General features: G+C 45.8%; 1 protein-coding gene across 2 annotated transcripts; it reads right to left on the bottom strand.

Annotated features, from left to right (window-relative positions):
* Positions 1-11,988: 11,988 nt before the first annotated feature.
* Positions 11,989-58,714, bottom strand: ppp1r9ba (protein phosphatase 1, regulatory subunit 9Ba). Of its 2 annotated transcripts, none has more exons than XM_064314251.1 (11): positions 58,554-58,714; positions 55,139-56,633; positions 28,266-28,398; positions 27,624-27,744; positions 26,457-26,561; positions 22,513-22,648; positions 16,324-16,467; positions 15,140-15,193; positions 14,178-14,407; positions 13,583-13,679; positions 11,989-12,177 (listed from the first exon to the last, which is right to left on the bottom strand). In XM_064314251.1, the coding sequence occupies exons 2-11, from the start codon at positions 56,585-56,587 to the stop codon at positions 12,124-12,126; spliced, it is 2,523 nt and encodes an 840-aa protein (XP_064170321.1). In that variant the 5' UTR covers positions 56,588-56,633; positions 58,554-58,714; the 3' UTR covers positions 11,989-12,123. The 2 variants fall into 2 exon arrangements, with proteins under 2 accessions (XP_064170321.1, XP_064170322.1); XM_064314252.1 differs by lacking the exon at positions 58,554-58,714 and adding an exon at positions 57,061-58,513.
* Positions 58,715-63,114: the final 4,400 nt, after the last annotated feature.

Genomic DNA, 63,114 nt, shown 5'->3' on the forward strand with positions numbered 1-63,114 from the left:
CAGTGGTTTGATGGTCCTAGGCCCTATTGTCTGGGAGCTATTGAACCTTGAAAGCGTTAGCCGGCTGCATTTTTTTCGGATCGGCGGCTTATAGTCACGGTTGGACATATTCGTGTAAAATCGCGCGGGGTGGTAGCGCCCGAAGCATAGGCTCTGCTTGTCGGGGCCGCTGTCTGTGAACACTCTAGCAGTGGTTTGATGGTCCTAGGCCCTATTGTCTGGGAGCTATTGAACCTTGAATGCGTTAGCCGGCTGCATTTTTTTCCGATCGGCGGCTTAAAGTCACAGATGGAAATATTCGTGTAAAATCGCGCGGGGTGGTAGCGCCCGAAGCATTGGCTCTGCTTCTCGGGGCCGCTGTCTGTGAACACTCTAGCAGTGGTTTGATTTTCCCAGGCCCTATTGTCTGGGAGCTATTGAACTTTGAAAGCGTTAGCCGGCTGCATTTTTTTTCGATCGGCGGCTTAAAGTCACCGTTGGAAATTATTGTGTAAAATCGTGCGGGGTGGTAGCGCCCGAAGCATAGGCTCTGCTTCACGGGGCCGCTGTCTGTGAACACTCTAGCAGTGGTTTGATGGTCCTAGGCCCTATTGTCTGGGATCTATTGAACCTTGAAAGCGTTAGCCGGCTGCATTTTTTTCTTTCCGATCGGCGGCTTAAAGTCACGGTTGGAAATATTCGTGTAAAATCGCGCGGGGTGTTAGCGCCTGAAGCATAGGTTCTGTTTCTCGGGGCCACTGTCTGTGAACACTCTAGAATTAGTGTGATGGTCCTGGGCATTTTTATCTAGGAGCTATTGAAATTGAAAGCTTTTGTCAGCTGTATTTTTTCTAAATATCAGCTTACATTCATTGTTGGAAATATTCCTGTAAAATTGCAGGAGGTCATAATGCCAGAAGCATAGGCTCTGCATCTCGTGGCCAATGTCTGTGAACACTCTAGAATTGGTTTGATGGCCCTTGGCTTTTTTATCTAGGAGATTTTGAACTTGAAAGCGTTTGTCAGCTGCATTTTTTCTTAATATAAGCTTAAAATTGCACAAGGTCATAATGCCCGAAGCATCGGCTCTGCGTCTCATGGCCACTATCTGTGAACGCTCTATAACTGGTTTGATGGTCCTGGGCTTTTTTATCTAGGAGCTATTGAACTTGAAATCCTTTGTCAGCTGCATTGTTCTGCAAATATCGGCTTAAAGTCATAATTGGAAATATTTGTGTAAAATTGCACCAGGTAGTAATGCACAAAGCATATTCTCTGCATCATGTGGCAATCGTTTGTGTAATGTTTCTTGCATTCATTCTGGTTAAGTGTTTCTAGCACCTTCTATAGGCCATTATGTGAATGTCACTCATTCCTGTTATTTCATATGTTTGCATTCTCATTGGTTGTTTAACGTCACATTGATTGCTAGTCACATTTCCCCTCTTTCCCTGTTTGATCCAGAAGGAGGCGGTAATGCAACTAAAAAGGATCCCAACTGCTGTAAAACACCAAAGAAGAAGAAGAATTTCCCCTGTAAATCAAGCTAAAGAACAGCATGATTCAAGACCTCCTTTAATCTTGTTCCATCTGCCTGTGTGATCCTTGAAGAAGCTTTGTTTGTGAGTAGATTAAATCATCTATGTTTTTAGGAATTATTTCTGCTTAATTGTATTTCATAATATTTGTTTACATTATTTCATAGTCACTTTTGAATTATTTGCAGTTTCAAACTACAACTTGACCACATGAAAGTGCTGTATCTTCATTAAACGGACGTACACGTGCACATTGATAACTTACTTTATGCTCCTTCATCATTGAAGCTACCTAGGGCTACTTCAGTCAAGTCAGTTAAGAGTGCTTCAAAAATAAATTGAAATACTGTAGCGATTGTTTGTGAACAATTTAAAAGTGGTTTGAAGGTCCTAGGCCCTATTCTCTAGGTGCTATTGAACTTGAAAGCGTTTGTCAGCTGCATTTTTCTCCAAATATCAGCTTAAAGTCATAATTGGAAATATGTGACCGGTGCTGGAGAAAAGGTCCGCAAGCCGCAAATCTTGAAATCGCGCTAGGAGGCAAAAAAGGTTTTTTTAAATTTTTTTTTTTTTACTGTTTTCCTTTTTTTCATATTACGAAAGTTAAAGTGTTGAAGAAGTCACTCAATAGAATAAACAACATTTTTAGGGTCACTAAATACTTATAATTTGTCAGCAAAGTCGGCTTGTTTTAGTGATTCTTACAGCCGGGTTTTGGAGGCGTGATGGGGGTGCAGTTTAATTAGCATGTTTGATTTCGTTGGCTATTGTCACTTTGTTTAGGTCAAGCCACCGCCCATAAATAAAGCCGTGTGGTAGTAGCCTATGTTCGTTTACTGTGCGAGGTTGCTAAAATGGCGGACGCTGAATCAGTAGGTGAGAGTATAAGCTTTCTAACGATGTATAACATGTCTAATTTTGCTTTTGGAATAGCGTTTTATTGGTTAGCATAACCGAACATTTTCTTACCATGGCATTCGCTCTATATGGTAGCATTAAAAGACGTTGCTCCTATCGAAACGTTGTCAACGATTTTTTCGTAATTCCTTGGAAAATACCATTATTATTGAGGACTTCTGGGCATAGCTAAGCCATATGTTTGCTGATAGACCTGTCTGACATCGTTTTCTGGACCAAAACAGAAGCGGATATAACTGTCATTGATGTGCTGTCTCTGTCTCCATCTACTGAACATAGATAAGATTTCATCATTGCTATGTAAGTATTACTGCTCAAAATATTTCGGTTATTACGTTATTTTAGAAATTGAGTGTCTTTAAATAGGTTAGTGGTATTATATAATGTGGATATTTCACACTGTAATGTAAGGGTTACTTAGTAGTGTAATGGTTTTTGTGATGCATACAACAGTGATGAGGAGAGTGTTGAAACATTGCCAAAACGTGGTGGACGGCTGAAAAATGTTTTTATATCGTCCCATTCCCCTACAAGGAAACATAGGAGTTAGTGTACAGAGTATAGAAATAGGCTACATACAAGAGTTAATTATTACACATTTAGGTACTGTGCAGCATTGTGTGACTATATGTTTGCATTATGTTTAAATTATATCTATGTTTCATCTTAAACCTTCATAAGGGGCTCATATGCTTTACAATGTACAAAAAGCATTATATTCCTTTTTGGAGAGATTTTGGGTTTGTTTCTGGACCCTTAGGTATTTTAGACTGCTGAGTTTTTTTCATAGATCTTTAGTAGTTCTACATCTCCACCCTTAGATTTTATGAACTTGTGGTCAAGAAGTTTTTGATCCAGGACATGTATACTTTAACTCGCAATCTCCCAGTATTTCATTGCGAACTAAAAAAGGAGCAAATTCATTTTAGATTTTTTGCCTTGACCATTGCATTTGTGGCACTTTTTCTTACAAAATTATGAATATAAAGTAATCTAAGCTAGTATTATAAATGGTACAACTGTATTGCTTCATTTAAGACATTTTTCTAGTCTCTGTGGTATTCACATCTGGAGTTATAAAGCTTTAAATAGGGTAACCCCTAAATGGGCAAGAATTTACAGGTACTCTAGTGGGGGAGTGGTTGGGGTGGAGTTAACTAGCTATTTTTCCCACCCATTATCTCCCTGTGAGAAGTGTGAAATGTTCAAGATCTTTCAAGGGGATTTTCTATGCTACTTGATTTTAGGAGTACCAACATTCAAATAAGCATATCTTCTTCAACTATTTTCAGATTTCAATGTATGACACATTATTTGAAAGCTTATAATCTACACTTTCGTAATCTGTAAAAACCTGAAAAATGACCTTGCCCTACTTGCGGACCAAAACACCAGCACCTGTCACATATATTCCTGTAAAATTGCACGAGGCCATAATGCCTGAAGCATAGGCTCTGCGTCTCGTGGCCACTGTCTGTGAACACTCTAGAATTGGTTTGATGGCCCTGGGCATTTTTATCTAGGAGCTATTGAACTTGAAAGCCTTTGCCAGCTGCATTTTTCTCCAAATATCAGTTTAAAGTCATAATTGGACATATATTCCTGTAAAATTGCAGGAGGTCATAATGCCCGAAGCATAGGCTCTGCATCTTGTGGCCACTGTCTGTGAACACTCTAGAATTGGTTTGATGGCCCTGGGCCTTTTTATCTAGGACCTATTGAATTTGAAAGCCTTGGTCAGCTGCATTTTTTCTTAATATCAGTTTATCATAATAAACTGATATTAATAGTAATAGTGTAATAGTTTTTGTGAAGCATGCAACAGTGATGACGTCAGAGCTGGAACATTGCCAAAACGTAGTGGACGGGTGAAAATTGTTTTCATGTTGTCTCATCCCCATACAAGAAAACATACGAGAGTACAGAGTATAGAAATACACACAAGTTAATTATTACACATTTAGGTACTGTATCGTATTGTGTGACAATATTTTTGCATTATTTTTTTAATCTGTTAGCAATGTTTCATCTTAAACCCTCATAAGGGGCTCATTTATATGCTTTATAATGGACAAAAAGCATTTTATTCAATTTTGGAGAGATTTTGGATATGTTTCTGGACACCTAGCTATTTTAGACCACTGTACTGACTGAAAGCTTGTATTCCCATTTGAAAATTATGCAACAGTGATTTTCTTGAGTCAAAACAGTTGATTTGTAGTGAAATACATGGATATGTTATGATTTACAGCAATGCATAATTTAGACATTTTGGATAGATTTGGAGATGCTGGGTACACTGCTTAGTTTTTGCTTCATACATCTATAGTAGTTCTACATATCCACCCTTAGATTTTATGAACTTGTGGTCAAGAAGTTTTTGACCTAGCACATGTATAGTTTAACCTCCTGCATATAGGCTATGCAATCTCGCAGTATTTCATTGCAAACTTAAAAAGTGCAAATTTATTTTGGATTTTTTGTCAAAACAATTGCATTTGTGGCACTTTATTTCTTCCAAAATTATGAATATAAACTAATCTGCGTTAGTATTGTAAATTGTACAAATGTCTTGCTTCATTTAAGCCATTTTTCAAGTCTCTGTGGTGTTCACGTCTGGAGTTATAAAGCTTTAAATAGGGTACCCCCTAAATGGGCAAGGATTGGCAAAATTTGGCTTGTGCCTTAAGAGGTTAAAGTCACAGTTAGAAATATTAGTGTAAAATCGTGCGGGGTGGCAACGCCAGAAGCAAGGGCTCTGCGTCTAGGGACTGCTGTCTGTGAACACTTTAGCAGTGGTTTGACGATCCTAGGCCCTATTGTCCTGGAGCTATTGAACTTTGAAAGCGTTTGCCAGCTGCATTTTTTTCCGAATGGCAGCTTAAAGTCACAGTTGGAAATATTTGTGTAAAATTGCGCGGGGTGGCAACGCCCGAAGCATAGGCTCTGCTTCTGTGAGCCTATTGGCATAACTTGTTTTTTGTGTATTTTGTGTATAGTTCCTGGAACTCATCTGCAAAGGAGTTCCAGGAAGTCCTTATAAGGACATGTTTTTATGTTTCCATAAATGACATATCTCATACTTCTAGATAAACTGTAGCTTATTTACCAGTCTTTTGTAATATTGTGATCATGATCATGTAATTATAACTGAATACTTATTTTGTCATAAGTTGTTTGCCTGATATGGATCTATAATGAGATGATATTATGATTTAGGCTTGCTAACACAGGCTATGCTGTAGGTTTTCACTCCAGCCCTAAAAAAGCACACCTCATTCAACAGCTGGAAATCTTGCTGAGCTGCTAATTAGTAGAATAAGGTGTGCCAAATTAGGGTTGGAATGAAAGCCTAAAGGATGGTAGATCTCCACAAACAGGGTTGGTTACCACTGCTCTTGTGTGTTAGATGGAAGACACTGCTCCACTACATAGCAGCTCAGTCACTGCTGATGTATTTATTTATTTATTTTTTTAAATTGTTAATAAACAAACCATTTAGCTCAATGAAAGATCAGGCGGGTTTAAGATTTTTTTTTTTTTTAAGTCTCAATACCCCAGTAATACACTATTATCCAGAAACTCACAAGTCATCCATTGTATGTCCACTGTCTCCATCAGATTGACTTTTGTGTTTATCTTTGTGTTGTTTTTTTAAATTTATTTAATTTGATTTTTTTTAAACAAAGGTCGGAAGATTGCTTACAGTAGCACAGATTATTATAGGCTAATTAAAACTGCAATCTTGCACCTCTTGTGTCGGTTGCAGTGAATTTCACAAGGTTGTATTGCAATTAATGGCTTGATGTACCAGGCACTCTGAAGCAGGATATATTATGGTGCAGACTCAGTTGCAGTGCTGTGTCGAGCAGAGTTATACGTGACCATATGTCACTTCCCGCAACATTCTGATAGCATGATGTACGCTAGCGCAGGCACATCGGTCACGTTCTGTGCAGAATGTTGTGTAGAACATAGACATCTGCCACTACCCGCGTGCACATGAACGAACCTTTCTGCTGAGTCTCTACACCCGTTCCCAGAGATTATTCTTTGCCATAGGATTTGACCTTTATTCAATTACATTGTATTATTCATTGCTTAGCCATAACCTTGTCTAGAGCAAATTACACTTTAATATACTATCAATTTATACAGCTGGATATATGCTGAAGCAGTTCAGATTTAGTACTAAAATAAATAAAATGTGTGGATGGCTTAGTGTATATATACTGTATGTGTGTATTTTACTCATATTAACTAATACAATGACTAACACTGTAGTTTATATGTGTGGGGGCTTGAACTTGTGAGGGGTGTCCTGCCCAAGCTGTCTCTCCAAAGCAATAAATCTAACCAGTAAAATGTAACAAGTGATGATTTGCTGATGTCGTAAGTAAATGAGTGATGTGATACCAATTTTAGAAATACTCAGAGGGACTCCCCCTCTGTGAGCTTCAAATAGACATCTTGTATGAACCAACTCCTCTTCTGAGGAATAAAAGCTACTGATTGTTTTCAGTTCCTGCTTCGTACCTTCCCTTTGGAGTCTTACAGTACAACAAGCTGTGCCCTACCTGGGACTTGAATCTGTAGCCTTTGTGCTTAAAGCCTAGTTCCTTACTGTCAACACAGCCTCATCCACAGCATGTGGCTCTCACTGCCAGAGAGATGGTTGAGCTTGTGCCAAATTGGAGAACATGTTTTAAAAGGTTAATCTCAATGAATTCAGTTTCTGCAATAAATGTAGTGCATATGCATGTCTATAAATGAACTATACATTCATGTTATTACTGGATATTGGGAGTGAATACGAACTCTTTGAGGTATGGTGGTTACATATGTCTGCAGACGTGAATGTGTCAGTTTTGTTCTAATTTCTACTGTTTCACAAACCTTTCAGGGAAGCAGCAAATTCAGCTTTATGAATTTTCAGTCCCATTGATTATATTGGTCTTGTGTGCTGTGTGGAAGACACTGTGTGAAACTGGTCCACAATCTTATGTCTTGACAAAGGGAATGTCTCCTTACCCACCAGCAATAATTGGACAGGCCTGTGGACTCTGTCCTCCTGATTAAATCTCAACAGCATTCAGAGTAGAACATCATTATGAACTATGTTGTAATTGTTCTGAAGTTCCCTTGTGAATACAAAAGTTATTCAGAAGGGAAACTTCAGAAATATTTCTCTTCAAAAATAAGATTGGCATGCCACTGTTAATGTCACTCACCAGTTGTAAATGTAATCAATCCATTGCACATGTGCATAACAGTATTAAACACACATGGAAATTAAAGAACAATTCTTTTTTTTTCACCGTTTTTCAACACATCCCTATTTATTAATAATGATAATAAAATTATGCATGATGAACATGATGACTGAAACATCTTTAGAATGGAACAAATAATTGCCATTGTTCTTTTATATGTTACATGGCAGGGGTGAGATAAAAAATATTAACATTTTTATCTGAAATTGTAACGCGGATATATAAAAACATGGTTTGCCTTAGTGCCTCAGTTCCGGAATCGGGTCCTGCAACCTAATCACATTTAATAACAGGGTAGGAAGAACGTATTCTACATACTGCACTCGTACCTATACTTTGCCAACGAACAAAAAATAATTTACAATAAAAAAAAGTTATTTTACTGTCATCTATAACATCATTGCACCAATGTTCTTTATATAAACGTGTTGTGTCTGTTTGACTTTTCCCTGTAGTTACAGTGAATCCATTGTCTGCGTGAATTTCTACGCAAAACCCTCGCAACGAGTTCTCTCTCCCTTGTTCACAAAAAACACATTCGTGAAACCATATATGGTTTACATCTGCTCTCGAAGTCACGTTCTCCTGTTTTTATTCACTGTTGTGTAATCGTAATGGTTTCCACAGGCCATCAAATGAAAGTTGTCAGTACATTTGTAATAGGAAGTTGGCGCACGATAGTTACTTAGCGGGTAACGGAGGTATACGGTGTGCAAGTGTGTGAGAGGTGTTTTTCAATGTCCAACTGAAAGTAATGTGTTTCACCATGTCCGGTTTTCCAGTGCCAGCGTCTCGAGTCCTTGTTCCCCTGGGAATTGGCGGGAGAATCTACAAGACCAGAAAGTGACAGTTCTGCTTCCGGAGGACAACATCACTGGTAAGTTCCTCTGCTTGGACCACTGTTATTACTTCCTTCAGTGTACGCTAGTGCTGGTACTTGCCATAAATTATTATTCGTCTTTTTTTCTTTTGATAAGCAAAGGACTTCATGAATGTTTTCCCATTCGAAGGTAACAGTAACAGAAAAAAACGATGCAATGATGGAAGATGTGATCCAATAATAGAAAGATAAATACACTGTATAACAAATGCACAAAAACAGCAGTAATATACTCCGGGCATTGGACGTGTACAAGGTGAGGACTTGAGGCACTGCATTGCAAAAACCTGATACCACAGCTGGGCAGTACTAAGGTCATGTAAGAGAACATAACTTACAAGCTACAGTGTGCAGCCGCCTGTACTAAACTATACTGTTGCAATGCGTTAAAAAGAAAAGAAAAAAAAAACTACAGCAAATGGGTTAAACAAAAATAGCCCAGCCTTTTTCTGTTTCGTTTGTTACTTTTTCTATGTGAAAGCGTGCGTTAGCAGCAGACAATGAAAACCTCCCGCACTCCAGTCAAGAGATGATTCGAGTCTGTCCATTAAGCTCACAAAGTACAGCAAGTAAGTAACGATTCAATACTGATGTAAAAAAAAAAAAAATATATAAATACTGTTGGCGACGGCAGATTTAATACTTTAAAGCTTGAATATAAATATATGTACATATGCAGCACATAATGGAAGAGTGGGGGATATGCTGCTTTGTAGGACACACGTACAGTTTAATCTCGTATGAAAGCAAAGGAAATCGATTAGGCGAGAGACATCGTAACACATTACTGAGGCTTCTTCTGAATTAGAAATCACTCGCGGCAATCTTAGCGATGCTTCTATAAGGAAAACCTCAAGTGACTAAACAAGCAAGTAGCTAAACAGGCAAGAGAGCAGGTTGAGCGATGTACTGTAGTTACTGGCCTTCTTCGAAAAGACTTTCTCTTGTTAAGGAAGGAAATACAGTAGCTTTTTCCCCATTACACCGAGCTATGATGAAAATTAAGAGGGGTATTTAGTGAAACAGACATGTAATATCTCTTGTGTGTTACTTTAATTATGTTAGCCCCCCCCCATGAGAAATGGGAACCTGCCCAGGGGGAGCCATTCAAACATACCCCAGTTTATTATAAATGAATGGCCTGACTGTAGCAGCCACCCCATTGTAAGCATCATAAGTGCCTTTATAAGCACTATAAGTGCCTTTATAAGCACTAAATGCGCCAATGCAAGGCGAAGCTGACATGTTGGCTGTGGAATGCAGTGGGCTTGTTAAGAACCCTACTGAACATGGAGTGCAGTGCCATTTTGAAAACGGTTGGAGGAGATGAGATTCAAAATGGGTCACATAAATTGGTGTGCAACATTTTTCCGTCTTGAGTCACTGCATGTACATTTCCACCAAGCGTTTGGTCATTTGAGACCTGGGGTAAAATCCCAACTGTCACCTGGAAACAATCATTCTAAATTACGAGCTAAAACCATGAACAATGCCTCATGCACTATATCTTAAATTATCATTTTCAAAAAATCACTCTTTAAGGGATTATTACAACCACATTGGCACTGATGCATGAATCGCTTATGTTACAAATGAAGGGATTTTTGCTAATTATTGCCCATAACTTTAATTTATAAGTAATCACTAGTTAACGCTCATCCTCCCCCACACAACACAAAAGTGATTTATGTCACACGCTTACAAGGGTGTCCTTGAGCACTTACAAAATGGACGCTTTTAACCCTTTGAAGAGTCGGTTTTTTAATGTTTTTTCAACATTCTAGGTCAGTGTTATAGAATTCCACTGCTTTCAATTACCAGCCGAGTTTGTTACATCTGCATTGGAACGTTCAATTGAGAACATTCCAATCACGCTATTTCTGATCTTACACCTTAAAGGGTTAAAAGTTTTGTGTTTACTAACTGGGGCTAATGTATGTACGTCAGGATTGTACACTAGACTATTCTTGAAGATTGTGCACATCACCATTCTATAAGGCCTTAATGGGCTTAAAGCGTTAATGTGGTCGAATGCCCTGCAGTCCTGTTAACAGTACACAAGAAGACCTGTGACAGAGGCCGGAGGGTTCTGCCTATGGTTGTGCGCACAAATAAAATGGCGGTATAGCTTGACTGGGGACGGTGGCACGCGATGGGAGAGGAAACACAAACAGGGAACAGCAGCCGTCTGGTTCTGAGGTTCAAGTGAACAGCTTTTTGAGAGCAAAGACCGGTCAAACGTGCTCAAGTCAAACAGCAGGTTCTCAGGTACGTCTGGGAGAGGTGGAGGGGGCAGAACGCTGCTTCCCTTTTCTGTCACTCCTAACACCCACTGCGTTCTCGACCGAGCGCAAACCCAAAGTTTACGAGAGGGGCTTAAGACCTGGTCACCATCGAACCCAAAGTTTACATGAGGGGCTTAAGACCTGGTCAAACGCAAACCGAAAGTTTACATGAGAGGCTTAAGACCTGGTCAAACGCAAACCGAAAGTTTACATGAGGGGCTTAAGATCTGGTCAAATGCAAACCCAAAGTTTACGCAAGGGGCTTAAAACCCATTTTCCTTACTGGCCCTGATACCTATCTGAGGGCCAGAGCTTTCATCAGAATGTGGAAGGACTAGAGCAATGCCCATCCCCAAGCGGGAATGGATAGAACCGCCACGAACCGAAGGAGAACCCTGTTTTCCATGAGCTCAAAGAGCACACTGGCACCTCTGCCTGTTCACTTCCAGGCCTTGGAGTTCGCAATTCCCAGACCCGTCCTACTTCAATTTCCACCTCAGCCGCCCTTCCTTCATTGCTTAAGCTTTTCCACAATTTTAAATATATATATATATATATAAAGAATATATACAAACCAAGACCTTACCCAAACTCTATACTTAATCAACTTTGTATAAACCTAGACCTACAACTTCCGCAGAGGGGGCAACGGAGTCGTCCGTGCTTGTTAGTCCGAGCATTTACAAGGTACGACAGACAGGTGGCCCCAGCCTAAGAAGAAAAAATCTAGTTGGTTCTGCGTGGTCATTGTCCTTACCAAGGATGTCTGGTCAACAAATCGGTATGTCAGGCGGCCAAGTCGGCAGCGGGCAGTGGCAGTATTACTAGCTATTCAGTGACTGGGAGTCGAAGAGAGAACCATTACAATACGAATGATCTCCATGCACCTATATTGTGTAGGCCCAGCCGCAGGACCCTGAAGGTTCGCAGTGCAGCTGTGTGTTTGCCTGCCGACCGCAAACTCGGGGCCTGTGGGGATAATAGCTGTTGTGTTGTGTGTTTAGAAACACAGTTAAAAGAAGACCTCAGATTACTTCCTTAATTTTCTTATTCTTTTTTGACCACCCACCCCCACCCAAAATTCAGCTCCATTCAGTCTGTCTTTCAGGAATGTCTTGTTTTTTTTTGTTTTTTGTTTTTTTTTGTTGTGTGAATTTTGTTCTCGTTGGCGGTCTTGGTGCGCTCGGTCTGGGGAAAGGTGCGTGTGAGCAGGGTCTGCGGAAACTGGTGGTCCTCCCAGCCGGGCGCACCTATGAGGGCTCAGAGGTCTTCAGGGCATCCACCTTGGTCTCCAGGTCTGTGATCTGGAGCAGGAGGAGGAGAAGACTAGGGTGAGACCCTATCCACACACGCACACACATACGCGCACAAACACACACACACACACACACTTCTGTACCCTCTTCTGCAGCACTCCTTGAAATAAAACCGCCAGAGCAGGTTTTCCTTATAATCTGAAGTGTGAAATATGATTACTCCTAATATGCAAATGAAGGTCAGTAGTTATTTATATTCCAGCCCATGGCATGACAATATAGAGGCTCGCTCTGGACTTCAGTGGCTTGCAAAATGATAACAGAGGCATGAAAAGATGCTCCACATGTGATATGATATAGCTATAACATAAATAACTATGATAGATAACTATATGATATGAAATAACTATATAATTTATAACTATATGACAGAATTATGTGATATGATTTATGAACGAAATCAAGTGTGACAACTCCATTTACCAGCAGTTACAGGCGTTCCTCAACTGCGGGTCAGCTGTACCTGTGTTTGACCACTAGAGGTCAGTCATTTTGAGGCAGGCTACACTTCTCACTAACAGGAAAGGGATGTCTCAATGACAAATAATAATATTGCCTGAGAACGAGTTGTTCCAATGCTAGGGGGTGGAGTTATAAGTCAAGAGGCTCCCCTGAAGGTGTGGTCTGCATTAAGCTCCCACCCGACAAGTTTGTCAGAGTACGCAGGCTCGTCGCATTCAAACTCCTAATCCGTAATCTCAGTATTTCACAGACCTGGCTCTGCTAATTGCCTGGCAATGTTCTTGGAGGGTTTGATTGGGCAAGAGGGACTCTATTTTGTCTACCTGCACAATAAAATGCCTTTTTGGAGCTCTGTAAGGACGTTGTTTTCTGGATGAGTTCCCTGATCAGAGGGGATGAAAGTGCTGATTCCCTGCTATCAGACAGTGGGACAGCCCGGTGGGACGGGAATATCAGAAACAGTGAGCTCAGCCAAAACCAACAAGAACTATGTTCCCATCCTGTCAATAGACTGCCTTTGCCCCCTCCCCCCCCACTGTTAAACACCCCATCAAAACTACCGTTACAAAAACACATAGTGTTTCCACGTTCCAAGACACACAAACTCCCACAGAGTTACTCTGATTCCCTCCAAAAGGGCTTCCAAACACTATGTACATACTATGCAGGGTTTTTTAGCCTGTCTGTGGTCCTGTGTTTACAATCAAAGAAATCTCCTCTGTCCTCAACCTCCATTTTTATATTTAATATTCATTATGCAGTTTTTATATTTGACGTACACATCAGTAGGATGGGTTTTATAAAGCAATGGAGCACACAGATAGCTTAAATGTGACACATTCACACGCATGCTAATGCCCAGCTAGCATCCATACCGACCCATAAGAGCATGCAGACATGACCCAGCGTTAATCTACGCCTCCTCCATTACCTTGTCCTGCAGATTATCTGTCTCATCCTTGTGAGTAGCTTCTGTTTCCTCGTGTGCCCGACGCTGGGCCGTCTCCTTCTTCAGGAACTCAATCTCCCTGGAAACAGAGGGGCGTGGTCAGACAGACACACACAATCGCATAGGGAGTGGACCAAACTCAATCTCCCTGGAAAAGAACAGAGCGGAGGGGTCAGACAGACATACAACCGCATGGGAAGCGGACCGACAATGTAGAGCCTCACAGCGGGTCAAAGGGGAACTTAAAGGCTACAATCACATGTACTCCTGTGACATCTTCTGTGTGTTTCTGTGTGTTAACCTTTCTGATCACATCCAACTACACTAACTGAGATCACCATACACATGTCTGTCTGTCATTCTGTAAGAATTTCATTTTATGTTTGTTTCTAGTGGGTTTATATTCCCAAATGTATTTAATACAGAATTTCTTTTGGCCCACACAGACAAAAATATATCACTTTTTTAAAATCTGTCTTCTCTTAATTTTTCCATGCTTGAGAACCAGATTAAAACTTGAAAGAAAGCAACCATCTTTACCGCTACCTTAAAAAAAACTACATATCCCAGAACTTACTTCTGCTGGTACTCCTTAATGAGGCGCTTGGCCTTGCAGTACTTGCGCTCCAGGGTCTGGTACTGTGCCTGCGTCTCCTTCAGGTGCTCGTCAACGGCCTGACATAGGCTCTGCGCCTCCATCCAGTAGCCCTCCAGCTTCTCCATGCGCTCCTTGTTCTCCTGCACACTCTGCTCCAGCTGCGCCTTCTCCATGCGCCAGCGCAGCTTGTCCTGTTCGGCGTGCGCCAGCTGCGCATGCGCAGACAGAGGGAGAGCGACGGGATTCGTTTACGATCATCGGCTCTCTTTATTTGCTACGCAGCCAGACACCCTGTTCCCTGAATGACTTACACAGCTCACATTTTTTTTGTTTTGTTACACAGCACCTGTTTACACAGCTGGGTATTTCCTGAACAAGTTTATCTTAAGTACCTTATGCAAGAGCACAGCAGCTCTCTCTCCCTTGGGGATTTGACCCACCAACCTCTGAGTCACATGGCCATTTCTGAATGCATTATACACCAGTGCTGTTCTAGTGGCTAGCACTATTGCTCATCAGTAAAGTTGTGGGAATATTTAGTCTTTCAGCATATTCAGTCTTCTGTGCACTTCTGTTCAGGACTGCACAGTGAACAAGCCTGTAACTTTGGGTTGCCAGATTCAGAATTTGTTAAAACCAGACAATATGCACAGGTGGAAGCTTAATCGCAAACAAGGGGCTGGGGGGTGGTAACGACTTGAACAGATCATGGGCTGGGGGAGTGGTTGAGACCCAAATTCATTACAAACTAGCAGTAAATGTTTTCAATCTAGGACTCAGACCAGACGTTATATTGTCTGGTCGGGACCACTAACCGGACCTGTATGAACCATTTTAAAACCGGACATTCCGGTCGAAAAACCAAGCGTCTGGCAACCCTACTGTAGCTGCCATTGATTTGAGGCGCAGTCTGGCATCGTCAGCTTCATAGACGCTCTTACCTTTCTCTTCAGCTGCTGGATCTCGGCCTCCGTCACCGCGTGCTTTATCTGAAGCTGAGGAGAGGATGACAGTCGAGGGGTTAAAATCACACATAGCTGTGACACTCATAGATGACTTGCTGCTCTTTTGTATTATATGCATAAAATACTGATGTAAGTGTTGTTCATAAGGCACAGTACAATGGGAATATTTTGATGGGAACAGTCCATTCAGGTCATTTTTAGATGTGAAGCACCTCATGGACCTGGCTTGTAACTCACTCACTCACGCACTCATGTTGGCAGGCTGAAAATTCTCCACAAGGGGGAGCTATTAGCACTCAAGTAGCTGAAATTTGGGTGTGCTACGCAAGAGTGGTGCTTTGCATCAGTGACACTGTGTCTCCTTGTTTTTTGACTAAATGCTATACCCAGTCTAGCCTGGTCTTGAACATTCCAGACGTCTGTGCTCATAAAACCAGTCCTGCTAAGCCGTGCTTTACTTCATAGCATCAGTTTGAGATAGAACTTGAGCTCTTTTCCACCTGATGTTCTGCCAACAGCTTACATAATCAGTTTTTTATAATGGCTTTATAAAATGTAGAAAACCTGGCACAAATTTGAACCTGACATCGTGATGAAGCTTCCATTACCAGCTGATGCTTACTGTGGACGATTAACACTCAGACAACCCGAGTGTTCACACTTTCACATTGTTTCTTAGTGTGTCTAAATAACAGTAAAAATTATTTTACGTCTTTAAAAATCCTTTACAATCCTTATTCTGCATAAACTCCTCACCCATAACTGAAAAACTGTTTGACTTTAACTTGGCATAAACTGTTTCCTTCAATGCTTGAGGTACTGTCACTGCTGTACCTGTGTTAGTATTACTTTTATTATCCATATGTGCTGCTTATTCAACGCTTTGTGTGTATTTCATCCCTTAAGCATCTGTATGTGTGTCTTCACAAAACAAAATGGCGGAGGCAGGGGCGGAGCCAGCCTGTCATACATATGGGTGCGAGGCATGACAAGAAATATAGCATCATGCTTAGAACAACAGGAAGTCCATTTTAAAGACATGATACATTTTAATGTTGTCTCTGATTAACAATTGATATCATTTGTTTTTTTAATGTAAATGATGCACATTGTTACTTGATATTCATTAAATGGTGTTTTTCATGACTTAGGCCGCTCACCTCTTTGAACTTGTGTGCCAGCTTCTCGGGGTCCATCTCCACGGGCGACAGCATGTCCTCGTTCTCGGCCAGGTCAAACACCTCGATGGTGTTCGGGAACATGGGGCTCATCTCCTCCTCTTCATCAGTGGCGTACTCTCCAGTCTGGGGCGGAAAGGGGGGGGGGGGGGCACAGGGTACAGCTCGCTCACTGATCAGTCTGTCCCACGATTGGGGTCACTTCTGTTTCAATTCAGTCAATTTCAGGAAACAAATTCAAATTCAGTTAATTAATTGGAAAAACAGAGGAAAACAGGACTGTGGGATAGTGGTGGATTAGAACTACGAGAAGAGTTCATAAGAGTGCACTGCATAACCCTAACTGCTTGAAAGATGCTCCGATGATATTGAACTTCGTAAACGCCTTAGTGGACATCAGCATATTCCTTTCATTCTGTACTTTACTCCTGTATGGAACAGCTATGTTAGAAACACTGGCCACATGCTGACAAAGCGCTTCCCATTAATATAAGGAAAACCAGTGCTATGAGAGCACATACCGTAACACAAAGTGCAGGGCTTACATCATCACAGTCTACCCAGAATGCACCGCAAAGAAAATAAAAGGCTTCCCAGCAGATAATTGATCCAAACCCAGTTAGTGGGGTGATACGGTTGAGTTGAAAGTGGAAGCAGAACTCTGGGAATTGATACTGCTCAGCCAATAAAACAGTTATAAAAGAAATGGGAGCCATTTGCACAGAATATCGATCATACTTCTAGCTGCTCTAAAAGAAGATTTCTGGTTTTATCTTGCATGTACCATCTTGTATTACACACTGCACTTCAGGAAAGTGGTTTGTTCCCAAACTGTGGTTGATATCCTCTGACACCCAGAGCAGACTGGATGGTGCAATCACGAGCCAGGTGTTTATTCTATTTCTTTGTTTTACCGAAGTATGGCCACTAGGTGGAAACATTGAGTCAAGCACGCCAACACTAAAATCATGAGGGAATCGTAATCAGAATCAGAATCAGAATCGGGTTTATTGCCAAGTAGGTTTACACATACAAGGAATTTGTTTTGGTCAGGTGGTGCGTAACAGTGAACATAAAATAAGATAAATAGAGTAAGAAGTAAAAAACATAACAGACATAACATAACATAACATAACATAAACATAGTGCAAAACAATAACAATAGTGCAAGGGGATAAAGTGGTTTTAAGTACAGGTGCTGTCTGTTGGTGTCCGTGGGGGTCAGGATAACAGTACAGTGACAGTGGCATCAGTGGGGGTCCCGGGCCTTGTTGATAAGGCCAGCTGCAGTCGGGAAAAAACTGTTCTTATGACGTGAGGTTTTGGTCCTGATGGACCGCAGCCTCCTGCCGGAGGGGAGTGTTTGCAAGAGTTTGTGTCCAGGGTGGGAGGGGTCGGCCACAATCTTTCCTGCCCGCCTCAGGGCCCTGGAGGTGTGCAGGTCCTGGAGGGATGGCAGATTGCAGCCAATCACCCTCTCAGCGGCGCGAATGATACGCTGCAGTCTGCCCTTGTCCTTGGCAGTGGCAGCAGCGTACCAGATGGTGATGGAGGAGGTGAGGATGGACTCAATGATGGCAGTGTAGAAGTGCACCATCATTGTCATTGGCTGGTTGAACTTCTTCAGCTGCCGCAGGAAGTACATCCTCTGCTGAGCCTTCTTGGTGAGGGAGGTGATGTTCAGCTCCCACTTGAGGTCCTGGGTGATGATGGTGCCCAGGAAGCAGAAGGACTCCACAGTGTCGACTGGGGAGTCATGCAGGGTGATGGGGGCGGGTGGGGCTGCGTTCCTTCTGAAGTCCACTACCATCTCTACTGTCTTTAGGGCGTTGAGCTCCAGGTTGTTATGGCTGCACCAGGACACCAGATGTTCAATCTCTCTCCTGTAGGCAGACTCATCCCCACCAGAGATGAGTCCAATGAGAGTGGTGTCGTCTGCAAACTTCAGGAGCTTGACTGACTGATGACTGGAGGTGCAGCTATTGGTATACAGGGAGAAGAGTAGAGGAGAAAGGACGCAGCCTTGAGGGAGCCGGTGCTGATGGTCCGGGAGTCGGAGACGTGTTTCCCCAGCTTCACGTGCTGCTTCCTGTCAGACAGGAAGTCGGTGATCCACCTGCAGGTGCAGTCAGGCACGTGCAGCTGGGAGAGCTTGTCCTGTAGTAGAGCCGGGATGATGGTATTGAAGGCGGAGCTGAAGTCCACAAACAGGATCCTGACATAGGTTCCTGCAGTGTCCAGGTGCTGGAGGATGAAGTGGAGGGCCATGTTTACAGCATCGTCCACAGACCTGTTGGCTCTGTATGCGAACTGCAGGGGGTCCAGGAGTGGGTCCGTGATGGTTTTGAGGTGGGACAGTACAAGGCGCTCAAAAGACTTCATTACCACAGAGGTCAGGGCGACGGGTCTGTAGTCATTGAGTCCTGCGGTCCTTGTTTTTTTGGGGACGGGGATAATGGTAGAGGTCTTGAAGCAGGCTGGTACGTGGCATGTCTCCAGTGAGGTGTTAAAAATGTCTGTGAACACCGGAGACAGCTGATCGGCACAGTGCTTCAGGGTGGAGGGAGAGACAGAGTCTGGTCCAGCTGCTTTGCGGGGGTTCTGTCTCTTGAATAGTCTGTTAACGTCCCTCTCCAGGAGGGAGAGAGTCGTCATTGTGATAGGGGAGGGGGAGGGGGCCTCTGAGGTGGGTGATTGTAGAGAGGCCCGGGCTCCTGCTGAGATGGGGGAGGAGGAGCTGGTGGTCTGGAGCTGGTGAATGGGTTCATGGGGGATGGTGTCAGGACTGTCCCATTGTCTTTCAAATCGGCAGTAAAACTCATTCAGGTCGTTGGCCAGGCGCAAGTCATTAGTGGAGTGGGGGGCTTTCGGTTTGTAGTTGGTGATCTGTCTGAGGCCCTTCCAGACAGAGGCCAAGTTGTTTTCTGAGAACTGCTGTTGGAGTTTCTCAGAGTACAGTCGTTTAGCATCTCTCACCGCCTTGCTAAACCTGTATTTAGACTCTTTAAACCGGTCCTTGTCCCCACTCCTAAATGCTTCCTCCTTTGCCAGCCTTAGCTGTCTGAGTTTAGCTGTAAACCAGGGTTTGTCGTTGTTGTAGATAACCCTGGTGCGTGATGGTACACAGCTGTCCTCACAGAAGCTGATGTATGATGTCACAGCCTCTGTGTACTCATCCAGACTGATGGTAGCAGTCCTGAAAACATCCCAGTCAGTGCAGTCCAAGCACGTGCGAAGATCCTCCATAGCTTCACTGGTCCACTTCTTAGATGTCCTCACAACAGGTTTGCAGAGTTTTAATTTCTGCCTGTATGCAGGAATCAGGTGGACTATGATGTGGTCAGAGTGTCCCAGTGCAGCGCGGGGGACGGCGTGATAGGCACGGTTGATTGTACTGTAGCAGTGATCTAAAGTGTTCTCCTCTCTGGTCGGGCATTTAATCAACTGGTGGTATTTAGGCAGTTCGTGGCTGAGATTCCCTTTCGCCGAGGACGATAACGAAAGAGTCCGGGTTTGTCCGCTCCACACACAGTATCTGGTCGGCGAGCGTACGCTGTGCCTCCTGCACGAGGGCTTGCGGTGGAATGTAAACACCGACCAGAATGAATGAAGCGAACTCGCGGGGGAGTAGAAGGGTTTGCAGTTGATGAAAAAAGTTTCCAGAACAGGAGAACAGTGCTGCATAATCACTGTAACATCTTTACACCAGCCACTGTTTGTATAAAAACAAATACCTCCACCTTTCATTTTGCCGGAGCGCTCTGTGTCGCGATCCGCTCTGAATAGCTGAAAGCCTGCCAGCTGCAGCGCAGAGTCCGGTATCGATCCACACAGCCAAGTTTCCGTGAAGCACAAAACGGAAGATGTTGAAAAGTCTCTGTTTTTATCCACCAGTAGCTGGAGTTCGTCCAGTTTATTGCACAGCGATCGCACGTTAGATAGAAATATTCCCGGTAACGGAGTGCGTAGACCGCGTCTGCGGAGACGCACGAGCGCACCGGCACGTTTCCCTCTCCTCCGGCGTTTCACTGCGTGAACAAGGGTGAGCGTACCTTTGACAAAAGTGACCAGTAATTCCGCAGATGTGATGAGAATGTTCGGAAATAAATCCACAGGAGTTGTTACCCTGATATTCATGAGCTCTTCCCTGGTGAAAGAGTTCCGGATGCTATCGCAAAACACTGAATTTACAAACAAAACAAGGCAAAACAATGCGCACCAACACACCGAGGCAGCCATCCGCGGCGCCATCTTGATCGAATTCTCTTGCAAAGTGCTTAATGGGGCAACAGAGAACGCCACAGAATGGGTTTGCCACCATTTTATATTTACTCATAGTTCCATCGGAGCTGATGAAGCAAAACTGTTGGCTATGAGGCAATCAATGTTTGCATTAATGCTGAATATTTAAGGGTAAATCCACACATTAAGATGACAGCACTTGGTGTTGTCTTGCTAATATGAATAATCGCATTTCCATGTTATCTAAATTTTAATTAGCAGTGCAAGCGACGGGCTGAATGCACACATGCAAATCAGCACAAACAGACAAAACTACATATCCCAGAATCCTCTGCATTCCCAGGGCCCCTTACTTCTGGTTAAATTTAATTTATAGCAGTGACTTGCATCACAGTTCACTGCTGTAACATCTCTGTTCTCCACAAGTTGAAAGAAAGCCAGCTCCTTAAAAAAAGCTGTGCTAAACACACTACACGGATCCTGCCTTGTCCCCACGTTCCACCCACACTCCCATTCCCCACGTCCGCGGGACAGCAGGGACCTTGAGATGACCCTGCAAAGCCCCACCTGGCGGGAAGCCAACCATGCCTGGTGAACGTCTGCCAGCGAACCGTCCCCAACTTCTCCCATGCCAGCGACCTGCGGCGAACACGCCTCTGTCGCACTCGCCGTCCTCTACATGCACCTCTGCGTGTGTTTCCTCTGAACCTCATCTGAGCGCCAGCCCGCTGCAGCATTATAACAGGAAGGCCTGCGGACGGCGACACTTTCCAACCCACTCAAAGTGCCGAAATGAGGTTCGTTCTGCGAGGACAAACTTGCACTCACTTGCATTTCAGTGTACAAATGTGACAGGGAGACCTGTCACATACGACACTCTCCAACCTTCCAAAAGCGCCAAAACGAGGTGCGTTCTGGGACACGTGCCACGAGACAGAACTTCCCCCAGGTCTGACTGTCAGTTATAAGCGGTGTTTTAATACGCCGCAGCACGGTTGCTCTGGTTACTGAAACGCCCGGGACTGAAAGCATGAAGAGGCGGACCGTTGGATTCCACCATGCTGATCCCCACAGCCTGCTCATTTTCATGCCTGCGAGTGGCATACCGTTGCCAAGGAAACCGATCATAGTGCCCTGGTACAGGGGGCGGGCTGGCATTCCATCAGAGCACCAGTCCTGTTCTCCGTTCAATCCGGACGGGTGTTATCACTGCATGTAATATTTAATGCAGTGGGATATTCAGTTTTATTTTAATCTAAGCACAGAAAGACATGCTCTTTCTTGACTGCAGATGACTGGCAAAGCCTATCTCTGCCACCACAGAGCAGTTCAGCAGATTTCGGGTTTGCACCTGCAGCCTGGTAATGACTGAGGCTCACAGGGTGCATGATGGTGTGGAATGTGTGTATACGGTGTATTTTGTAAAAAAAAAAAAAAAAAAAACCCCAGTATGCATGGTAGCATCACGGCCATTTCATCCCTAATGTATTATACCTGTCAGTCCCTAGGATGCTCAGATAATGTAGCATGAGCTCTGAGCTGTATTTGGCCTGACCAGCAGGGGGAGGTGTATTTGGTCTGAACAGATGGGGCAGCTGCATGGGGTCTGAACCAGCAGGGGGAGCTGTATGCAGTCTGGCTGGCAGTGGGAGCTGTATGTGGTTTGACTGGCAGGGGGAGCTGTATGACTGGCAGGGGGAGCTGTATGCAGTCAGACCAGCAGGGGGAGCTGTATGCAGTCAGACCAGCAGGGGGAGCTGTATGCGATCTGACCAGCAGGGGGAGCTGTATGCAGTCAGACCAGCAGGAGGAGCTGTATGTGATCTGATCAGCAGGGGGAGCTGTATGCAGTCAGACCAGCAGGGGAAGCTTTATGTGATCTGATCAGCAGGGGGAGCTGTAGGTGGTTTATAGAGAGAGTGTGCTCACCTCGTCCTCGTCGTCCATGTACTGGGAGTACCGCTGCTCCATCATCTCCCGCTGCCAGCGCTCCTGGTCCAGCGTCTGCTGGATGAGCTGGGCCACCTCACTCTGCTCGCCCGGCTTCTCCCGCCCAATCGTGAACCTGCAATCGCAGTCCGCACCCGTCAGTCACAGCCGTCAGTGGGTGGGGCCACGTCTCCCTCCGCCCACCCATTGCGCTTCAGCCCGTAGCGTCTTAGAGAACCAAACAGGGAGGGGAGGAAGAGGATGACCTCCCACACCAGGAAAAGACCAGCATGCCCAGGAGACAGCTCGTTTAAGGCAAGGAAACCTTGGGTGAATGGATGTTTTGGTGATTGGGTGAAATGAGTGATTGGGTGATTTGGTGAATGGATGAGTGGGTGATTGGGTAATGGGTGAATGGATGCACCTGTGGTAGGGAGGGTTTCCACTGTGGCAACCTTTCGGCAAAGGCCTAATACCACCATGATGTGCTGCTGGCATTGGCATCAGGTCTTCTGTGATCTCATCTACCTGACCTCACCCTGGTTAACCCTTTGAAGAATAAGTGTTGTTTTTTTCAAAATTCCAAGTCACTGTTCTAGCACTCTATTGCTTTTCAGTTAAGAACATTCTAATCGCGTATTCGGGATCTTACACCTTAAAGGGTTAAAGGCATTTCACTTAATAGCGATCTTTTTCCTGGAACTGTGAATTATATCAGCTAATGAAACACCCTGAGAGTGTTCACTTTAAAGTGAGGTGTGCTGCAGCCAAACCACACAGACAGGAGGTTAATGGCTGAGCATGCCAGTGAGAGACATAGGAGGCATCTCCCCTGGTTATTCTTCACTTTTCATCCTATACCGCATGGGCATTCTTCTTAAGAGAACATACATCATTCCTGTGAGAACCTCACTCACTTGCTAACACTTCCTCAGTCTGAACACACTCATGGAAAAGCTATTCATGTTAAAATACAAAATGGGTGGGCTATATATATATATATATATATATATATATATGTATATATATTCGTTAAAAAAAAAATTATTTCTGTTGGAATTGGCAAAATAACATATATAGGTTCAGAAACATATTGTGGAATATAGAGTAAAATACGTTGCATTTGTTATAAAATAAACCGAGCAACCATGTAGATTGAGATGTACTGGAAATAGATTCAGTGTATTCTTGCGTGGGTTAGCAGACGGCGGCGCTCTATCCTCATTGGTCAGGGGTGTGTGACTCATCCTCTCTTTTCAGGAAGGAAGCCGTGGGTTGGTCGGACCAAGCCAAGCAAAAAAAATGGGTAGTGATTACATGTAAAAATAACAACTTCCTGTGAAACGGACCTGAACATCAGTTTCCTCAAAACGGCTGAGCACGATCGCAAGATAGAGGCCATGTCTAAATGCGGAGGTTATGTTTCACTTTGGCTAACTGCAGGAGTTAAGTAATATCACTGCCACAGCACTGAGGTGTCTGCAGAGTGACAAAGCAGCAGTTATAATAGGAATGCTCTTTGTCGCGTCTTCCTCAGACAACTGATCAAACACCTTTTTTTGCACATGTTAAAACTAACATAGGTGTAATACAAGACAACACTACAAAATGGGCCATACATTCTACTGCTAAAACATTAGAAAATATCTGAAGATATATCTCTCTAATCCTTGGTTCTCGAATTAGTAATGCCAGTGGACCGCTTTAAGCACAGAACACCCAGAATTCTTTGGAGCGGATGAGGGATTATTTTAAGCCGCGTTTCCACCGCAGGAACTATACCCCGGAACTAGGAACCTTTTGAGGAACTCAGTGCGTTTCCACCGCAGGAACTAGGGTCTAAATTTAGTTCTGGGGGCTTTGTTTTACCCCCCAAAACGTTCCTGCTCGGGGGGTAGTACTTTCCGAAAGTACAGGAACCTTTTGGGTGGAGCTTGCAGCGCTGAACATTTCTGATTGGTCGAGTACTCGTAGCATTTGTGTTGTATTTATTTTCCGCCATTACCCGCCATGTTTGAAAATATGCAGCGGCAAACCAATTTATTTTCATAATAACTTCAAATCAAACTTGTATGTTATGCGGCGCAGTAGCCTACTTTTGGTTATAGCCTGTCAACGTCTTGGAATTATAACGTGTGCTCTTCTGTTCTTTTCTTGCTTTAGTATTCGTTTTATAAAATGCTAAGCATTCGTGCTGGGACAGCATATTACGTAGGCTACCAAAACATTCAAACGGATTAATTCGGTTGCTGAATATTTTCTTCCGGATTTTCTTTGTTAGCCCGTTGTAATTGACTCAAAACGTTTGATACAGTTATGTGAGGTATGCGGTAGTTCTGCATAATTAACATTGGTGATACAGTACAAGCAAACTGGAAATCACCTTCCGCACTTTTTATCCGGGTAAAATAACAGGTTCATTCTAGTAATCTTCCCTTTAGCTTTTTCAGACTGCCGTAATTTTACTCAATTTTACTGCCATTTTTCAATTCCACGAAAAGACCAGGAAGACTATGGACTCATTTATGGTGCATGGTTCGCATCTGGAGGGCACACTTCGCTGCTCGGCTAGCAGTAACTTCGAAGGAAAGCAAACGGTGGCTGTACCACTACTAATTTACATTTTCACGCAAGTCCGAGTTTTCGTTCTATTCTTGTCATTTTGTGATTAGCCTATATGGAATTGACGACGAGAAAGTAATAAAACAGCAAATTGTTTACAACGTGTGCATGCTTTCTGCTGTTAATGAATGTGTTTGAGAGGATATATGAAAATCAATAAATACAAAAGTAACCATATATAGTCATTGTTGGTAACCCGTTGTATATAAGTGGAATAAACCCCTCCGGGCTGTCCCGGTTATTAGAAAATAATGTAGGCTACTTCGGTGGTAGTATGGGGTTACAGAAGAAATCATAAGACAGATGGACCGACGACAACGTCAGTGGGCTAATTTGCCTAATCTTCGCGGTACTTTAGACCCCGGTGGAAACGCAGACAACCATTGGCTGAAGGAACCTTTTAGTTCCTGGTAAAGTAGTTCCTGGGACTGAAAGTTCCGGGTAATTTTGGTGGAAACGCGGCTTTAGAGGGGACAGTTTACAGAGGCAGAACCCCGCGGAATGCTCACTTCTGGCGAGGCTCGACGGGTGATGCAGCGAGTGCGTAGGGGCGCAACGTCACATCCACGTCCACATCCACCCTGTTCCTCGTTAAAGCTTATCTGCGTTGTGTGGAGACCGAGCCCAGAGGACTGAACGCCGTTGGCAGGGGGATTTTATTAATAGGCCGAGGGAGTTTTATTAACATACCGAAGGAGTTTTATTAATAGTCACGGCTCCTTCACTTTTACGCCTCAGATTGCATCTTTTTTGGGAAACACCTCCTCTCCCCTGGGGAACTCATTCAGGAGACAGAAGTGTCTTTATTATCTCTGCACTGGTGAACCCCGCCCCGTATTCGCTATGACCGACTAACTGAAATAATCACTCTGAAGTCACAAATAAGATTATTACTGTGTACTTCTGACTAATGGCTAAACCATATTCACAGAATAATCTAATTTAACTCCGTTATACACAGGCTGCTGTCTGTACATGTACCGTAGCGTACGTTTGCGTGTGGGTCCATGTTGACACAGTTCCATTTTCTGATCCAAGATCAACTTCGCTGGCCTAACTCCTTATCTTGACATATCCTGTCTTGGTGTGAGAGAGCACTGTGACCGAGTTACTGGTTTTGTTTCTGAAACCGTTAGTGATATCTCATACTTGTACCTCCTAATATCTGACCCAGACTGATCTGATCAAGCCTAAATCCAGACACAGACACGCCATCTCTTGAGAGTTTAAGACTTTTAAGCCGAGCGCTGATTTGAGCTGCGGCTGCAGGCGCACGTGCGCGCGTTCCGATCACGCTAACCCCCCGCGGGACGCGGGCTCACCTGACGGTGCCGGTGGTGTTCCTCAGGACGGAGGCGGCGAAGCTCTGGGTCACGCCCACCAGGCTGGTGCCGTCCACCTCCACGATGAGGTCGTTCACCTGGATCCTGGAGGGAGAGGAGAGAGAGCGGGGAGCTCAGTCCACGGCGAGCGGGCACACGCGGAACAGCCGCGCGACTCGTGTGAGCTTAGCTATGCACGGAATCCCTGTGTGTCCGCGGCGGCCTGAGCCCTGTCCATCTCACAGGGGAGATGAGGGAGGGAATGCGTTTACCGCCAATTTACCCTCGCTGGCGTCAGACCCCTTCAAACACGACGCGTGCTGATGGATCATTCAGCACGCGTGGGGGGAGGGGGGAGGGGACTGAGCCTTTTTTCCCAGGAGTGTGTCCAATGGGTTGGCCAGGGTGGCACTGGTCAAATCTGGAATTTGATTGGCCAACCATATTTTACCACCTCCGTAAAATAGCGTGTTATCATTGGCTAATATACATGCAGGAGCAAGATTTATAAATGTAAAACTGTTGGCGATCGTGTGCTGAAGCTGAACAGAAACATGAAGAGTGGACTTTAAAAGTAGACGGCGGGTGCCATTTTGGCTCAGCCGTGTAAGGCGGTCAGCCTGCGGTTGGCGCTCATTAGTGGGGTGACTGATGCACTGCCGTTCTGGGCCGGGAATCTGCAGAGCTGACGGCGACCCCTGCACTGTCGCCCCCGGAGCGTGGTGCCCCCCTCTCCCCCGGCAGAACAGCCCTGCTGCATCGTTTCCACATGTTCAGGAGCTAAAGATAGCCATTGTGTGCGACTGCCACAGAGCAGCTCCTGTTTGACCTTTGACCCCCTGACACTGCTCTTCAGGGAAAGTGGTGACAGCTGTAGCTGCGCTGGGATTCGCGGTTTCCCTCGGCGACGCAGAGCGACCTTCCACCCCTGGTTACAGAAAGCCTGCGTATATAGCAGCAACCTCACATATGTCCCTTCCCGTGACCTTCGACCTTAGACACCTCTGGGCTGACCTCTTAGCTCCCAATACTCCCACTGGAGTGTGACGTCACAGCACAAGGATATATCCGTCCCAACACCCTGATTTAACCTTCCATTGTAGAGAAAACACTAAAATCCCCTCCCCTGTCCCATGCCCTCCTGCCCCTCTGACCCCGCCTCTGTACCTGCCGTCCCGGTGTGCGGCCCCTCCCTCAGTGACCGTCTTGACGAAGATGCCGAGCTTCTCCAGGCCCATGTCGGCGCCGGCGCCCATGCCGATGATGCTGATGCCCAGGCCGTCTCCGTCTGTGTGGGGGTAGGGGTAGGGGTAGGGGTGGGGGTGGGGGTGGGGGGACGGCAGATGGTCAGCATGCAGCTGCAGCTGCAGTCTACAGCAGGAATACTCTTTTCAGTTTGTCTTTAGAAATGTACTGAGAGCAGAGCTCCCTGTAAATTAGATCTGTTGGAATGTTTCTATTTTCCAAATAGCTGCGTCAAACCCGAACAGCAGTCGGTGCAAATCCTCCCTCATGCTGGCATGAATGGTAAGCTGCAGGATTTGATGCAGCACTGGAATATTATTCCATCTGTGTTCCTGATATATACATATATATGCAGGCACACACACACATACAAGTTTTCAATGTGATAAATTTCATGCACGTTAGAGAAAGCAATGAAATTAGCTTGTGCTTGTATCTGTATCGAACATTTGTTTTTATGAGAGTAAAACCCAGGCTGCATAGATGTAACTCCAAAGCAGTGACGGGCAATTGGCGGGTCTTAAAACAGTAAAGGGGTAGATGGGGGAAGGAGGAGCGCCCCACCTTTCTCCAGCTCCACGGGGAAAAGGTCCAGCCGCTCCACCCTCTTCTCCAGCTCGTACTCGGCCGACGCCGCCATGGGGTCCACGTCGTCATTGCGCCGGTCATATTCCTCGTTGGAGTATGTGGTGAACACCTGAGTGTGGGAGAGAGAGAGGGAGGGGAAGGGCAACAGAGAGGTAAGCACACGCATGAATTAATAGTGGTCCCTTATTATAATACACACAATAAAAGAAAATTCAATAAAAGAACACCAATCTGGATCTGACGGAGATCCTGGCTTCATGAGGACCATCAGTGTAGTGTAATGCACTCTGCACATGGACCTTCTGTGTCCTGCTCCATTTTACAGTAATGGTGTACTCAGTCCTGCTGTTTCAATGCTCCAGAAACCACTGATGCAACTGCACTGCAGAGACAGTTCAATAGCTGTGCATGTGACTGAGCATGTGCAAATAGCAGCCAAAGGGATTATGTCAGCTTCTACTGGGGTTTCCGGTGCCTTCCCGTTCCCCAGAATGCACCGCTAGAGACCAAACCACAGCATCTGTTCAGCGCAGCCAAGCTTCTGTCCGAGAGCTCAGGGGCCTGCTTGATCGCCAGTGGTGCATTGTGGGAAATGTGGGCAGACAGATTTCCCAGACCGCCTCGCCGGGCACCGTTGGCGCAGACCATCTGCTCTGAACGCTAGCTGGCCGCGGATCAAGCTGCAGGGTCAGTTAGGCGGACAGACCTGGCATTGCGTGCTACGTCGGGGCTGGCTAACGCTCTGCCAGACGGATAATGGACGCGAACCAGACCTGGGAATCTCTTCAACGGGAGTGGCGGAGCTTCCCTCCGCGCTCGTGTGACGGCCGCACACTTAATCCGGCTGCTAGCACAGATTAGTGCACGGCCTGAGAACAACATCGTTTCCGTGGCAGCTAACGGACCGATGCCAGGGGTGGTGAGATACGTCTGTACTTATGAGGCTCACAGATTATGAGATTCATTATTTATTGCCCCGCAACGGACTTGCTTTCTGTCCAAGGGGACTACATCCAGCAGCTTCACGTGACAGAAATACAGATATCTGCGGACCACAGAGACTCTAGCGCAGCCAAGGTTTGTTAAAGATATTCAGCACGTCATCTATTATTTATACAAGTAAAAAAAAAAAAAGCCTGATGATCGCATGGGAGCCTGTCAGGCAGTCCGTGGCACTCTGACTGTGGCAGGGCGTGCTAATTTTAGCTCTGCGTGATGCGCATGCAAAGGGAGCTGTTAAGAGCGGAGGCTTCGAGCGTAACTGCGGCGTGAGTGTGGAGTGGGATTTTAATTAGCGCCGCACCCACACCGCGCACAGCTGACAAAGCGTTTCAGTCCCAAAAAGATCCACACGCTTGGGCCCTGGAGTGATTCCTCGTAAAGAAAAAAATTCTGCAGGATATTTTCTTTTTAGTGAAATTAAGATCAGAATGGGTGGCAACCGCAGAATAATTCTAAAACCATTACAGCCACAGTCTGGAGTGGCATAGTTACTGGAAGCCAAGCGCATTTTACTGTAGAGCACAGAGATGGGAAGGTGGGGGTGGGATTGAAGCTGTCTGCTGTTTTATCAGAGGAAAGAAAACAGAAGTGAGAAATTACTAGTAATGGCCAGTGTGAGGTTTGAGCAGAAGCAGGTCAGGACAGAGTCTCTGGGGGTTTCGCCTCATGATGAATGCAGTCAGAGGTTCGCTGACGATCCCAGACACAGACAAACCTTTATCTTACGCCTTCCACTTTCCCAGAGCTCGAGCTTCTCCTGCGGCAGTCTTTTTAAATGGGTGTGTGTGAGTGTGTGTGTGTGAGTGAGTGAGACTGAGTGTGTGTGTGTGTGTGTGTGCGTGTGTGTGAATGAGTGTGTGTGTGTGAGAGACTGAGTGTGTGTGTGTGTGTGTGTGTGTGAATGAGTGAGTATGTGTGTGTGTGTGTGTGTGTGTGTGCGTGTGCGTGTGTGTGCTCTATGCTCTTGCCACCTAATGCTGAGACAGCAGCTGATAATGCAGCCAGGGGTGAAAATGTGAGACGGACCTCAGAACTGCAGTACAGTCTCACATTGTGTAGCTCTCCAGCGATGCCTCCCAGTGATGTCACATCTTTGAAAAGGAACACACTAGAACTTGGGGGGAGGGGTTGGTGGAGCCACTTCTGTTTTTTAAAGCTTTTAAATGAATATTCACCAACAAATCTGTCTCAACTCTGTTGGAGTTATAGCACTGTCTGTGCATGTCTCCGTGTATTTGTGCACATATGTGTGTGCGTGACGCTATTGAACCCATGACGCTGTTGAACCCTAACCCCTGATCCACGATCAGCAAAACCAGCCAAAATCCTACTCCTGACCGTTGTATGCATGAAGCTGACAAGTGAAAGCTATCCGGAAATGCTGTCCTAATACTGTGAGTGTGAGTGCACAGCGCTTTCTCCTGTGTTGCCGATCGAGCTGAACCTCTGAAAGGATCACAGTTTGCTCCCACCACATTAATAACAACAGGAAGCACACTTCAGAGCTTAGAGAAACATATCTGCCCAAAATGGCGGAAAGCAGTCCTGCATCCTTTGACTTAATTACCCTCAGTGTAGACTGGAAGCGCTCAGCAATGTGATCTCCCCACCAGTAATTACACTTCCTATTACTGCACTTTTGTCTACACACAGAAGATATGAAAACCTGAAAGAAGTCCTATTTTGCAACCTATATTAACTATTTTCCCCTTAACCCGGTGGTGTACCTATCATGCGTCACGGAGGGCTGAGAGTATGCAGGATATCATTCCAGTCAATCACCATGCCTGCTGATTTCACTAATTAGTTCTCTCCTCTCAGGTTGAAGGTGTGTAAATTAGTGAAATCAGCAGGTGTCGCGATTGATTGGAATGAAAACCTGCATGCTCCGAGCTCTCCACAGCACATGATTGGCCACCACAGCTTTCAACGAACCAACAATTCCAGGGTATAGATATTCTACACTGCAGAATAAATATATCCTGCAATGAACACTTTCACAGTATATGACATTTTACAGCCTATTATAGCTTTGACAGAATTGCATGCATGGAAGAGGCAGCTGTGTCGAGTCTGGCACAGACCTTGAGCCACAGAATAACAGAACAATGGAGGACCGTTGATCCAGAGAATCGCGATCGCGGCGTCTGCCTTTTTTTCCCCGCGAAGGCAGGGCTTCCAGTGGTGCGCTTGACCGCATTTATGGCGCTAAAGGCTAATGCGGGGCGCTGTGTGTGTTCTCTTTGACGCTGGAGGAACCGCGGATTTGAGCTGACGAGGCAGAGAGGAGGATGAGGAGCAGGAGAGCCCCTCTGACCCCCCCCCCCCCCCCCGTACCCCCCTCCATTCCTCCGCTCATCAGTATCAGTATTTAATCTGACGGGCCTCACGTCTTCTCCGCACTGCTGGAGAGTCAGCGCATCGCCATAATTAGCCCAGCCCCCTCCGCTGCCTCTCCCTCCGTATCCCCCCCGTCTTTCACACATTCTCTCCATCCTTATCTCTCTCTCCTTATCTCTCGCACTCCGTCTGTCGCATATATTTTCTCTTCACGCCTCCTCCAGCATTCTTTTCTTTCACACGCTCCCTCCATCTCTCACTCCTCTCGCTCTTTCTCTCTGCGTAAAAACAGCAGGCATCTCTTTGCCTCTGAATACCATGGTCTCCATAGCAACCACCCGGCATGCTGATTGTGAGTTTGACACCAGTATAGTCTCTCTGCTATTTATGAGTGCAGTGATTTTAGCATTTAAATTCTAGTTTTTATCCCAACAAAGGGAAATAGTTGTAAAGTACTTCACTACCTGCTTACTATCTGTATATGCTGTTAAAATGTAAGTACAAATACATTCTGATTCTTCCTCAAGCATTACCAACAGGTTTTTTAAGAGGACTAGACTAGTTTCAAAGTAGCATCTGTGGATTCATTTTAATGTATGTTTCATCCATTATAGTAAGAAGTTAAATGTATATTCAGTAATACAGTATAGTATGCGTATAGTACTACTCTGTAGAATGAAGTTCCCTTTTTTTCAGCCTTGGCATTTCTGGTAAAGATATGGTCAGGTCTATCCCAGGGTAGGCCTATAATCTGTCTTTGCGACTGGATGCTGTAGAAGTGCATTATGACAGAACAAGCACTGGCAGCCACAAAAAAGTAGGGTTCTCCTGCCACGGGATCTTTTAATAGTTCATGTCAGCTCACAGGACAGCAACCTGTCACTCAACCAGGAAGTGGCAGAAGAAGAGTTCCTTTCACCGCTCAGAGTGAGTCAGAGACGGGCCTGCCAGACCACAGCCTCGTCAGCCATTTCGCCATCGACAGCGTAACGTGGCTTTTTTTCCCCTCTTCCTTTTCTGCAGCGTTTTTTTTTTTCACCATCTGGCAGGTGCGAATCGCACATCAGAACTGAAGTGGCACCTCCAAGTACACCAGGCCTGTCTGCGATCAGCCAAAGCCTGGGCTCCACACCCAGCGCACCAGACGCGACGTCAGGCCGCGGCTGCGTCTTAAAGGAGAATTACCTCGCTTGGAGTGGCCTGGGTGACCCAGTTCTAGAGTGCCGCAAAGTTTCTGCTTTTTCCTCCTTTCTGAGCTCGATGGCACACAGTCATGTAAACCTGAACACTCTGAATGGTGAATCGCTGAGTCCCTCCAGGGTACGGTCACCTGTGTTCATTAAGCCTCCCGATAAGTTATGCGTTCAGATGAGGCAGCTGCAGGGCCAGGGCTGCCTTCTCCCTGATTTTGAGAATAGTGAGCCATTCTGAGGGAGGTATTTCTTTCACTGTATTTATTCATATCTACCATACGGAATATTGGGATGGCAGGTATGCCATCCGCCAAGTTACGACTTTGCGGGATGTGAACCATACCTATGTAGCACCCAGAGTTTTTCAGGGTTTCCTGTAGAATTAACCACAATGCCCACAGACTCTCAGGCCCTTGTGAACAACAACTTCTGTACCTTCTGACCTCATGTAAACACACAGAATTCAGATACAGCTTCACCCGTCCATTTACTATATCATTTAGTCTCCTCTAAATTGTTGTGGTAGTTTGAAAATCGTTCAGCTAGTTTCAGAACATCGTGGCCGTGGACACGGACGATTCGCCGGCCTAACGGACCCGGATACGGCCTGCCGTCAGAACGACGTGCGTCAGTGGCCGGATGGACATGGCGGGCGACGGAAGGAGGACAGGGGCTGCGGTCAGACAGTCAGTCAGTCTCTGGCCGCTCCTCTCTCTCCGCGGTTGTGTGTGAATACATTTATACATCTGCCGCGTAATGGCCTGCTGAGAAGAGTTTACTCTCCACTGTATAGCACTTTCAGAATCTGAAAGGTACTATACAAATGCCGTAACAACAACAACAATAATAATAATAATAATAATAATGCAGTAACCGTTGTCAACATTATTATTATCAGTCCACGGGCAGATGCCATCTGCTGTGAAAGAATAATTATGTGGGTCTGAGAACCTCAGAGACATGACTGATTAGAGGACATGAACCCCTCACTGTTATAAACACAGGGCACAGGCGTGTTTTTTCACATACAAGTAAACAGCACAGAGCCACAGTTATTAACGTATGAAATGGATAAACACATAAAGGGCTGAACAATTATGGGGAAAAAAACTCTGAAGGCTAACTGACACATAAAACAGCCACTATGTCCACAGCAATAGGTCTTGGACCACATTTCAGAAAATTCTGTGTTTTCTGTTAATAATCACATGGCATGTTATAAACCGGTTGATCACATATTACACAGTAGTAAGTATACAGCTGGTGGAAAATGCCCCCGGTCATAGTGTAGGGGACGGGGCTGCTGCCCGGCTTTCGGCTGGACTGGGTGTGACACGCGGTGACCAATGGGGGTGTTTTGTTATTCCCAAACCTGGACAGCAAGGTTAGCTTACTGCTTACTGGGAGTTTATACAACACAAATGTGCGCTAAAGCTACTACCACACATTCAGGGTGTGTGTAATTTACTGTAATTACGCATTTTAATTCAGAGCTATGTCCTAATGGGTCTTGACCGCAAAGTGATGGATTTTGAGTCCTGCCACCCATACGGGAAAGCAACCGCGTGTTTTTGAAAGATGTCTGCCAGGCAAAGCTGTGCGGTTTTTGAAAGATGTCTGCCAGGCAAAGCCGTGCGGTTTTTGAAAGATGTCTGCCAGGCAAAGCCGTTTGATTGTTTACCCTTCCAGTTCTGTCTCCCCCACTACGTCTCTTTCTCCTTCCCTCATCCCACAGATACAAACAGCCACCCCCAGGAATTCTGGGATACAGACACAGGGGCCAGATGTTGCAGGGAGGTACGTGTGAGCTTCCTGCTGGCTGCCAGATGAGAGGATTAGCGAAGGAGGGAGAGAGAGAGAGAAAGAGAGAGAGAGAGAGATGGAGAGATAGAGACCCTGCTCCAGTTGTCAGTGTTAGTAGGTCACAGGGGCTTGTGGCTGGCCTGGATCCCACCCTCACCACCCCCGTCATACTGGGATGCCCTACAAAAGGTCTGCCCTGCTCCCATGGTGACTGTTGCCATCCCGACCAGAGAACACCCAGGTGCAGACTACACATTTGTGGTGACTGGAGTAAGCTTACCCTTCAATGGGAAACATTTTAAGACAAAAAGTGAAACATAAACGCAATGAGTATTTATGAATATTATTACTATAACAACAACAACAGCAAAAATAAAAATATGGGGAAGTAGACCCTTAAAGCCCCAGAGGAAATCAGCTAAGTTTCCTGAAAGCTGTAGTGACGGAAATTTGATTTATTTCATGTTCCTCTTTGGCTGAGCTGTTCGGGGGCTCAGGGTGGTGGGGTATGGGGTGAGGGTGTGGCAGTGGTTCCTCTTCCACAACCTTCCATCCGTCCCACACCAAACCCTCCCCCCACAGCTGCTGCAGTGGCAAGGGGGGGGGGGGGGGGGGGTGAGGGGGGGCACGTCACAGCCACATGGACAGCGAGAAAGAGAAACAGGCTGCCAATGTTGACGCCTCCCGCTTCCGAGATAGCGAGCCGCATTCTGATTGGCCATGGAGCCCAGAGGTGGTATCCGCCTCCGTCAGCACTTCCCAGTCCAGCAGGGGAGAGAATCAATGCAGCGTTCTGTAACGGCTATTTTCCACTTCTATCCCCTCTCTCTCTCTCTATCTTTCTCTCTCTGTCTGTCTCTCCCTCCCTCTTCGCCCCTCTCTCTCCCTCATTTTTATAGCTATATGGATACACGCCTCTTACAAGAGAGACGTACACAGAGCTGTGCAGCACTCTCTGTCCGGTTACCATGGAGACCGCTCAGACACACACACACACACACACAATAGAAAGGAGGCTGCAGGTACGGCTGAGCTATGATGCTACTTTTTCTTTATTTCCTCAGCCCAGCCACGCCCGATAGCAATCGGCTAACCACGAGCTTTCAGCGCCCCGCAAAACACAGAGAAATGACCACGGCGATTAGACGCCGCGTGTTTCAGTCAGCACGCGCACGCTGCGCAGGGGGTTAATGTGACAAGCCAAGGGCCCGGGAGGCACGCCCCCCCACCCCCCGATTTGTGACAGGATCCCCACTGGCGTCCCGGCATTCATAACAGCAGGGGAAGCTGGTTAGGAGATGGGCAACCTTCTGAAACAGGCCCAGAGAGAAATCAGAGGCCAGGGGCTCGGGATGTTGGAGACTTAACGGCTCTTACAGGGGTGGAGGAGACAGAGGAGCTTCAACAGCCACATGAACACAATGGGGTGGAGGCTAAATCCGGCAGGGTTACTGATGTACAGTACCAGTTGATTTAGCTGAGTGAATTCTGTAGGGCCGGTGACATGGAGATCTATATGGCAGGCCCACTTTCAGCATGGCTCTTGTGGTGAGGTCTATGTTCCATACCTCCAGTGAGCAGGGCTGGTGTGTGTGTGTGTGTGGTGGGGGGGGGGGTCTATGTTCCATACCTGCAGTGAGCAGGGCTGGTGTTTGTGTGTGTGTGGGGGGGGGGGGTCTATGTTCCATACCTATAGTGAGCAGGGCTGGTGTGTGTGTGGGGGGGGTGTCTATGTTCCATAACTGCAGTGAGCAGGGCTGGTGTTTGTGTGTGTGGGGGGGGGGAGGGTCTATGTTCCATACCTATAGTGAGCACGGCTGGTGTGGGGGGGGCCTATGTGCCTGACATATAGTGAGCAGGGATGGTGGGGTCTATGAGCCAGACCTATAGTGCGTAGGGCTAGAGTGGTGGGGGTCTACCTGGCAGGCTCACATTTGGCAGGCAGGTAAAATATAAATCTACATGCCTATTTGATCTGATGAAGCACTATACAGCAGGCTGTACTGTAGCTGGCACTGGCGTGGTGAGCTTCTGGAATGTACACAGTGGGCGTCTTTGTGTATCTTTACTGCCAGCTCTGTACCCGAGCAGATGGGAGGCCTCCATAGTACTAAAGAAGAACAATTAAGTACATGCTCTTCAGTCACTCTGTGGTATTGATCCAGCAGGGCCAAAAAAGCCAACAACAACTCTGTCATAGTCCCAGTGAAGCCTGACCTGGCTCAGCACGGCTCGGCTCGCCTCGGCTCAGGTGGGATCTGAGATCTGCTTTTTAGCAGCAGCACCAGTGCGGATAGGAGGTGTGGGCTGCAGACTATCAACCAATAGGATTGGATCTGCTGGGCTTCCCAAATGTTCTGGACAACTCAGTCAAAACCCCAGCTGCAACTATATACTCGCTTGCAACGTCTATCCACGCGCACGTTATCAACCAGACAGATAAACCTAAAATACCGGCAGTACGGACACCGTGTTTGGACCGGTGTAACGTTAACTAAGAGCAAAGATTGGAAAAAAATAACAGTAACTCAGTGCCTGAGATGAGTGAAGGGATGTAGTGGAGGTGTTTTAACTGAGAATAAAATTGTCAGTAACTTAGCTGATTGATTGGGTTGGAAACCGCATGGTGTCTAGCTTTACAGGAACGTGATTGGCTACTCCACATAGTATGTGTGACAGATTTTTAAAAAATGCTTTAGATTATGGTTGCCCAATCCTGTTCCTGTAGATCTGCCATCCTGTAGGTTTTCACTCCAGCCCTAAAAAAGCACACCTCATTCAACAGCTGGAGATTGTGCTGAGCTGCTAAATAGGAGAATCAGGTGTGCCAAATTAGTGTTGAAATGTAAACCTGCAGGACGGCAGGTCTCCAGGAACAGGGTTGGGCAGCCCTGTTTTAGATGACCTGGGCACAGTTCTCGACCGGCAACTGTATAAGTCAGAATTCAAACACACTGACATTAGAGGATAACAGAAGATTCTGGGATCAGTTTTTACAAGCATGCTGCAGATATTTCAGAAGTAAGAGCCTGTCAAGTAACTCAGAACACTGAGCGCTCCTCCCTTGAAGTCTGACTCGTTTCTGATGGTCTTTTCCACACCGACACAGCGCCAGCTCCCGGACCCCCCGCGCCACAAAGCTGTGACGCGTCACCCGTGTAGAACGAAGCACACTACTCCACACGGCTCCTGTTTGAAGCAGGAAGTGGCGCCAGGACTACAGGAAGTGTGATAAAACATGGGCCTCCCCGCCCTTCCACTGCTCCACCCATCTGCAGGCTTCAGTTACTGCGCCCTGTCAGAACAGGACTGCCGGACACAAATAGGGCGGATACAAATCCAAAAACTGACACGTTTCCTGCCACAGTTCTGTGTCCGGCAGTCTTGTACTTGTCCGGACACTTGTCAGAAATGTTCACGTACTCAGGACATGCCGTGAAATTTCAGTGAGGGCAGAGTCCATGAATTAATTGGGAATATCTGAGTCCAGAAACCCCCAAACACAGACGTGACCCGGGAGTGGGCCGAAGTTTCTGGAAATACAAGTGTGTGACACGGGGAAAACTACCGCTCATGACCAACACCCCAAATTTCACAGAAATTTAACCTGGCTGGGTATTTTCCAGCTGTCTCTCAGCTTTCATCTTCAGGCCTTTGATTCTTTCCTCTGCTTCTCCTGGGGTTTGCGAGATGCAGCTTGTGATCCAGAAATTCGGCTTTACTTCCCGAGCGCCTGCTTCAGTCCCATCGACGGGAGCAGAAGGCAGAGTCAGCAGAAACCGTCACGCCGCGGGCCTTTAAGACGGACAGACTGCTTTGTTCCAATGCTACGATGCAGCGACAGTGTAGCAATGTTGTCAGAACATTGAGCGGTTATCTGGGATTTCAAGCATTTTTGACTGTGCTAGCGGTGTGGGAGCTAGTGCTTCCTGCCCATGGTAGCAGTTTAATAGTTCAGTGACATCATCACACTGTAGTCGAATCATGCTTATCGTCAGGGCAAATCCAAGAGTCTATTCCACTAACTGCAGTGGCTGAGAAAACAGCGTTTGGGTAGTCAAATAGAAAAAAGCTGAACTGTGTTTAAGAGGAAGAAGCCTGAATTGAGGAAGAGGGTGTGGAGACAAGTGCATTTTTTTTACACAAACATTGTTACTAATTAAAATAGAGCTCACCAGTTTTTTCCCCCACCATTCATCTTGTTATGTGACCTATAAATCTATCAGTAACCAGTCTGGAATAGCTTTGCACAAATTAAGATCAGTCAAGCTTAAATGTATCCGATGTACAATATCATAGTATCAGGAAGCACACAATCATCATTCACGAAAAATATGCACATCCTTATTAAAAACTATCTTTAATGGCTGGGACTGCAAATTAAATGGTAAACTTATTTATGGCAATTAGATGTCAAATTAACTTATCCAAAACATTATGAATTCATGGAACAGATATCCAGGCTAAATTCACTTAACATTCTGCATGATATATTACAGACGTTGCACCACATATACACAGCGTGCGAATGCTAGAGATACGCTCCGCATGGATGAGCAGCTATCCCACAATCCAATTTTCCCTCAGCCGTGCTCAAGGGAGACGGCAAACCCCCGAAGCCTGCAAAGACGGATTAGATTATGGCCGTGCTGCTTTCTGTGAATGGGGGATGGAGGCTTACGGCCACTCTGATCACAACCATAGTGACAGTCGCCCTCTTTCAGAATGGACCCAGATTGGAGACTGAATGAACCAGCTCAGCCAATGAGGAACTTTGTGGGGAGGGGCTGGTCTGGTTCCACCATAGCCGCGCCACGGCTGTTGGTATTGAATGTTGATGCTAAGTGGAGAAACAGCTTGCATTGCATCCATTGCTCTAATTCAGCGTTTCATTAAATCAAATATTATTTTCCATAATGCCATATCGAAATGGTTGCCACATATTACTTTGCAGTGGATTTATTCTGGGGTAATAGAGAAGGAAAAAACCCTTTTGAGTCAATGTGGAAATTTATTCCCTCATCCCCTGACAAGCCCACCACAGGAAAACTGGACTGCTTATCAATGGCCACACCCAATGCCAATTCTATTGAATGGAACCCATCTCACAAATCTGGGATTCAGGGATTTAACTATCTCACAACATGAAGGATTCAAACCAGCAACCCCCCCCCCCCCAATGGCTACTCCTCTTGTGCACACTGTTGACCCATCACAAAACAAGCAAACAAGCTGTGAGGATCTGGGACCTGCAAGGCACAGGCACACGTATGGATAGCGGAGCTAGTGCATCACACCACAGCAGAAGCATGCCGGACTATGACATGGCGCACTAGCAGGACAAGGCCATTGACTGCAATGCAGAAGCATACGGGACTATGATATGGAGCGTTAGGAGAAAAAGTCCATTGACCGCACTTGCAAGGGAAGTAGGGCATGACCACCTTGACCAAAGACGCCCAGGCGAATGGTCCCAGAGGGCAGGAGCCAGCCATAGAGTAGAACCGCCGAGCCGATGAATCTATTTTCAGACAGTTTCAGGATATTAGGCTATTTGCCAACATGTTGTAGCCTCCTTTCACCCTATATGGGTCAACATGAAGGAGTATATCGTCAATCCCCTTGAATCTCCAAAAATGGAATTCTCAGGAAGAGTAAAAACGGGTTCTGTTTTTCCCGTTTATCAACAGAGCATAGACCTTAGTCAGCTTGGGTTTTGAAACAACTTTACTCGCTGTTGAGCTAAAAAAAAAAACTGAAAGTACGTAGAGCTGGAGGAGCACTTTCAATATACGTCAAAGAGGGTTGTTAATTGTCTCCAGAAATGACTTTTCAAATATTCTTTCCTAAAAAGCGTGATATTCTGTTTTCATACAATTAAATGGCAACGGCGTCATCCGCTATGCACACATTAGCGGGGTTGCTATGCGCAATGGTCCCCTGACGCTCAGCGGATAATGCGCGTGTGAATTAAGGCGGGGGGGGGGGGACGCATTCACGTGTGCTCGTTTAGACGCAGGTGCCTCTGACTCAGTTACGTCTGTGAACTCTGCTGCATGCAGTCATCGAGTGGGCCCTCAGACGGCTGGTTGACAGGCGGTATCTCAGCTCCATTTCGCAAATCCTACAAACTACTGCGTCCTGCCGCTGAATCGTCACATGAGCTGCACGGAATCCAAGCACTTTACAAACATTCCTTCTTAGATGTTCAGGAGAGGTGATGCTTTCATTCACGGTTGAGTTTTCAGCCATTATGCTGCAGATTTAGTGTTGCGTGGCCCATTTGTAAACAAAGATATTTATCTGGGCGATGAGCATGCAAGAAAACACAAGTAAAGGTTCCAAAATTTTTGTATGAAGATGCTTCTAATTAATACAGCATGTGCGCACAGAGAATAAGGGCCAATTCGGAGGATTCATGGGGCGAAAAGAGAGAAAAGCATCTCCAAACACTTATAAGCACAAACGAGTGCAGCTACTCTACAGGAAGTGATGTCAGGTGAATTGGGGAATAACACCACAAAGGTGAGTTGTTATTTCCTGCCTGTCAGTTTGTTTGTTTTTCCAGTGGGTTTCAGGGCTGCTAATCGCGTGGGCGATGAATAACACGTTTGTTGACTGAAGGACTCCCTCTGTCCTGCATCACACGGCGGGCTCTTTAGGACCGAACTTCGGGACGGAACGGAATATAAAGCCGTCCCGTTCCCCGGGCGACTGAGAAGCATCGATTGGAGCAGCGGCGCAGGATTTAAGCTTCCGCGGTATAAAATCCCGGCCGCCTCTCGCCGTGACGAATGGCGCGGCGCTGTGGCCCGCGTGCGGATCGATCTTCACACTCGCAACCGCTGTTTATTTTACGCCCCAGTGGTGAAGGTCAGAGGAGCAAAAATGGGATGAGGAGTTTATCCAGAGAGCTCTGCTGTTCTTCTGCCAGTGACAGTGCAGTACACACAATCTCTCACTCATACACACATACACACATACACACACACACACTCGCTCAAACACACACACAAGCGTACACACACTGAACTGGTGCCATAGTGCTCAGCCAGAATGACATTTTCTTCAGATGGTAAGATGTAAAAACACAGAACCAAGATACATGAAATTATTTAGGAAACACTGGGTATCATTGCTTTGGTATACAGCTTGTTTAATCAGTGTGAGCGAAGATAGCCAAAATTGTTTCTTGTAAATTGGCCTCATTTTGATATCAATACTAGTAACAGCAGGCCTAGATGTTGCAAGTTTTGAATGAATGACTTACAGACACAGAACATTTTTTGCTGAGCTTAATAACGCACTTGTGAAACGTATCCTGCAAGAGCTTAAGTTAAACCCCAGTCCTGTGCGTAAGCAGCGTAGAGATAACACAGTCCACTGTGACTTAGCCAGGGTGAAAAAAAAGCACATCAGCTGGCAAAAACAGGAAGTGTATGTTTCCCGTCCAGAAATGCCCACATCTCCGAGGGCGTGCCTCTATAGCCTGGGACACGTCGACGGCAGTTAGCACAACAGAGTTCTCAGGGTTGCGAGGTTGAATCCCAAACAGGAGGTCCCTCAAGTACAAACAGGCAGCACTCACTATTAAAAAGATAGTGCTCATTTTTTATGATTCACAGTTATGCAACAGCAAGAGCAAAAACGCCACGTGCTCATATATTGCGGAACTGAGGATAATAAAAACAGTTTCACTGCTAACTGTGAGTCTTGCCTTTTGTTTTTCTTCACAATATTATCCAACTTAGAGCTTCATCGCCCAACACGATCAAGGTGTACAGAACAGTTCCAAAAATTGTAAAAGTATCAGCATTTTTTTTTCATTTTGCTAGTGGAAGCTAAACAAATAGCAGCTAGGCCACACTGACAGACAGGTCCAAGGCTATCCAATGGGATTTCCTCTGGACCATCCTAAATTGGTGTGGGTTTGCTCAGATTAGGGTGGATTTTGTGAAATGCGGTACCGTAATCCACCTGGTTCCTAGTTTCTCAGCTAGAGAGGTTTGTCCAGCTGGTCCTCCTTTTCATTAACTGCCCATTACAGTAAATTACCAAATCCCCCCCAAAAAAAGTAATAATGGAACGCTTGCTCTGGATTATTTATCTGTTGGCATTGGCTAGTTTTGAGCACGGTAATAGAGTTTCTATTTTTTTGCGCATTTGATTGTAGGGAGAGGTGCTGGTCCTGGATGTAAGTGTACGGTACATATTGTACACATTGCCTTCTTTAAAAGGCTGTGCTTTCGGAGTGAGTGGAGGAGGGGGGTGTTAAGAGCTGGAAGGAACAATTCTGGACTTTAAACAGCATGGTGGGATGTGTTTGTGAGTGAGTGAGAGAGATGAGATTCATATTTATTTAATCCCCCTCCTATAAGCATTATTTATTCCCAATATTGATTGCAGTGTTCTGATTATTCATGGGCTTCAGCTGACTACTTTAAATAAAAAATAATGTAATTGAAAAAGAGGAGGGTGAAAGAGAGAGAGAGAGAGTGAGAGAAAATGCATGTAGAGACAGAGCAGCTAGGCTGCTGCTGGAGATAGCAGATCCCACGCCCAAACAGCTGGTACGCAAAACGAGGTGCTTGAGGAATCTCGTCCCCGAGACCGCAGTGATTACAGCAGACGGGGGGGGGGGGCACGAACAGCCAGGGCTTCACAACAACAACAACAAATGACTGTACAGAACAGGCGGCCTGAAGACCCAATGAATAAATTATGCAAAAACAGAGGACGGCTTCCTATCCCTGATGAGCTGACGGCCCCGAGGGGGCGGAGACTGCGCCACAATTACAACACGTCTATTTTTACTAACCGGCTGCGTGACAACAAGGGAGGGCGTCGAGAGGGAGGGAGGGATGGAGGGAGAGAGGGAGAGACACAGACAGGGAGATGGGGGGAAGGAGAAACAATGCTGGCTGTGTGGATATGGGGTCCTCCATCCAGTGACTCTGCTAATGATGGTCAGAGAGGCCTTCTCTCTGTGGGGAGAAGGGCAGGCTGGGCACCACTGCACTACCCCCACCCCAACAGCCTTCAGTACAACAACCCCTGTGTTTCAGGCAGAGATGGCATGTTCCCTCCCATCCCCCCTACCCTCCCCTCATTAGAGCTTCTCTCTGGAAATGAACTAGCGGCTGCAGCATTTAGCAGGCAATGCCGTGTGATGCAAAGTCCAACACAAAATTAATTAATTAAAAATGACAAGGTTACTGCTTAAATAAGCCTCTTCGTGAAGTCTCACCCGCCTCTTCCTCCTCCTCCTCCTCCTCCTCCTTCGGGACAGAGGCCAAACAATGGTGCCAGTGTGACATTCTTTTTGGACAAAGGACACTTGTGTAGGCAGAAAGGCGTATCCCCAAAACAACCTTCCTCCAGGCAGAAGCCATAATCTAATCACCTGAGAGAAGGACAGGAGACAGAGGTGTTCTAGAGGGTTCTGTCCCACTCTTTCCACTCAGAAAATAAAATTCAATTTACAAGAAAAACTACAGCATGTAAACAGGAACAGGCCCGACATAACAGCCCCCGAAAAATGGTGTGAGACCCTGGGGTATCAACCAAAAGTAAAATGGAGGTGAACTGTCCTTGTACCTCAGAGGTTGCAGGTTCACATCCCAGTTGGGGAACAGTTGAGCACACATGACATACACATGAGCAAGGTATCCGAATTGTGTCGGACGATTCTTTGTTTTCATTTCACATGGGTTGCCCAGTCTTATACAGCTATATCTGTCCTTCCACAGCAACCCTCAATCTGACAGCTTCCTGTTTACGCTGAAGATCCCCAGCAGATTGTAACAGGTCGTGCAACTGCCGCTCAACAGCATGAGACTGTGCCTTTTCTCGCCACTTCCTGTCGGCTTTGCGTACTTTTGCTCGGTTCCCGTTTTTTTTTTTTTTTACTGTTCGCGTAAAAAGGTCAACAGCAGACACTTAGCGTGAGGAACATCCTGAAGAGGCTGATCCCTCTCCTCTATCTGCGTCCCTCTCAGAATAAAAACAGCCCCAGTCTGAACACAGCTAGCACTACAACCGCAGAGTAAAGTCTTTATGCATTATGTTAGTGCCGTTCGACAGTGCTCTTACGCACAGATGAGCAGAGTCGTGTCTGCAGCCACAGAGTGCTCTTCTGCTTGTAGATCTGCATGCAGTAACCCCAGGATGGGGAGGGCTTGAGAGATTTACTGTGAGAACAGCAGGAAAGCAGGACAAGGGTGAAGGACAAAGACAGAGAGAAGGAGGGATGAGAGAAAGAGGGATGAAAGTATCTAATTGTATGTGCCTGGCTCATTAGTTTCCCCAGGCAATAAAATAAAAATATCTCTATCACTCTGTTCTTATTCACCCCCCCCATGTCTCTCTCTCTCCCTCCTCCCCCCTTTCACTCAGTTCATTTGGATCAATTCCATTGATCAGATCAGCTTTATTAGCAGCAGAAACATAAAGCTTCCAGCCAAAGGACATAAACAAGCAGAAGAGTGCGATCAGAGAAAGAACTGAATGTAATCAGAGGGAGATTCATTTCAAAAATATGAAACACTCATTCTATCTCTCTCTCTCTCTCTCTCTCTCTCTCTCTCTCTTTCTCTCTCTCACTCATGCATGGCATGCACACACACACACAAACACACTTTTCCAGTCTTGTCCTCTCTCTCTCCTCTTCAGTAAAGCAGCAGGACCCGCAGTTGGCCGCTGCATTTTTTCGGCCCCTCTGTTGCCCTCGCCTCCCATCCCCCAGCCTCCCCACCCACCCCCGTCCAGAGTCACGAAGCCTCAGACTCGGTCACCGCACCTTGGAGCGTGCTTCACGTGTCCACACGCCCCACACTGTCACCGCACGTCACACATAACCGCTCCTCAGGAAGAAACAATCAGTGCTTGAAAGGAGCGAATCTAAAATAAGCGTCTGATTTGTGAAGTGAAAAAATGAAATTATGGGGGGGATTTTAAACTCATTTATCAGTTTAAAATCATGCCAGTTTGTCAAATAAGTGCATAACATATGACTGTACCTCCACACACTGCTGTTTGTGTGAGGGTGTGCCTTCTAGGTGATGCTGCATTTTTGTAATCCTGAGAGTAGGGCTGATGTTCTCTACTACTGTACCACACTCCAGTGTCTGCTAAGTGACTGTAATGTAATGAGAGTTTATGTGTGTGTGTGTGTGTGTGTGTGTGTGCCTGTGTGCTTGTGTATATGTGTGTGTGCTTGTGTGTGTGTGTGTGTGCCTGTGTGCATGCGTGCTTGTGTATGTGTGTGTGTGCTTGTGCATGTGTGTGTGTGTTTGTGTGCGTGTGTGTGTGCGTGCGTGCCTGTGTGTGTGTGCTTGTGTGCGTGTGTGTGTGCCTGCGTGCCTGTGTGTGTGTGTTTGTGTGCGTGTGTGTGTGCGTGCGTGCCTGTGTGTGTGCTTGTGTGCGTGTGTGTGTGCGTGCGTGCCTGTGTGTGTGTGTTTGTGTGCGTGTGTGTGTGCGTGCGTGCCTGTGTGTGTGTGCTTGTGTTCGAGAGTAACTTCGGGAGGTCCTGCGGCTTACCCAGTAGCCCAGGTCAGAAAGAGAGGGTGCAGGAGAACCAGCGTCCAATGAGGACACAGTGTCTGTTGGCAGGGAATCACTGTCCACCAATCAACTGCGAAAAGCAGTCCCGCGGGTCACGGGCTCATCCTTATCCTCTGAGACTGAGGAAACGATAGCGATTAGCGACGCCACTCATTCAAATATTAATCACCGGGGCTCATTAGTGGGAGCTGTTTCTCCTCAGTCTTCACCACGCTGAGGCAGACTAAGCCTAATCTGTGCTTTCAAATCTCTGGACTGCTATGAAGGCAGGGCAGAGATGAGCTTGCTTTGTAAGTGTCACAGATCAGGGCCTTGGTGAAACAGTGTTGTAGTGTAGTTGCATTGACCAGACTCATATGAATGATAATTATGCAGTTTATGTATTAGATATATCTGCTTGTGTGTGTGTGTGTGTGTGTGTGTGTGTTCATATACATATACATGACCTAGCATTTAATTTGAACAATTTAATCATTTAGACGACTGCATTTACTTCTGAGTACTAAAATGCTTTGAGATTCAAACTAAACTTTCAGTGTTATACTCAAGCCTTTACTGAAGACAAGCTGCCTACATGTGAATTTGCAATGGCATTCTGACAAACATCCTCCTTTCAAAACCACCCAACTCGCCAAAACTACACCGACGCTGCCCGACACCGCGATCCCTGAAGGACGAGGTTTCAAATACGCAAGGCGACCAACCGCATTTTACTCAACCCCATTTCAACCGCCAATCTCAAACCCGCTTCAACCGCCGCCGCCGATGTGTAGCGGAACGCTCCTCACGGCCGAGGTAGAATGGGACGGGATTATTACGCCATGCGAAATCTCACCGGGCCGCCAACATTAGGCCCGCGGTCCCCGCTGGCCTGGAGGGCCGTCCCGCTCGGCAGAGTAGAAACGCCGTCCGGGCCCAGAAGGCTCAGTCGGGGGCCATGACGAATGTTTGCTAGCGTGAGGAGTCAGCGATTCGGCCACCTCTGTGTCACGCAGCAAGACAGGAAGAAAACAAGACGTCTCACAAGAGCTTTAACGCCACTCAGAAGCTCACATTTGACCAAGCGCTCAGAAAAGGCCAACAACACTACTACAAAAATAAGCAGGGCTCTGTGCTTACATTTTTTTCCCCAAGGAGCACAAGTGCTTCCAAGTAGATAAATTTAGGCGCACATTAATGCACCCAAATTAGTAGATGCGCTCCTAAATTATTTTTCCAGTTAGCACACATCAGTTTTCAGGAGCAAATGCTCCTAAAATGGGGGCAGTGTAGAGCCCTGATAATACTATTCTCTCTGCCTGTGCTTGCATTCGTAATTTTAATTTAAACTGCAGTCGCAATGTCCTCAGCACTTTCACCACTGCTCCAGTATGCGATTCAACTGGGACATGAATGCCTGCCAAAAAAAAACCGAAAGAAGAAAGTGTACATGAGCGCAAGGCCTTTTCAGGACCTACAGGCACTGTGCTGGGTTATTACAGCAGCTGACACTGGATGGTAGGTGTCTATTTAAAGTGGGCTTTATGTAAGCTCGCATTTGGGCGTGTGAAAACGAGCAGAGGAATAATCTGAGCACGGATCGTTCCAAGACCCGCGGTGTGAACCAACAGGGGCTTCTGAAAAAGGAGCGGCTGTAAGCAAAGCTCTGGGGCAGCTCTGGGGCAGCTCTGGGGCAGCTGTGGGGAATGTCCCCCGGTAAACTGTGGCTCTTTTCACGGCCGACAGGGAGGGAAACAGGCGTTCTCATTGGGGCTCGCGCTCTATTCGCATCACGTGATGTCATTTCCTGTGTTTACCCTCCAGCACAGAGGACTAGTTTAAATGACATGTAACCCCACTGACCGCAGCAGGAACTGGGAATGCCGGAATTTTGAAGGGGTGTTCTCCTGTTCTACCGATCTCCCAATCCTTATTCCGCAAGCAGGAGCTGAAATACTCTCTCTCTCCCTGCTGGTTAGGTTCCGCTCTAAACCTCCAGAGTCCCTCCGCAGTAGGCCTAATCCCTGGGGCAGGCCAGCGAGCTTCAAAATGGTGGATGAAACCGGTTCATATAAAGAGCCATGCATTCATGTTTAAATTAGAGGCTTTAAGGACAGGGTGCTGCTTGGAATAATCAATAAATCTTTCTCTGTCAATCATTGGTGAAGTCTTCACAATCAGGTCAGCACAAAGAACTTCACAGTGGGGATTTTCCAGGGTGAACAATATTTGCAATTGACAGCAATTGAACAGCATTGAGCATCTTCTGTGGATTGAAAGTATATCCAGATTAAGTATACATGAAAAAAAGATCAGTATTATTTCTGGAATATACTTGTATATTTACAAATAGTATGCAGTATGACATTTTGTATTTTTATTCTATATTTGCGTATTTTTCATTTTGGGATTATAAATATTACTGCAGACTGTTGACATATAATGTATTTAACTAAATAAACGGGGTTTGTTAATGCTGCTTAATTTAGAGAGAAATGTATTCTAGTCATAAGTATTATTTAGGCAGCAGATGCTTGCAGGAAATCGAACAGACTCTACAGCTGCAGAGATCAATGAATTCCTCTTTTATTCGGTCGGATTATACTGCAGAACCACTCTTCCCTGATTTACATTTTAAACACACATCCAAAGCAGTCACTGAGCAAACTCACGTCCAAAGCAGTCTGCTTCAAGCAAACTCGCCAGTGCCCACTTTCCATCCATTTTGGCTCAGATGTTTCCTCGTGTTAAGGGTTGTATTCATATGAACGTATGAAACTGGACACACGGTTCTGAAAACCTGCTACGTTCTCCAAAGCAAATGGAGGTGTGCAAATAGTGCGCTGCATGATATGCTGCAGCAAACAGCAGCAAGTGTCCATAAATCAAGGCAGCGTGGTTCTAAAATACTCCACTGGCGGAGGCAGGAGGTAGCTGAGAAGGAAAAACAGGGATTACAGGAAAGTTAAGTGCACAAACCTCTATTTTTAACTGAGGGCTGGGTTATAATCTGGTTAGGCAATGCTGGATGGGTGACTGTGAGGGTAAGCCACACAAGCTCAGGAAGAGGTCGATGTTTAGCGCCGCTGTCCTCTTCCACCATTTTGGCTTGACTATGGTAGACGAGATCATGGTTTTTGAGAGGAGATCCCTGGACTATGCTCAGTCTACATCAGTGGTTCTTAACCCTGTTCCTGTAGATCTATCGTCCTGTAGGTTTTCACTCCAATTCAATCTGGCACAACTGATTCTACTAATTAGCAGGTTAATGAGATCTCTAGCTGTTGAATGAGGTGTGCTTTGTTAGGGTTGGAGTGAAAACCTACAGGACAGTAGATGTCTAGCTGTTGAATGACCAATGCCTGTCATCACTGGAGGTTACCAGGGTGACCTAACTTATGTCACGTTACCCCAAATCAGGATTCCTTTCCAGACACAAACACCACCTCAAAAACCTTTGCTTCTGTCTGTGCAAACTCTTGGCTGAATTTCCACAAAATACCCCATAAAGCAAACAAGTAAAGCGCAATCTACTTGCATAATAACGATCCCTGCATCTCCCGCTCTCAAACCCTAGCAGACACCCAAGCCCTAAAGCAACACTACGCCACCCTGGATTTCACATTCATGCCCGTACTGAGTCGACTCGTAAGCCTGCATTACTGCTGTCAGTGGCCATTTGCTTTAATGCCACATCTGTCCTCCGAGTCAAAACGCTTTCAGGACTCCATACACTGTCAAAAATACATGCTCTTTTCTAAGCAGAATATAAACTCTCCTACACAGCGCACGTATTTTCCCCATGTGCACCATTATTTCCCAATGCATTTTCAGTATATCCATCATCATAACAAAAATTTACTGAGCGTACCCTTGGAATATTCTTACCTAATGTCTTACTGTACGAACACACATGTACTTACTGTACAAACATAAGAAAACGTGGCTTGTATTGTACATACAGGCTCCCATATCATGTTCTGCACCTCCACCGCTTGCTAAATGCAGATATTATAGGGCAGGATGGATGTGTTCTGCTTTAGGAGGCTAGTCCCCATAGACTATATCACTGCACGGAGGCGGGGCTAGCAGGAGGTCGGAGGTCAGTTCACTAAGATGAGATCTCAGAGGAGAGCACAGCCTTGCATGCCTAGCACAGAGCTTCTGTGAGCACAGGGCTACTGTGCTGAAGCTGCAGCAGGGCCTTCCTTCAAAGGAATCCATCCTGGTGTGAGCCAGATGTCCACATTACAGCCCCCGCCACATGTTTCCACGCGCTCCATCCATCCCCGCCCATGCCCCCCCCTCTCCTTCTCTCGCTCTCTCTCTCTCGGTACCTCTCTCTCTCCCTCCTCCCACTCTCTCTCTCTCTGTACCTCTCTCTACCCCCTCTCTCCCTCCCTCTCCTGCTGTAACTCTCTCTCTCTTCTTCCCTGTACATCCCTCTCTGCCCCCCTCCCCCTCTCTCACCCCCCTCTCTCTCTAACTCTCTCTCTCTCCTTCCCTGTACATCTCTCTCTCTCTCCCGCTCGCTTTCTCTCGCTCTCTCCCTGTACCTGTCTCTCTCTCTCTCTCTGTACCTCTCGCCTTCCCGGTACATCTCTCTCTCCCCCTGTCCCCCCCCTTGCTCTCTCTCTCTCTATCAGGAGCTGTGGTACATCCTGCCCTGAGCTCATTACCCTTCCCACCGTCGCTTCCTGAACTGCTTCCTCCCTTCGATAGGATAATAGGGGCCACCCTGCTCCACCCCAGACCAGAAATCACTTAATAACAGAGTCAGACAAACACAGGCGAATAAGCACTGCTCTCGCGCAGACCAGAGCGGCCCGGGGGCGTGTTATCTGCACCAGGGCGAGCCCTGCCATTGGCCGGGGAGTCGAAAATGGACGCTAGGATTACAGAGAGGACTGTAGGAATGACTGTACCAGCGGCAGGTCAAAAGGTAGAAGCAATAAAGTAAACTGAACCTGTAATTGAACGCTATCTGGCACTGCAGCCCCACTGAAGAACAGATAATATTTCCGCACTATATTTCAGTTACACTAATGTATACCAAAAAAAAAAAGATAAATAACTGGAAATATGATTCAGTTGCAATGCTGTCAATTACTTCTGTGGACCCACTTCTGGAGTCCAGCTAGACTTTTTTTGTTATGACAGACCACTAAATGAATCGAGCTAACATAAAATGAATTTGCTTTCACTGCTGTCATTAGTGCAATTCCCGGAACGTCAGATTCATTTGGAGGGAAAATGGATGAGGGGACCTGCAGGAGATAAACGCTAAGAGCCGTCAAATCCGCATCGGCATTTGGCAAGTGTCTCTCCATCACCTCGAGTTAATCAAGCGGTCTGGCGGGAAGCGAAGCGCCAATCACGACAAGTCCCCAGGACCAGGCCCGCGAAACACCACCACGCACGCGCGTTTTACACTGTAACACACCCGCGAAACACCACCACGCGCGTTTTACACTGTAACACACCCGCGAAACACCGCCATGCGCGTTTTACACTGTAACACACCCGCGAAACACCGCCATGCGCGTTTTACACTGTAACACACCCGCGAAACACCGCCATGCGCGTTTTACACGGGACTGTGACATTTAACCCTCAGCTGACCTTCGACCGTGACATACAGCATCAGCCCAAACGTAAAGCTAACAAAAATGAAACGCTCTTTAAAAAATAAAAAAAAGCCCCCGTTCGGCCAAGCAGTCCAAAGACGTTCGCTCAGCGCAACAAAGATGAGAAATGCTTCTGGAGAAGCTGATTTTATAAAGGGTAACAAAGTCAGTTCATTGTTATATTCATTAACTTGGAAAGCACACAGAAATATTCAGTATAAAAGTATAGTCTGTATCATTGTGCATAGCATGTGTTTGAGGGGCCAGCATTTTGACTGGAAAATAGTGTCTAAATCAGGATTCCACCACACCCTCTTCCTGTCTTTAACCTCACACAGCGCTGTTGCCCTTAGCAACACCACACGTTGGCACAGGCAAAGTCTGCCCAGCTCGCGTTCCATCATGCGTTTAAGTGTATGTGAGTCCATTATCAGGCCGTTCAGGGTATCCTAGGGCTCTAATTGGTTGTCCCCGTTTCTAGAAAGTGCAAAGGTCATGGCCTAGCCTTAGGTTACAACGTTTATCTGCCTGGCCGGACACGTTTATCCTGCAGGAGGAGATTTTCAATTTCGGGCTGCAGCGCACTAGAGCAGCTGGGGACGTGTAGCCAGAAGAGCTCCAGGTTCAAATCCTAAGCAGGTTGCTGCTGTTTTTGTCAGTGTAGTGCCCATCACTTTTGATTGCAGCAGCTGTGCTTACAGATAACTAAAAACGCAAGGTGCGCTTACTCACCGCTGTTCAGCAAATTAAACTCATCATGAAATAATTGGGTTAGTACACCGTGACAGTACAAGAGTAGCGCCCCATCGATTGAGAGAGCACTGGCTGCTCTGTGCTCCTTTCTCTTAAATGCCAATCGCCAGCACTTAAAGTATTAGAATAAAACTGATAAATGCGGTGCAGTAAAATAACATCGATTCTTTCCTCGAAGAAAAGCAACGGCTCTTTTGAACCCGGGGGATTGCGCTGATGTAATTAGTGCCGCCCGCACCCAAATGGCCTGAGGACAAGGCCTCCAGGGGTCCCGATACTGCCCTCTTACTGACTGCAAGGTAAAAAGGCAAGGTCCTGATAGCGCCCCCTACAGGTAAACACCAGCTTGTAGAAAGGTGAGGCCAGCTCTTTCCTGCTTTCCAGCTCCTGGAAATCACACAAATTATCTGACTCCATTTAAAGACTTCATCCTTGAAAACACTTTGGGAGCTGATCGAGCAATAAACAGGATTGTGTCCACAGCTGGTAGAGGGCTCTCTATTTTTGACGTCAGTTTTTATTCCTGTGGGTAATTCTCAGAGCAATCTGAATTACTCCATGTTATTTAAACCAAATACTACATGTTATTTAATTGCTTCCCCAACACAACTTGAGAGGACTTCCTCCGTATTGGCAAGTGTAGACCTGTGTTACACAATCAGCAGAAAAGAGACGTACGTAATTACCACAGAACCCAGCACAGATTCCCTGTGGAGCAACACAGAGCTGCGTCTCAGATAAACGATCAAATTAACAAAGGCACAGAGGTCGGAGGTCAGGAGGTTGATGAGGAAAACAAACGGCCCATCGTCACACTGGCGGCAGCTTGCTCTGTCAGCCACTGTCACATCAGCCAAGCAGATTCAGAAATAAGTCGCCAACATCAGCTTGCAAAAAAAAAAAGAAGAAGAAAAAAAAACACATTTTCCAGTCGACTTTGGGTTTCAGAAAGAGAATTTGGTCAGACTTGTTGAAGGAAACTGGTGCGGCTCAACTGCCCATACAAACACGTTCGCATGGGTGTCATGTGTTAGCCTGTCTGGGACCCCAAAACCACAGATGCACAAATCTTTACTACACCAATGTAATTCAGGAAAAGGAAGACTGTCAGGACCCTTTGAGGCCTAAATGTCATCACGCTGTTTGTCCTACCCCTAGGGCTGGATGCCAGAATGCAAATTGAAACTGACATGATATTCTAATAGCACACCATTCTCATTTGCTGTTCCACAGACTACCTGGATGCAACTGATATAGGGTAAAATATCAGTGATCATTTTACAGTGAAAGTTATATTTCTAAGGGTACTTCTTAGCCAGCTGGTAACGACACGCACACATGTTTGTGTGTGTGAATAATATTCTGTGTTGGTTCGGTCTTTTTCAAAGGCGAAAAGTGAAGGATAAAATTCCAGAAAAGGAGCTACTCACAGTTTATGGAATTATGAGATATAAATACACCTGAATATGAAGCACTGATATATGAGGTTCCCGCCACACAGCCATTTATTACCTGAGCCATGAGCTTACTCTGAAAGCAAGCGCATCCGTGGGCACATGTGGGCATTAATAATTAATTATATGTGTTGCATCCTCCCGTCACCCGCCATTTCCATAAAACGCTCCCCAGCGCGAGCTCCAAGCTCAGGCACGGGGGATTCAGAGTGCCCACCGTTCGCGCCGTGGAAACGCTATTTTCTCCAGGTACACAGTGCTAATGTGTTAACAGTACTAGCCTAGTGAGTTAGCTGGATGGAATACAAGTGTATCTGATGTCATGATTTCAAAGACTACGCTTCTGTGTGGTTCTGCTTGATTTTTGCATGTTTGGCTGCAATATCACAGTGAAAAGCCCACATTAATAATGTAGCAAATCGGCCACCAGCCGTGGCATCCAATAAGGGCTTGATCATCTGAACTGACCAATAAGAGACCTCCTTTGTGAGCTGCTATTGGATACCTGGAATCAGAGCTCTTGGAGGCTTCTGGAACGCACAGACTTCCTCCGAAAATCAATTCTGCTGTGCCAAGGAGGTCAAAATCACGACCAAAGTGTCTACAGTACCATCCATGAGCATTTATATTATGTGAACATAAAACCATGAAACGGTTTTCCTGTAGGAGAGTCCTATTATGAACACCTACTAACCTGAGCAGATTTCAACCACTTGAACCACTGCATATATATTTTATACAGCAATGCACTCAAAATTCATGGCATGGTGGTGGTACCACAAATGGCAAATTCCATAAAGACTTATTCCATAATGACTATCCTATTCTAGAATGACACCCTCTGTAATATTTATTCCCCCAAATGTTTATTTCTCAAGTCAGTGAAGACCACAGACCATGACCAGGGTAAGCTAGCCGTTTCATTGCCAGCAACAAATAAAATAATCCAGGCTTCAATTGGCACGTAACAGTGGTTATTCTTTCATCTCAAGAGAAAAAGATTTACTCTTTGTGTTCTAATATGCACTTATAATAGTCATGATTATTGGCCAGAACACTGGCTGTTCGCTTTCCTCAGCACCCTTCCTGCCCTTCGCCCCCCCTCCCTGGCCATGGACGCCCAGGTGCGCACTCACCTTGATGGGGTTGGTGCTGAAGCAGATCTTTCGGCTGGGCGGCGGCTCCTCTTCAGCAGGCAGGCCTGGGACCTCCAGGCAGCTGGACTCGGGCTCGTAGGCCTCATCCTCGTCCTCCTCGTCCTCGTCCAGCTGGCTGCCGCCGGAGTCCTCCCCGATGCCGCTGTACGCACTGATGTCCACCAGGTCCGCCTCGGAGTAGTCGTCCCTCCGGGACTCCTCCCCTGCGTCCTCGCCCTGCGGCGACCCCTCAGGCTCCTCCCCCTCCGCCCGCCCTCCTTCCTCCTGCCCCTTCTCTGCCTCGGGGCCCTCTGGGATTGAGGAGCCTGTCTCGGAGGCCTCGTCCTGAGCCCTGGTGGTCTCGCCGTTCTCCAGGGAGGCGTGGATCTCAGCCTGCACCAGCCTGCTGCCCGTCTCCAGGGCGTCCTTCCCGCTGGCGTCCTCCCCCACTCCGGCCTTGGACTCCCTCTTGGCCTGGTCCAGGGCCAGCTGCTTGCTTTCCTCTGACCCCGCCCTGTGCTTGTTCAGCTCCTTGGGCTTGGCCCCGCCCCCTGACCTCGGGGCGCCAGTGGAAGAGGAGGCTCCCTCCTCTCTCTGTGCACCTGCTTTGGTCCTGGGGCTCTGGGGCGGCCCCTCGGGGGCCTTGGGGAGCCCGCCGTCATCCTTAGCGGCGACTGGGGGGAACACGCGCCCCTTCTTGGTGATTATTTTGGAATTGAGAACGCCCACTCCGCGAGCGGGGGAGGGCCGGTGCAGGTTGTTGCGGAGGTCGGCCTTCTCAAAGACGGCGCTGAGCTGGCTGACGGTGGGCGACACGGCCTCCCCCGCACCCATGGCATCCAGGCTGTCCAGGGACTCGTTGCTGCCGTTGAAGCGCACCACCACGTCCAGCCGGCCATCCTGGAAGCCCGACGCCCGCTCCTTCTTCAGCAAGATGCGGTTGGTGGCCGCCTGTTTCTCCTGCAGGTGGCGCTGCTCGAAGATCTTGCGGGTCTCCTGCAGCTTGGAGAAGCCGCAGGCGCCGCGCGGTGCCCCGCCGTCCCCCTTGCCGTCGAAGCGGCTGACGCGCTCGGAGACGGTGGAGCCCAGTTTGAGCAGCGCGCTGTGGTCCACGTTCTCATTCAGGCTGCTGGCCCTGGGAAGCGACAGGCGCACCGCCTGGTCCTTAGCCTTGGCCGGATCCTCCTCCTCCCCCGGCCCTGTGCCCATCTGCATGAACATGTTCTTAATGCGGTGGACGTTAGAGCCGTACCTGCGGCCCCGACCGGGGGGCCTGGGCTTACAGTCCTTGCCTTCATCCCCGTTCGTAGCGTTGTTCAGGGCATCCTTAGCCTGCTTGAGCGCCTGGATACCCGCCTCATAGGCGTTTCTGTGCGGTGAGGGGCTCCTCAGCGACGTGCTGCTGCTGCCGCCGTTGCTGGCTGCGGACGGGGATTCGGTCTTCATCATGGTTGATCACGCTTCGCCGAGGATGGGCTTTGACGACATAGCTCCCCTGTTTTTCCCCGGAGCGGCGGCGCGGAGTAAATCGGTCAGATTCGCCGATGGTAGCCGCAGGCAGGAAACAGATACAAACACGCACAAAGAATCGGGCGACAGGACAGAGAAAAGAGAGAGCGAGAGAAATCAGGCTTGCGAATATAATTTCAAGCGCAGTTATACAATAGGCAAAGAGGGAGAACGCAGAGAAAACGGACGCATCTCTGATCGGTTCTAATAGCAATATACGAGGAGAATCACACTGTACGTATGCAGGGAAAAAAACGAATGTAGGACTATTAAAAAAACACGGACGGTTGCATTTCGTTAAGCGAATAATAAATCAGAGCAGCAGTGATCAGTAGACGTTACACAAGCGGCGGATAGGTTACGTTTAATTCATTTTTCATTAATCATTTGATGTCTTGATTTTTCTCAGCTACCTTATTGCAGATTTCTGGTCCTCCTGCAACAGCACAAGCAGCTGCAAAGAGGAAGGACACTACTGGGTCATAAAGCTAGCTGATTCACAACACCCACAACATTGTATTCTCGACAGGAACTCCTGGGGATATTTAAATTAGCTATATGGTTTAGAAACCGAACGTGCACTGCTAGCAGTATGGTTGCTGATTAGTTTAGTAATAATCGTTTTTCCTACGCCGTTTTAGGAATTTAAAAAATGTCATTAATATAATTAGTAACACGTAGATATACTCCTCTGAGACAGTGGCAAATGCTGCATTTGCATATACAACTGCAAAGAGAAACCACGTCGTTGGCTATGATCTGACGTCGAGTATTAGGCTACAGGTAGCTTAAAACGCTCACATAGCCTACTTTTATTCTTAAAATATTAGCTTGCGTTTGCAATGCCATATCAAAATGTCACAACTAACCCCGCTGGCATAATTTACTATTTTAAAGTTTCCAGTTGCCTACTTTTGTAGGTTACTCAGTTGATGACGGTCCGTTATGTCTAACCTACAGCTGATGGTTTCTCCGTTTGGGAAATGGATAATTTCATTCCGTCTATGTTTATTTATTTAATCAGTATTATTCATAATACACATAGCACGACATACACGTTGAACGTTATCGATTCCCCATATATTTATCATTATTATTTATGCTATTTCGGTCAATGGTCCTTATTAGACTCTGCACCGAAACAGATAATTTAGTACAGTCCCGTAGGCAGAAACAATGGATTAAACCAATTTATTATGAAAAAATATCGCTTATACCCCATTGTTCAAAAAACAGAGTTTCATTTTCCGTCCTACATTTGTTCTATACAGTAGGCTATCTACTGTGCACATTGTCTGTTGTCAGACCATATAAAAGTAGGCTATGGATTCATGCAGCCTACATTATCTATATTTTAACAGTAAAAGCACAGTAGAAAACCAGTTTCTTATCCGGCGCATAATTTGAGCAAACGCGTTTTCCAGCGATTGGCTTTGTTGTGACAGGGGAAATGGCCCAGTGGATACACTGTTGCAATACCCATTTTATACAATACGGTTTGTTTTCGTATTTATTTATTTATTTTAATCGTTTAAAAACGATCGTTGCGTTGCCTCAACATATTCACCAACAGCCACTGAGCGTAATAAACAAAGGACAGCCACACTTAATAATATTAACGTGATTCGTCCATTTGATAATTTATCAACGACATAGGCAGCTTGTCTACGGTAAATACGGCTATTGGTTTGTCAACAAAGGCTTTAGGACCCTGTGGAGACCGAAGGCCTTAGCCGTCTCGCTTGCTGATACCCAGACTTTGCAACGTTGCTTCTTGCATCTCATGCTCTCCATAATAACTGCTAATTTTCGCAACAATATGAAGGCCGAGAACGAAAATTACAAAATATAGCTCGAGCGACATCAAACCCGTTCAGCATTGTAGCGCTTCGCTTGCTGTCACTACCTTGCTTTCCGGTGTGCAACGAAAAAGGTCGCCGTTCCAGTTATAGTCCGTCTGTTAGCCGCTCCATTGTGTTCACGCTTTGCTTGCGTTCTTTGATTCCCCAGCGAGCTTTCAGCACTGACGCCTGCCCTCTTTCCCTCTCTGCCTCTCCCCGCTTCTTTTTTTTCCTACCCGCATCACTACGAGCATACGGCATCACGGTCACCGTTAACTCTTGCTGTGACAAAAAGCCAATTTTTTCTTTATGAAGTAGCCTACTTTAGTTTGGTATTATGCGGATAGGCTTGCAATCTGTTATAATTTAATATAGTCTAAATTAATGTTTTGTCGACTGACGCATACGAGTTTAGGATAACTGTATGGACAACTGCAATTGCCTATTAATTATACGGAGTGATAATGTTCGTACTGCATTTGTTAAACTAGTCGTACATCAGTTTATACCTTGACTAAACGACTTTGTTAAATTAATATAAGTGTAACCTAATTATTATGCAGCAATTAGCCCTTTTGTTTTAGAGACCGCAAGTCACGTGAAATTTATCATATCAAATTTTACACGCTAAACAACGCTAAATTAAAATTAGATTTGCAGTATTACATTTCTTCTTTATTTGGTTCTAATAATCCGCGTTACGGTAACTAAGGTTTTTTGTTACCATAAACGACAAAACGACTGCATACTGAGCGCATGAGCAGGTGGGTTGAGTTCATGGAGACATAAAGAAATGTTTGTCCTAATTTGCAAAATTACTTATTGCTTTGTGTCACCGGAAAACATTTGGTTGTTCGCAAGTTGAGACTGTGTACGTGTATACAAATTGGTCAAAAAGTATTCGTCGTATCATTCCTGATCATTTGGTGGAAACTGTAGGCCTAACTGTAGCTGCAGAAGTGATCACAATAGTTGTAATTCTTCTACTGTATATTTACCAACTAATAGACCTACCTCTTTGGAATAACAGTCAGAATACCAGCGACCTCTGGAGTAAAATCGGCGAAGTCCTTTAAAATGGCAAATCTCCATTTATTATATAGGCTAAAATACTATGCGGGTGCAACGAAATCTGTACTTAAAAAATTAATTCGTTATGTTTTAAGATGGTACATTGGTGTTAATTGAACTGGGACAGAGGTAAAATCGTTTAATTCAGTGCCCAGCAGTGCTCAACTGACCTATTTCTAGACACTTTCTAGGAAGATTTGGAAGGTTATTTAGGCTACATACTGACGGGAAACGTAATGCTATTCCAGCCCTTACGAATCCTATGTAGCAAAAAAGATTGTTGATAGTTCGTCTGTTGAGAGTCCTCTTCCCGGGGGTGCATGCTTGAATGCGTAATATTGTGTTTTATAATACAGAACCCACTAAACGAAATACTAGGATGAGATGAAATGTTTTGTTTGTTGTTTTGGTTTGTGTACCATTTGGCATCGGTATGCTTTTAGTCACATGAATACGAATTCGGAAGATTAAAAAAAAATTATCTAACAAATAAATAAATAAGGACAAAACACATCAAAAGTAAGACATGGCTATAACGGGTAGGTAAAGGGTCTTGTAAAAGGTCCAGGTTAGATTCCCAGGTAGGACACTGCGTATGTCCAGCTGTATCAAATGGATACAGCTGGACATAGGCAGTGTATGTAAGAATACAAAAGCTGTATAATAAGAGTATCAGCTAAATACCTGCAATATAATGACTTGCTATAGTTGTTGGGTGAATGATGTCAATACAGCTAAGATTAGACCATGGTATGGGGTCCGTGTATTTGATGTCTGCAGGCAAAATGCATGTTATTCCCAAACCATGCAAACAGTCACTAGTAGTTGTGATAGAAATAGGACTATTCTTTTCCGTTCATAGGGAGCACATATTCCCCCTGTTGAATTACATTACAATGTAATGTAATGAATTAGGTAAATATAGGTACTATACATTTTACATTTAAAAGAAAATAAAATACATGGTGAAATTTCAGTTTCCTGTGGCTTGAAATACGAAGGTCTTGATTACGCCCACGTTCGTCCTCAGCTTTGACAGCCGCTGAAGTGTCTGTACTAAATGCCTTCGGGCAGTGGTCCTCGCTCCTGGTCCTGGAGAGCTGCAGGGTCTCCTGGCTTTTGCTGTTACTCAGCACTTTGGTAGCGCAGCAGCTGATCAGTTAAAACAGTTTAATTTGCGGCTAACTCAGGTCACCTGGATTCTTGGGTCTGAATCGGTTGCTGATCTTAAGGCGACAACAAAAACCAGCAGACCCTGTGGCTCTCCTGAACTGCCTTAGGGAGAAACCCTCACCTTTTGTAAGAGCTCCATTATGGCTGATGGTGATTGGCTGGTGCCTTCCAATCAATCCTTCAGCTGATGTAAAAAAAATGGAAAGCTCAAGGTTCATTTTTACCACAAAGTTAAGCTGAACCCACTTTGTTGTGAAACAGTGATGCAATGATGGATAAAGCAGCCAAGTTGGGGGTAAAATAATTCAGAGTACAGGGTGATTACGAGCTGTGAGGACCGTGTGATCATTAAGAAGCTTACCGCAATACTGCACTATTGGCCATTGGTTGGAGTATAGCACTAGTTGTAAATTAAACACTAAGACCTTTAGCATGTGCAAAACCTTACAGCCTAAAACATCTTACATGCAAAACTAATAAAACAACCAGTGATTGGTGCAAAACAAATACCATGACCAATCATTGGTCATGCTACTGGTTTTGTGTGCTAAAAGGTTTTGCCCATGTTAAAGGTCTTGGTGAATCAGGGCCTGAAAGTAGAGTAGGCCTATGTATTTCCTGTCTGCACAACTTGGAAAAGGGCTCCATGGCAACCCTACCATCACATGACTACATCACCATGACCCAGATTGGCGATGCCTGCTGTTTAAATCCAATATAACCTTGCCTAGACCGGCGAAGATCACATTTGAATGCGCTGTGTGCGTTTTTCTTATTTCCCATTGGCAGCATGGGAAATCATCGCATGGGAAATCACAGCGCATTCACGAAAGCCTATGCGGTTCTTCAGCAGCTAAACAGTTCACAAATAACTGCTGATAGAATCGGACATTTCCACGCAGAGACAATGGTTCTGCTTTGATGATGGATAGCAAGTACAGTTTTTTCCCCACCTCTGGGTCAACAGCTCTTCAGTGGTGCTGCCAGTGCTATATCCCGACTCCAAACTAAATATAACCCTAACTCAGGGTCCTGCAACCCTGGTCCTGTAGAGCCCCAACCTCTGCTGGTCTTTCTTTTAACCTTTAAATCAGCACCCAGTTCAGACCCAAGTAAGGCGGTGAAGTGAGTTAACTGTGTAATTAGCTGCTCTAACTGACTAAAGAAGTGCAGTGTAACAGTAAAAAGCAGAAGAGCCTGTGGCTCTCCAGGACCGGGGTTGCAGACCCCAGGCCTGACTCTTTCTGTACTGGGCGTCATTCAGAGCTCTTTCAGGTGGCAGCCCCTCTCACTGTCTTCATGACTGTCTAACTTTCACCTTCATGCGTATCATTTCTATTCATGTGTGGGGGAAATGTTCATCAGGTGTTCCGGGGGGCCTGTCCATCAATCTGTCCACAAGGTTTGACTTTGTTCCCATGGTTACATATATTGTGCAGCAACCTTCTACAGTAGCTCTGCCTTCTCACAATGATATATGACTGACCAGACTTCTAATTAAATATTTATTTATCCAGATAACTACGTTTTATAAATACATCATAAAATAACATGATTTGCAAATGTTTCCATGTACATGCACATGGATCGCCACCTGCAGTGGGTGCTGGATCAAGGTAGTAAAAGTATTTTAATTAATTTAAAAAAGTAAATCATTTTATTAGGCTGGGGGATATTCAGTCATAGGGTAATCATTTTAGGCAGATGTGAGATAACTAAATGTTTGGGAACTCCTTCCCTAGGCCACGCCAGCAGTAAGTCCATTCTGCCTGCGTTTATAACACTGCGTGCTCTATTGAGCATGCATTACCTAATATGGCCGGAAGATGGAGCCATCAACTGCAGAGAGTAAGACATCAGACGATGTCAATGTGTATGTTGAACAATATTCCAATGTAATATGTACAACTTCACAGGAAGTAAGATGTGCGCAGTATTATTAACAGTTGTGACAGATGCAAATAAACAAATAGCCTCTTATTGCTGGTCTGTCACTCATAGACCTTTAATTCCATGAAGGCAATTGGAAAAGAAGGGTGGCATTTTACTGATAGAACACAGTAGACCTTTTCATTGAAGAAATACCTAATGGAATTAAATTGGCTTTAGTTTTGAATTCTGGCACTCTCTTGCTTATCCCTGAGGTGACAAACCTTTGTTTATAGTCTTGCCATATGAACACATTATCAATAAAACCAACAGGCTAAGGCATATGTATTGCCTCTCAGGCAAGTTCTCTTTTTTAAGAATTTAACATTTCTTAAAACAAATAATTTTACATTTTACGCCAATAACACTGATGTCAATGGTCTGGATAAACATATTATACTATGTAAGAATGATAGCAAAAATCGCAACCACTCGCCACATTGCCTCTTCAAT

Source organism: Anguilla rostrata, chromosome 17, assembly GCF_018555375.3.
Source record: "Anguilla rostrata isolate EN2019 chromosome 17, ASM1855537v3, whole genome shotgun sequence".
Lineage (NCBI taxonomy): Eukaryota > Metazoa > Chordata > Actinopteri > Anguilliformes > Anguillidae > Anguilla > Anguilla rostrata.

What these genes read in the sequence shown, in the direction of transcription:
- ppp1r9ba (XM_064314251.1), bottom strand. Translation starts at nt 56,587, where the DNA reads ATGATGAAGACCGAATCCCCGTCCGCAGCCAGCAACGGCGGCAGCAGC. An exon ending in ACATGGACGACGAGGACGAG is followed by an intron (nt 16,468 to 22,512) that starts GTGAGCACACTC and finishes TTTCCGCCCCAG; the next exon opens with ACTGGAGAGTACGCCACTGA. An exon ending in TCCAGCAGCTGAAGAGAAAG is followed by an intron (nt 14,408 to 15,139) that starts GTAAGAGCGTCT and finishes GCGCATGCGCAG; the next exon opens with CTGGCGCACGCCGAACAGGA.